At 34.4% G+C, this 72089-nt stretch overlaps 3 long non-coding RNA genes across 3 annotated transcripts; all 3 read right to left on the minus strand.

The window, feature by feature from the left end:
- Positions 1–20051: 20051 nt before the first annotated feature.
- Positions 20052–46976, minus strand: LOC122180494. The gene is made up of 4 exons (XR_006179107.1): positions 46925–46976; positions 24357–24495; positions 21046–21127; positions 20052–20651 (listed from the first exon to the last, which is right to left on the minus strand). It is a non-coding gene; the product is annotated as an uncharacterized LOC122180494 (long non-coding RNA).
- A 19358-nt stretch (positions 46977–66334) lies between these two features.
- Positions 66335–69521, minus strand: LOC122180436. Its single transcript, XR_006179067.1, has 3 exons — positions 69384–69521; positions 66692–66769; positions 66335–66366 (listed from the first exon to the last, which is right to left on the minus strand). It is a non-coding gene; the product is annotated as an uncharacterized LOC122180436 (long non-coding RNA).
- LOC122180435 lies at positions 69516–70936 on the minus strand. The gene is made up of 4 exons (XR_006179066.1): positions 70815–70936; positions 70602–70703; positions 69639–69746; positions 69516–69547 (listed from the first exon to the last, which is right to left on the minus strand). It is a non-coding gene; the product is annotated as an uncharacterized LOC122180435 (long non-coding RNA).
- Positions 70937–72089: the final 1153 nt, after the last annotated feature.

Below are 72089 nucleotides of genomic sequence, written 5' to 3' on the forward strand. Positions count from 1 at the left end.
GTTTCTTAATCTCACACCAGGTATACAGACATTAAAAGAATCTCATCTCCTTCCTATAAATTGGAGCGTGATACTCATGCTGCTTAGTGATTACAAAGATGATGAAATTAACTTCAGTTCCTGAATATTCTTTGCTTTACTTTCAGTGATATACAATGGTATGTGGAACTCATTTTATAAAGATCAGTGCAAAATAGAAAAAAAGGGGAAAGGCGATCACACAGAAATGTAAAGTGTTTCCCAGAAATCTCACTTGATGTACAAAGCAGAATAAATAAGCTTACCTTGTCAAAAAAGTTTGATTTCAAGGAATCATAAGCATTATTGAAAGAGTGAGATTTTACCTAAAATAATTATACATGTCTGAATAACACTGTATACTCAAGGAGTGCTTAAGGCAATTGCACAACTTTTCGCTGTAACAATCCTATACTCTCAATGTGAGCATTTTGAATTCATTATGACAAACATTATCTCAGATCTTACAGTCCAAATGGAAATGGCATTTTCATTTAGTAAATGGTTTTGGAGCTGTTTATGTTGGTTTTATTTTGTTCTATTTTTAATATATAAGGCAGATAAAACAGACATATTTTAGAAGTCTGGTTTTTGTTGTTGTTTTTGTTTGTTTAAAGCCATTAAGCTGGAAAAGTAATTGTGGGGTATTATAATACACAACAAAAGAAAATAAAAAATAAACAAAAAAATCCCACAACACATCCCCACTTAAAAATGTTCTTTTAAAATCATTATCATGTATGATAAAGGTACTAGTTTCCCCTCTTTCTCGATGACGTGTTTAGCACCACATTACAGATATCATTTGTGCTTTCCAAGATACATACAGCTATTATATATATATTAAAAAAGACATCTTAGTAACAAAGATCAATTATGATTTGTATTTATAAAAGATATATAGGTCACTCTAAAAGTAATGTCTCCTTTTTATGTCCATGGAAACTACAACAGACACAAAGAACAGTCACACCATTTGATAATGCAATTCTCAGCTACAAAATACTGTTTTTCAACACAGCTCCATTGGTCAATTTGTGCGGCTGAGATAATTGAAACACCCTTCATTTAGTGGTGTGATAGCTGTGCATGACCATCCAGAATGTGACTTGTCCTTCATGTCTCTGCCATCACTGCTGAAATGCACCACTCACTACCTCTCTCTACTTACATTTGCTCACATCTGGTCTCCACAAATGTTCAGAAAGCATCAACAAATGTCAAAGGGTGCCGTTTTTTTCCTCATAGAGGAATTCAAGGCCATGTTTTACTTCAATACACACTTCCGTGTCAGATCTTATTGTCCCATCCTCTGCTGCCACCTGTCACACAACAACAAAATGTAACAGAATAAGTCAGGAAGGTTCATCTCTACTGCCATACCACCAATCTCTGACATCATGGGTCAGCATAATAAAATAGAAAGCATTATTTTCAGAGCAGCCCTAATACAGATCTATTATGACATGTTAGCATTTTTACTTCTGAAATATGGTTACTTTTCATACAAAATCCAACTAGCTCTGATCCTTAGAGTTATTGGAAAAAAAAAAATTAAGTATAATCCTTTTCTTAGTAGTTTTTTACTTCATTTCAACATATTTCTCATCATCTTACTCTATAAACAAAAGCACTGTTCTAATGTTTATCCTTTACAAACTATACTACAGAAGACATTAACAGTATCACATATTTTCTAATAAAACATCCACACAATTGCTAGCTTCATAATAAACGTTGTTAGAAAGCAAATGAAGGGCATACTGTTTTTATATTTTTGATACAGCCAGTTTTGGAGGATAAGCAATGGTTTTGTTTGTTTGTTTGTTTGTTCCTGTTTTCCTTTCCTTTCTAACTAGTTCAATGTCTGGGAGTGGGCTTCTTCAATTTCTTGAATGATCCCATGGGTATTCTCTGCCTTGGATACCACTATGAAAATCTTTGATAATTTCCTTTTGAAGGCTTGATTTCAAACATACGGCAGTGTTTATAAAAATAAATCCATAAACTTCAATAAAGTTCTTAAGACTGTTTCATGGAAGTTTGCTGCACAGCTCTGTATCCCTGCTACCAGAGCTTTTTGTGCAGCTTGAAAATTGAGTGACAGTTTTCTCCACAAAAAGGCTCAGACCACAAGGGATTTCCATAAGGAAACAGTCAAACTTCTAAGTGCTCACCTTTACGGACTTTGTAAATAGCTGGAAAAACCAGCCCTATGAAAGGAGAGCAGTGACCTCTGTGCAGTTTGTTGGAAGAAAAGTTGCAGGTGCCCTGCACTAAGGAGGTAACTCTGGGAAGGGGGAATACTTGGCTTACTCTTTTTTTTTTTTTTTTTTTTTTTTTTGAAGATATTGAATCAAAAATTAAAGACTACAAAAGTCTGAGGCAGACTGCACCCACTCTAGCTAGTAAAGCTAGCACCCACTCTAGCATAGGTCAGGCTTTTTAGCATTTTAAGGTACAGGCATATTTTTGCATGCCACAAAGCTCACACCAAGTAATAGACTTGAAGATTGCAATCTTTGCTCATCCACACTCAGCTCATCACAGTTCTTTGGTTCCGTGCAGCAGGATCATGACATGACATTTTAACATGCATGCTTCAAGCATTTTAATTTGTTTAAAACTGTTGGTAGCTTTTTTTTAAACTGTATTAATTTATTGCTTCAGCGCAAGTCAGCTGAAACCTTTGCCAGATAGAAATACAGGCTCTGAATACTGATGAAGAGAAAGAAAATATTTTTATGATGCAAGTGTTTGCTCATTCATTAAGTATTCATGAATTGGTTTTTGGTTTTTGGTTTTTTTTCCCCTTCTTTTTTCTTTCAGATGCAATGTGAAAGGAGCCCAAGGTTGAGATTTGTATCTCATGGAATCATAATTTTTAATAAACTAACTCTGTACTGTGTTTCAAAAAAGAAAAAAACCAACAAATATACCTTGAAGGTTTAGAACCTTTTACTCACTAATGATGAATCCTACTAGAAGAGTGGTATTGTGAAGCTTCCAGAAGTTTTTATTGCACTTCTCTCCTCCCTGTCGCGATGGCAAAGGAGAACCGCAGAAGAAAACGCTGAGCAGACCTTCTCACAGTCCACTTCTAAACAAGGCTTCTCTGCAGTACTCTTTAATGCTACTCCTACATGAATCACAGATCATTAAAAAAATGATGATGAAGTGCCTTAGCTAACAAAATTTGCTCCTCCCGGCACTGACCAGGAGGTCATCTTCAGGCAGATTTATTTCTAATCATAGCTTATCTCTAACGTTTAGAAATTCCTCAGGCCAATAAGCAAAATCCAGCATTTATGAACTATTTTCAATTCCTGATAATGACTATTAATTTCCTCTGCTGCCTGATTTAAAAAACAAACAAACAAAAAAACATATCTGTTTCTCGCTGTATAATACACATCTTGGAAAGATAATCAGAATTCAAATTTTCTTTTGGCTCTGAACATTTGATATCTGGGTCTTTGTACTGAGGCTATTTGCTAATCACAGCATGTCAGATCTACATTACCACAAAACATGTGCCTTTTGTTTTCTGATTCAGTCCTGACCAAGTTTCCTCCAGACAGTCTGCCTCTATGAATTAAATTAATAACCTCCTACTATTAAGTTCCTGTCCTTTGTGGAACAAGGTGTTTGGCTTCCATCCCTTCTGTAGATCACGAGTAGGGCTGCTCAAATCTATCTATAAAGTTTCTTGTCTTGCCTTTCACTAATCGTTTTGCACAATACATACTGGTTTATGTAGCTCTCAGTTGACTGCTCTTGCATGAACATTTCAAGCTGAAATCTGTCATGAAGTATGAGTTATTTTGTTAGATCATTTCTCAAAATGTGTTGTATTTCTACTCAAGACATTTTATTTTTAACAAATTAAAGTCAAATTAATTAAATACAAATAAAATTTAAGTAATAAATTAAATATATATCTCACATACAGAACTCAGTTCTCAAATCATGGTATACCTTCCTGCGTCAGTTTCTCTGGCTATCCTTGCAGTACGCAGTTTTCCTGCCTGCAGCACCCGATCCTCTTCAGTGCCCTGCTGGATTGCCTGGAGCTTCCCAGATGCGAAGGTAATGTAGCATGTTGATAGACTTTCTCTCTTGTTCTGCAGTGCCATCTGTGTTGTGCTCAGGAAGGTATGTCCTGTTCAGCATGTCTGCCACCAGTAGTGACTTTCGCTGTCAGAGCTTTATTTTCCCATCATAAGCTGGAGTCTAAATAATACGCACTGTAATCAGGAGGGTGCATTCAGCAGTGGGTTTCATGATGCTAATAGCCTGGATCCATGCTCTAACATTCAACCTGTGCCCAAAGATGAATCAGTGCAACAGTTTTGTTCCAAAAAAGTACTGCTAGCAGCTCCTTTTCTCTGTGTATACACCACTTGTGCATCTGTTAGTGCTCTACTGGAAAATGTTATGAGATGCTGGGTTTTGCTCAAATGTTTCTCATAGTTCGCCCATGTACTCATCTTGTGGCCATAATTCTTACACAGCACTGAGATGCTTTAAAAAAGCAAAGTCTCATTTATGGTTTTTATTGCTTCTACAAGTCTCTAACTAAACTGATCCTGCAAACATTTTTCACAAGAATCTAGAAAGATTGTTGAGAGTCTCTTTATATTGCTGAATTTCTTTTTAAATACTTGCTTTAGGAATATAGATAAAAGTTGTTACTTCTGAAACAAAATCAGATTTGGAAGTAGGTTTGGTTTTTTTTTTTTTTTTATGTTCAGCAGATCCAACAAAGGTCATAATGTTTGGATAATTTTTCATAATTTCTTGGATCACATCTTGGTATATAAAACAATATTGTCAACACCAATAACTCTTAAAAGCACATATCTGGTATCTATTTAAGAGTCTGAGATGGATAACTGTCTGCATCCTCACATTGCTTTTTCCATATCCAATTCTTGCATACATTATATATATATATAAATATAATAATACATAAATATATAAAAAAATATAAATATATATTTATTTCCTTTCAGTGCTTGCACACCTTAAAGTTAGATTACTTTTCCTTAAAGAGATTACAGCTGGGAGAATTAAGAAGGATGAGTTTTCCAGTTAAGACGGATAGATATATACTCTTTTCTAGAGATTACATTGTAGAGAGATGAGGATGAAGACAGTCTATCTTAAAACTTCATGGAGTCAAACTGGCACACATTGAACCAACAAAGGAAAGTCTGGATATGACTATACATGATTCTAAATATACTATGAACTCTGAAGTTCATACTACAGATTAATTGATTTAATTGAATTAAGCATTGAAGGACTAATTGGAATTTATTTTAAAATATGTCGTCTTCTTCATTACACCTGCTTTGTGCTATGAATAAGATTGTATACATTCTTGAGGATGGTACTCATATGAATTAGCTACCAGTCATTAATCTCATGCTTTTTTTTTGCTATATCACTTTGATAACTCCTGACTTCTGGGTGTTATAATTGTAGTTAATTCATTTAATCAAGTTAATTTGGTAATTGTATTGTCCAATTTAAGTTAGTTTAACAAAAATAATAGTAGAGTGTTTTTTTGTTGTTGAATTGGCGGTTGCTTTTAGTATTTATTTGTTCCCTTTCATTAAATTGCCTATCATTTGGATGGGGGAGGTTTTTTAGAAGAAAAGTCTTGACACCAAGAAATTAAATAAAATGGTCACAGTTCTTGAGAGCTCTAAATCATCTTCTGTGTAAAATTAATATCTAAAACTCAGCCTACCTTAATGTCTGAAGTCTTCAATCTCTAACTTTAATGTTACTGAATCACACGTATAATAGCATCAATCATAACATCAGATAAGAAAAAATATAAGAAAAAAAAACAGGGGAAATAAAACACTCTAGTTCTTATATTTTATGCTTTCTGCAGTGTCATTATTAATTAGTAATATTTATCAGCTTTTTTTTTCCTGATTGTGTTGAATTTTTCTTAACTTCTAAATTAAGCACATTATTGCAACAATATTGAATAGTTTATCCTTTGAGAATATGGTTCAAAGCTACCCTAATTTCAGAAAATGTAGTTACTTCCCACTTAGCAAAGCTTGTTTCGTTTGAAAAAAACAACAAATATTCAGTATTGTTTTAATAACCCTAATAACATCTATTCCATCTGCATAGATAAAAGAGATATAAACAACAATAAGGCAAAGCTGTTAATCTCACCCTAAATTTGCAAGTTTTAAAAAGGCAAAGCACAAATTCCCATCTCATGCTTCACAGTTTCGATGAATAGCCAAAAAAAGGGTAACACCTACATAAAAGTTAGCTGTCATAACGTAAGCACTGAAATTCATACTTGTACGGTGTCAACTATATGAATACCTTCAGGAATGCAGCCTAACTCTCAATACTAATCAGTACGTGCACCTTCCACATAAATGAGGAAAAACATGGTAACCCATGAAAGTCATGGTAGATGACTTAATACGTATACTGAAAACTTAATATTTGGAAAAAAACCCACAGTGTAATTATCTGCTTTCACCTGATTGGAATATTTAGACAGGAAGATTTTTCTTTTCAGCGTGACAGGCTTGGGCAGTGGGCACAAGAGTACTTCATGAGGTTCAGTAAATCCAAGCACAGTGTTTTGCACTTGGGCTGAGGCAACTTCCACTAACAAGACAAGCTGGGAGATGAAATACTTGAGCACAGTCCTGCTGAAAAAGACCTGGAGGTACTGGTGGATAGGAAACTGGACACGTGCCCTTGCAGCCCAGAAAGCCAACTGTATGCTAGGCTGCATCAAAGCAAGTGCGGCCAGCAGGGCAAAGGAGTTGATCCTGCCTCTGTTCTGAGCTGGTGAGGCCTCACCTGTAGTACTGCGTCCAGACGTGGAGTCTTCAGTACAGAAGACACATGGACCTGTTGGAATGCATCCAGAGGAAGGCCACAAAGTGATCCAAGGGATGGAACACCTCTTCTACAAGGACATGCTGAGGGATCTAGAGCTGTTTAGCCTGGAGAAGAAAAAAGCTCCAAGGTGATCTGATATGTCCGTTGCAGGGGAGTTGGACTAGATGGATTTTAAAGGTCCCATACAACTCTAAAAATTCTATGAAATGATATGGCAGCTCCTGAATATTAGAAGAACAGAAAAACACATAGGATCACAGAAGAGAAATATGTAAGTACACTTATTTATACAGAGATTTTATGACTGGAAGAAATGTGGAGGTTAAAACCCAACTTTAACCAAAAATTAGCATCAAATTTCCACAGTAATGAATAAATCTGCATTCATTATTAATCACATATTTGGGAGATTTTTAAGTGCTGATTAAAGAGAATGATTTGAACTTTAATTACGATTTTAAAACTGTTCAGATTGCACTGTCAAACATTGAAATAAAGTTAAATGAAAAGGAACAGAGAAACAATTTTATTGTTTGCATCATTCATGACTTTTGACTAATGTAACTTTTTACCATTTTCCTATGCATGGTGTGTTAGAAGATTGCAGTGTTCCAGCAAAACAGTGAATGAAATTCTTACCCAATCAAAATAGATGTCCACTTATTTTAAACAGAGATCTTTGCTTCACACAAAGACCCTAATATGCTGCAAATTGTACAAATATAACCTGTGTATCCTGACATATAATAATCAAATCCCCTTGCACCCAAAATGTAAAATACTATATGAGCAAGAAAATATATAAGACATACCCATACTGAAGAGTTGGAAAGCTTTATCATCAAAATCGAAGAGATCAGCACAAAATCAGTAACTTCCTCCAAACCATTTCTTCTCTACTTAGAATCATTCAAATAAATGGAAAGTTCATCTTGCCATCAGAAAAACTCACATTCCTAGTAGCCCATATAATTTTGTAGTTACATTTGAGATTCATCACTCTCTTCACAGTGATGAAATAGCCTACTCTTCCTGTCTTTAATTTATCCTGTTTTTTTTTCAGCATTGGCCCTGTCTTTTACTTTTTCATTCATCTGCCCATTCCACTTAATTTCATTATGGTTTTTTTCCTTTGGAGACATTCTTGATTGGATAATGACAATATTCCAAAGATTATATCCAAGTTGTTTTTGTTTTTTAAAAAAGCTTATTTTCATTGTCTTTTCTATTATGATTAAAGCATTTGTAACAATGTGTCTTTTAGAGAAATCCAGATGTGCTTTATATACTATTCTTCAATTGTCTGTTCAGACAGTTCTGGTAAAGATGTGTCATTTCTGTAGCTCTGCCAATTTAATTTCATGCCCAGTTCCAGAATGCCAAAATAATGTAGCAGTTGCTAATGTCGGAGAACACTTTTCTGTCTTTTTCTGACAAATTGCTGGGCAAAAAATATGTCTACATACCTTCTGTCTTCGCATTTTTCCTAGTCCAAAGGTATGTTTGGCTTATTATTTTCAACTGGACATAATAATCTTTCCAAAATGACTCTTCTTCAAACTTGACTGCTCTCTGACTTGGTCAATTAAACAAATCATCTGTATAATCATTTGTCTTGGGTTACCATAGCAAGAAAACTAATGCTAGATTTCATTCTCATCGGTAGAATTTTACTAGCTAAACTGAAAAGTCATGTCTCATTTATATCCGAACTGTAAGCTTAAAATAATGTTATATGTTATGAAACCAGGTAAGAAAAATAGTGCACATTCTTTTGATAGGTAAGTAATTTGTATCTAGATTTTATCGTCTTCTCCATGTACTCAGTTATAGCTGAAGTTAACACTTGAAGTCTCCATTGAAACCAACAGTTGTGTGTATACAAAACTACATACAGAAGCAGATATACCTCAGAAAGTGTACAGTAGTGTTAAAAACACTAAATATTAATATAATGTGTAATTAATATAAGATTTTTCTAGCAGTTTTGTAATGAAATTCTCTTTGCTTGCAATTTTAATTGAAGCTGAAGGCTACTTTTCCAAAGATCAGACATACATGATATAATGAAAGGGCTGCAATTTCCAGAAAATTTTATTTGACTTAAGCTTTCAGACACTTACAGCAACCTCCCACTACACGTGTACACCTGGCTTTCATAGTAGCTATACAATCATAGAACTTTCAAGAAAATACTTTGAAATGTCCTTGCCCATTTAACTGCTAGTTCTTTAAGGTCGCTGTGGAGAAGGTTTCTTCTCCACAACAGAATTTAATGCTCTTTTTGGCTCATTTAAGTTGATATTAGATATGTGCATTTCAGTTCTTCTTCAGTACCTACTGACTCATAACAAGTTCATCAAAATGATACAAGTCTTTCCTTCATCCTTTCATCTCAAATATTACTTTTTTTATTATTATTATTTTTCTCCGTCTGTTACATTTCTTTGTGCAAACCTTACCATCATTGCAGATTTAGTTCAATACTTACTTTGGTTAGCTTTTCTCTGCCTCACGTTCGCCAGCTTTCGCTTCCTCTTCCGTGGATGCTGAAACTCTACGACACTCTATTTGGATGACAGCCAGTCTTGAAAAATTCATGTCTTTGAAATCCCACTTTAAACAACGTATTCCTGCTGTAGGTGGGAAAATGTCTGTGTTTTCCACATACCTGCAAGGCAAATTCTTTGTCAACTTACATCCCTTTCAAAAGTACCGAAGTCTGCAAGTGCCATCAAATGGAATTTATTTGTTTTGGAAAGCAGAGTTCTTTTTTAAGAATGATAGAGCTTTCTGTTAAAAAATTGATGTGCAGCGCTCTCCTTAATATAAATCAAAGTTTTTCATGTATGTATAATGTTCTCGATGATGACATCAGCCGATGTTAAACTACTGAAATAAATAGCTCTAAATGTAACATCTGAGTGTAAATTCTACTACTAAGCTGATCAAAATTTCAAAACCTCCTAATTTCTTCTTCGTAGCAAATATCTTTCATTTAGAAAAGAGAAGAGAAGCTCAACATTTGCTCAGGTGCTTTTAAGTACAGTTCCTATTATTCATTTTCTTGAAATGAACATATAAATTATGTATCTTAATTTTCTAGACTCCAGTGATTAGATGCTTTATTAGAGCTTTGGTGATAGCTATGACACAAACTGCAGTGTTGACAAGCTAGACATTTTTCCTGAAAAATATAAAATCCAGTTAAAAAGAGATAAAGTAACAGGAAAACAGCCTTGAAACTGTGAAATCCAAAATAAGTACAGCAGAGTCACAAGGTCAGAACCCTCCACAACTCATAAATAACTAAAGCTGAATATTTAGTGATGCTGTACTTTAAAACAAGTAATTCCTGCTTACATTTTTTTTCCCACATCCTTCTTCTGTGTACAGCAGATTAACTCAAATTAAATTTCACACTAATCCTTCTAATGCTGAGTGTGTCTCATTAAGATTTTCTGGATTCGGAAAATTGACAGAAATAGTAAAAGCATTGCAATTCAGGATTTTACAGTATAAGGTGCTGTTAAAAATACTAAATGGAGAAAATTAAATACTTCACCTGTTTAAAAATTTAATTTGAGCAGGGTACCAGGAATATATATTCTAATGTGCTTTTATTTTATAAATAACATTGCCATAAAAATGTAAAGAAGAGATGCTTTGTACAGAACTGTGGCTCTTAAAGTACCTTTATAATTTTTATATGTCAAAATCCCATGCACTAAGAAGGTAGCACAATTATCTTATACGTGATACATATGAAATTTTAATTATTGTAGTTTCTAGACTGTAATTATTAACTTTATATAGGAACTGGAATGAAAATCAGGTACCAGTGTCATTTGAAATCACTGAAGAATTTATATTTGATTTTACTTTTCTATTGTTTCTGAAGTTTAGAGATACCTCCCTTCAGGTAGACTGACACAGATGTGAAAAAGCAACAGGAAAAATTTGAGCTTTTCATTGGGCTTAATTTACCATATAAATCAATTAAACAATTTGGGGTAAAATAGTGATTGTAACTTAGAAAAATATAAAAGAGTAGGAGAGAAGGAGATGATTAAGTCATTAGCTCTCTTTGACAGAGATAAAGCTGAATATTGATTTTAGAACTCTGATAGTTTGGTTGGAAGTTGGGCGTGAAATTTATGGTATGCCAGAAAACTAATATTTCTGCTGAGTCCGTGATATGTAATTAATGAATCTCCTTTAGATTTATGAATGCAGAGTCAATTACTGAAGGAATTACTGAAGGAAACAGAGAAGGAAAAGGTAACAATTTTAAAAATGCTTCCAAATATAGGATTAGGTTTTTTCCTAGTTTCCCTAAGTGTTTTCTTTTACATTGTGGTTCAATGATTCTACTCACAGAATTTGTCCTACAACATGTTTTTCTGATAGAAGATTAGGAGAAGTAAATCTGTGTGTATCGCTTTAAGCCTTGTATAACAAAAGGCTTATTATATTTCCTAAATGTTCCAATCAACTTTCATTATCAAAGCAAAGTATTTCTGCCGAAGTATTTCATAAAGAACATATTAACAAGTATGTGCCCACCATGTCGAGGTAAAACTGATTAATGAAGACACAATACATAGACGCTAAGTTACTCTTGCGCCGAATTGTTGTACAAAATACACTTTGACGCCATCTTGTAGAAAGATGTTGGCCAACAATCAAAGTAATTTTATGCCTTCATAATTGCAGTAACATCTCTAACACTGTTAATTTAAACAGACATGATTCATTTGACAATATACACTTTTCTATTAAACACGCATTATAACCTAAATATTAAATTTTATTTTCACTAATTAAGAGTATCTTCAAAATTTTGAAACAATTTTGTTTGCAGCAAGGAAGACAAAGGGAATCATGTCTTGAAGCACTCAGATGTCTTGAAGACTCAAATTAGAATGCCTCAGAAATGCTAGCAGATCCTCTCTCTCGCATTTCTCAAATTTTAACCTAATAAAACCATAACTGTCAGTCAGTAGTTAAATTAGAATAATAGAATCATAGAATGGCCTGGATTGAAAAGGACCACAGTGACATCTACTTCAACCCCCCTGCTATGTGCAGAATTGCCAACCACCAGACCACCAGGCTGCCCAGAGCCACATCCAGCCTGACCTTGAATGCATCCAGGGAAGGGGCATCCACAACCTCCTTGGGCAATCTGTTCCGGTGCATCACCACCCGCTGAGTCAAGTGAAGCTCCTCAATTTCTTGGACAACCCTGGGTTGTATAGAGGCTGATCTTTCTAGAAATACACTATTTCTAGACAAAACCTTCTGATTATGTTTTTCTGCATTTTCTCATTCTTCATATAATTCTTCAAATAAAGAAAGTAATGAACAAAACCCAAAATCCTCCTATTAGGAAAACTGTAGTCCACAGCTAGGCTGAGCAGTTAAGATCATTTCTTCTTTTTCCTTTATAGTTTTACTAGAGATCAATCATAAGTAATACTTATGCAATCCATTACTATTTTGTTGCAAAACATATCTTTAATATAGCTTGATAACCTTATCCTTAAATACCTTACACCTTAGCAATTTGCAACATAGGTTCAGAAAAAGCCAAATATTGATCTTTATTTTCTTTCCATAATTTTAATACTAAACCATTAGTGGCTACATTTCCCTTCATCCTGGCCATTACCTTTACTGTTAAAATTCTTTTGATTTAAAATGTGTTTTGGAGACTTACTATGTACTGTTTACCAGACTTGTGTTTAAACTATTTTTTAGCACTCTAACAATGTGATCTTAATTTCCCTTCAGTAATTCTTTGAATTTTCATACAAGTAATTAAACCTCAGAGCACACAACTCAGATTGTAATCAGAGAGCAATCCTCATTTCTAGTGACATTACCATGGAAGAAAAAAAAAAAAAAAAAGCATTAAGGCTTAAAAATAAGCCTAGTGCTGTATTTCAAGTCCATAATGAGTAATAAGAGGTACGAGAAATGAAGAAAACATTAAAAAACAAGCACATCATAGCACACAACTGAGAATCACCTTAAAAATGCAAACTATTCTTCTATCTGTGTCAGAAAAACAAAAGTTCAGTTAAAATTTATAATAGTAAATTATTAAAAATAAATTTCCAATAATTAAATACTCCTTAAAACTCTGGAATGGCTAGCACCCCTGTTCTTGTTAGAATAAAATAGGAATAGAGCAAAAATAGAGTAGTTCAGTTGGAAGGGACCTAGCAAAATCATATAGTCCAACTGCCTGACCACTTCAGGTATGGGTTAAAGACATGCAGCCTCAAGGGCAGACTCCACTGCCACAGGGATTGTATTCATCCCATACATCTATGCCTCTATCCATCTATCTATTTTTCTTTGTTTCACATCATCTTATAATGTTCTCATAAGCAACAAAGAAGCACAATGGTAAAACGTTACAATTATGGCTAGATGAGCTACAATTTGGGCATTTTGGTTTTGGACCCCTGCAGGCAGGAAAATAACTTTAAAAATATATATATAGTTTTTAAATGTAACAACGATTTTCTGTAACAGTAATAATTATCAAAATAAAAGAATGATTAATTCTGGAGCAAAGATATGGCAGCTCATTTTGTATATTATTATTGTATAAACAAATTAATTTGCCTATAGGACAGAAGACCAATAAGTGTTTGAGACGGTGATCTTTTTCTTACAGTATTCTCTCCAGCATAAACAAGTAGTTAAATAATTTGGAGGTACTCCAGTTTTCAAGACCACATTTTCTTTTGCATTTGTTTATCATACCATTATACACATGTTTAGATTTGGTGAATAAAGACAGTAGATACATTCTGTAAACATTTAAACCTGTACTTACCTACATGAAAATAACTTCTTGACATTTTTAGCACATTTCTAGTACGTTTTCAAATTTCTGTTAACATACACAATAAAATGTAACTACACGTGCTTGAATTGCAGATTTAAATAAGATGTTTAAGAACAAAGTACAAGATGTTTTTCAAAAGAAGGAAAGTAAATTTAAAAATATTATACTGCTTGCTTTTTAACATCCATAAAATATATTGATGAAACCTCTGAATGAGGGAGAACAAACACATGCATATAAAAAGTAATTCTTAATGAAAGGATGTTATAGCACTTTAAAATGTCTGAGAAGGAATAAAGAGAATTTGAAGGCTTCAGAAAAAAATTGTGTAGTCGCCACTCATTTGCCACTCTTAAAAAAAAAAGAAAGAAAGAAAAGCCAACAGTTAAAAAAATTACAACCACCACTTTTTCTTTCATTTACAGACATCCAGTAATATGTTAGGCAATTTCACAGAAAGAAGACAAATGAGTTTAGAAAGATACATATGCTTTCAATATTGATGTGACAGAGGGAGGTGTTTTTTTTTTTCTTTTTTTTAATGATGACCTACCTTGGAAGGAAGGAACAGTCCTCCTAAAGTAAGCAAATGTAATTTCCAGCTTTATTGTAGATTTTCCTATTTCTTGCATAACAATATAATGCTGGTTCAATTCAGCAGGTCCAAAATTTCTCTGATATTAATTTGAAGCTTTCCATTGTATTCAGAAAAATCAAAGAATTGTGGAATGGCTTGTCTTGGAAGGCACCTCAAAGATCATCTAGTTCCAACCCCTTTGCCATGGGAAGGGTTACTGCCCACTAAAGCAGGTACCAGATGAGGATGCCCAGCCTCATCCAACCTGGCCTTGAGCACCTCCAGAGATGGAAGTGTTATCAATAAACTGAAAAAAAAATTAAACAATAAAAATTACTTGAAATATGCTTTAATTTCACTGCAATGCATTTAATAAAGAATAAAACAAGCTTATAATCTCTAGATACGCTTCTCCTTGAAACTGCAATATAAATTTCAGTTAATTTACTATCATTATTACAGTACAGGCTACCATCCTGCAGCAGAAGCTGACTGCACAACTTTACAGGATGTTATGAATGCTAGAGTATCTTCACATAACTCCCTGAGCCAAAGGACTGCTTAAAAAAAAAAAAAACAAAAAACAAACAAAAAAAAAAAAACAGTGCCCTTAATTATGTTTCCTTTTTTTTCCACCTGGGAAATGAATCTTGTGATTGGATACCACTAAGACTACATTACAGAAATGGATCTCTCCTTGTGTAATTTGACGCTGACAGCCCACAGAGAGTATTTGATTTATGGTTGTCTTTGTACTTGAAAAAAACAAAACCTATGAAAATACTAAGACATGTTAAACGTGGTTTCTTCATTTGTCATTGCTACAAAACAGAAAGTATAAATAAATCCCTTTTGAGATAGCATCCATAGACGCTGTTTATCTGTGTAAAAATGTACACAGCCAGTATCAGTAATTTCTTCCACCGCATTGCATCTAATACAAATGTTCATTTGAACCGTCACAAGGGGTTACTTCAAAACTGCATAATATTCTATGTGCTAAGAAACAAGTAGTACAGTGAAAGCAAATGAACTGTTAAAATCCACAGACAATCATTGCTTCAGGCTAAAAGGGAGATCACTGGGCAGATACTTGCAGTAAAGTACACTTTATGGTTCCACACTAGACAAACACTTTGATAGTCAAATGTCTAAAGTTAGCATTTCTCAATCAGACTTAAACAAGAATCCAAAGTCTACACTCACACAGGAGAACAATTTTGGAAAATGCTTTACACCTACATCCCATCTATGATTTCTGTAGAATATAAACAATCTAACCAACCAGCCATCTCATTTTGCTGTGAAAGATAAAGCACAGAAACATTGTTAAGAAGAACACACAGACATTTTCTCATTCCACTTCAAAAAATTCAGGTAGAATGCTATGAATTCTTGTGAAACTTCTTCTTACTCTGCAAATTTTTTGCAGTTGATAGTGCTGACATAATTTTAAGACCAATACCATTGTCATCTAGCTTTATTTCACAGTTGCAATTGAGTTCTTTCTACCCCGTAAATTATGTTTTTCTAATACCTGACCAAGAATTAGCTAAAATTAGATATGATTCAAAACAAAGATCTTACCTCCATATACAGATTCTGAATTTGCCAAAGATAAAAAAAAAAAAAAAAAAAAAAAAGGAGAGGAAGGAGGGGAGACAGGGATTTAAGATAACTCATAGAGAATAGAAACATTTTTTGTATCACTTGCTCATGCTCAGAATTGTAGGGGAAAAACTGTGATCCTTTACAAACCCAAAATAGAAATCAAATGGAAATACTTTAGCAAAGCTCCAGAATGCAAAATGTAAGCTGGATATTACAAAATGCAGTTAATTTCAGAAATAATTAGCCTTCAGGCATGGCGAGTGATTAATAAAGATTGTACATCAATGGATGCTGCTTAAAAAAAAAAAAAAAAAAACACCTTTTAAAACTATCATTAATTTAAATATATATATATAAAAAGAAAAAATAAAATACATAAAAATAGATATAAAATTATATATATATGTATGTAGAATTAACTTATTTTATACATTAAAAACATGGGTATCTTGAATGCTTACATTGGTAACAAAAATAATTTATTTAAAGAAACAAGACAACAGGAAGGAAAAAAAGATTATTGAATAACATGCATCCAATTCTGGAGCCTCCAACACAAGAAGGGCATGGAGTTATTCGAACAGGTCCAGAGGAGGGCCATGAAGATAATCATAAGGCTGGAGCACTTCCCCCTACAGGGACAGGCTGAGAGAGCTGGGGCTCCTCAGTTTTGGAGAAGGCTCCAAAGGAGAGAATACAGAGGCTTTTCAGTACCTGAAGGGGGCCTACAGGAAAGCTAGGGAGGTACATTTTATAAGGTCATGTAGCAAAAGAACCAGGGGAAATGGCTTTAAAGTGGAAGAGGGTATAAATAGACTAGATATTCTACTGTGGGGGTGGTGAGACACTGGAACATGTTGTTCAGAGAGGCTGTGGATGCCCTCTACCTGGAGGCATTCAAGGCCAGGCTGGATGGGGCTGTGAGCAACCTGGTATTGAGGGAGGTGTCCCTTCAAGGGGGTTAGAACTAGATAATCTCAAAGTTCCCTTGCAACTCAAATCATTCTAACATTCTATGTGATATATCTGAAAACATCTACTCCGTCTGCAGCACATGTGAGGTTTTATTAAAGCATTTAAGAGAAAATAATTCTTCTGAAACCTAAAATCTAAACTCAGGAATTCATGTGTGTTCTCAAACTAATTAGATAAACCTGAAGTGAAAGGGAATGGCTGGTAGCAACTAGCAGGTACTTCTGGTAGCTCAAAACATAGCAAGGATTGTACTTTGTAATTAACAGATTCATGAGCTTGCTTTCTTAGATTATTTCCCACCAGCACAGCTTTCTCTTAAGCCTGAAACCAATTTGCAAATGTCACTAAATAAAAAACTTATTTTTATTACTATGACACATTTACTATGAAAAATTACATTGAAAAATACCCTCAATTCTAGCTATTCATTCATTATCTGTTTAGAACACTATCTTCAATACAAATTTCTTGTCTCTGGTTCTAAGCTTTCTTTGATTTTAGTGTTGGAAAGTTTGTCTAACAATATTTTATAGTGGAAGAGCAAATCTAAATCTCATTATAGATACACTAATAATGAAAGATCAGTATGCAATTACAATACATTTCAAAAGCAGTTTTATGTTGTTTGTACAAAGTCAGTACTTATAAATCTTTCGGAACACCGTATGAAATTATTTTAGTTAATTATTTAGAGGGATTCTCACAGAAGTTGGCAGAGTTTCCCATTTATACAGAGCTAGAAACCATGTGCAAAAAGACACTACCATCCATTTTGTAGTTAAATTGGTACAGGTCGTGTCTACATTTTTACTGTAATGTGACATTATTTTGTGGGAATGGAAATGCAGTCTATTGAACTGAATGTTTCTAACCCTTAAGCCCTAGAGTCTTAGTGGCTTGTTTGTTTTTGTTTCTTTGTTTACACTACAATTATTTTCTTTTTAGTTGCAGCACTTAAGCGATATTACGCAGGACAAATTAACTTCAATTTCTTGTGTTTCTAAACTGCATTTATGGAACAGACACTTGTAGTAATTTTGAAGAGATTTGAACTGTATTTCATGGGACCAAGCATGGGCTGAGTGGTCTGTAAGAACCAAAGATTTTACTGGCCGACTTGGGCTTTAAGTAGAAGAGGAGAGCAGACAAAGAATTGTTGTCCTCTCTCCTCCCTTTCAGTTTTTTCACTTAACTTCTGCTATGCTCATTGATGGCAGAGGAAGGCTCTCTGACAATTACAAAAAGCAAAGAGATGAAAGAGGCTGAAAAAGTTTCTTTGGCTTTGCAATGATATAAAATCAAGCAGACGAGCAAGCGAGCTATTCGCACTAGCATTGTGAATTCTGCATTGTAGAGGGGGAATTTTCTTCTTTGAAGACCATCTGATGTGTTATGTTTTCCTGCACACCTACTATATGTAAAAGTTCTTAGTAAGCCTTAGCAAGCAAGAAGTACGTGATTAAATGCCAGATCCCTCCAATGGGATACTGCACAGACAATTACTACTACTTTGATAGTAATACTTTGCTTCTGGGGAAATATTTTCTTTCTTTCTTTTCTCAAGGAGGTGATCACAGCTCTTCAAGGTCAAAAAATAGGTTGAGAGTATTGCCAACTGCTAGAATCCAGCAGTCAGCAGCAGCTCAGATTCCCTTGAGTCATCAACAATTCAGCTCCTCAAACAAAGCATGGGAATGAGAACAAGCTTTAATAACTTGCTTTAGGTATTTACACTAGGCAGGAAATGTCTATTTAGTTGCTGACTGCAGTTGCCTTCATGTAAGTCTGAACAAAGCAGTAGGAAGAGAAAGGAGAAATTGAAAGATGTTCCTCTCAAGGCAGAACATGAACAGGAGAATGAGAGCAGAAGAGAAACAAAAAGTAAAGCTGCACGCACAGCCTATCTCCATCTCATGCTGCCATCCATTCAGGTTGCTAAGTCATGAATCAAGATCATCTCTGTGTTCTCCAAGAATTTAAGAAACTTGTATGTTTCAGTTGGTATCTAACAACCATTCCTCTATTGCTTTCTCATTAAGTAATATGACACAGTGGTATCTCGAGAAGGAAAGTTATTCTCATAACAGGTACATTTTGCTGAAGTCTATTTTAGATTGCTATTGCATTATGCCTTGTTTGTAGTCTATAGTTTTATTTAACTATAGGAGAAGATCACCTGGCTTTCTATCTTTATTACTGACAGTAACAAGCATTCACTTTGTCAAAGAGTAAAATAATCTATGTGATGAACAATGAGTTTGTGCTAAAAATGCAACTCTCATTTGCTGTTGCTGTACTATTATTTTCCTAAACTGCAAACATCATCAGTCATTGAAGACAAACTGCTGTGCTATGACAGAATATATACGCTTGCCTTACAGTCATGCTTTTCCTCTTTCATAATGGACATTATTCATAATGGAAATAGTAAATCTTAATGACTGGTTTCAGAAAATTTGGCATCAGAAAAGTTCATATTTTATGCATTATTTTGAGAGTCGTTTTTCAGAAAAAAAAGGCATAGTAAATCAGAACTCAAGAAAATGATTCACTGATACTGATTCAGAAGCCATTTAAGTTGATTATTTTTATCATAAAAATTGACATCATATACACCATGAGGCTGGTGAATTTCTCCATTACTAAGTTATGGATTTGAAGTAGTAAATACCTTCAAGTACATGGTTAAATCAAACCAGTGGTAAATGGGCCTTACATCTGTTTGGTAGTTCTTTATATTAATGTTGAAGGAGGAGAAATTCAGTGATGGCAATTAATACTGATTTGTATACTGGCATTCTAGCTTTGTCACCATCTTTCTTCTCCATTTACTTAACCATCACATCACTGCAACATTTTTTTAATTGAAACAAACAAACCAAAAAAGATTCCAAAAAAAAAAAAAATGCCAGAAGCAAATCATTTTGGAGCTTTTTTTTTTATTGTCAAGTGTCCCTACTTTATTTCCCCAGACATATCCATAGATTTTCTTGACCGGTTGATATTGAATATTGTCATGGGACTGAAATTATATCATTCTCACAATTACTTTCTATATGGATGTATATAATATATAACAGAACGAAAACATTAGTAATCAAAGAAAAAAAGAGGCAAAGCTACCATAACAGTGCATATACAGCAATATATTTTACATGTATCTGGCTCCTGCAACACAACCACATCCTTAAGTGGCTTTAGGTGACTTACATAATTTATTAGGATAGTTAAACGCTTCAAAACAGGATTAACAAGACTGAGCACATGGAGCTGCTGAACCTAATACATCAGTAAATAGGGTACTTTAAGCTGAATTTCTCTTCAAGATGTAAAGAGACCCCTTCATAAACTTGAAGTTTGAATTCAGAGCTAGAATTTGTTGAGCCAGACATAGTCACAGAGGATTTATTTCAAAGACTCTCTTTAAATGAGGAAATAAATAAAATCTGTTTTTATCTATGAGTCTTACAGTTACTTAGAAGTCATTTGGAAATCACAGTTTAATTCTCTTCTCTAAGAGGATTTAAAACATTTTACCTTCTACAAACAGCATACATATTCCATGTTGGGCATCAGGAATGAGGCTATCTCAGCCCAGGCTCCTGAAAATATTTCACTTTGTGTCAAGCTTTAGATGACTGCTCATCTGGGATCAAAACTGTCAAGATCTGTAGTAGAGTGCTCATCAGAGAAGGTAGCATATTGTTCCTGTCAAAAAAAAACAAAAAAACAAAAACATATATACAAACAATTTTCACACAATAACATAGTATAGGCTTTCTGAATATTAGCTTAATTAGTAGTATTAAAAAAAAAAAAAAAAAAAGGCAACAAAATTACTAACAGAATTGATTTGTATGATTGACTGTATAGCTCAAAGGAACTCCCTGCTCCTCCTCCCTTAATTTCTTGCTTTTGAAATGTGCACTCCTGATAACAAAATCAAATGAATTAAGTTTAACTCCATATGATCATTGTATGATTGTGGTATAGACTTGTTTTCATAATATTCTATGTCAACGTGGAAGAAGATCAGTTAATTGCAGAAAAGCAACTTAACTGCTGTAGGACAGTGCATTGTTCTACTTAAGGCTATACTTACATCCCAACCTTTGCAGCATTACTTATGCGGCAATTCTCGATGAACAATTGATTTCTTATTTTCCATTAGTCAAGTGAAGCAGCTAGAAGATAAAAATAATCAAGAATGAGCACAATAATGTATAGAAAAAAACAGCATCCAAAAGAAAATTTTCCCTTTGACAGTTCCACTGAATGTTTATTCTTTGTGACATATGTGAATACAATGAATTCCAATTCAATTAGCTATAGTCTATTCATGAGGTTATATATAAAGTGCAGTTAAAATTTGAGTCTACTGAGATAGCTTGAAAAAATTTGGCTATTCGAGGCAAAACCACAAGAAGCTATAAATAAACAGAAAATATTAGAGTCATTATTCACTTCTTGAGTCAAAACAAAAGTTGTAACTCATGTAAGCTGTGATTATACTCATGCTGAAGTGAAATGCGTACAAAAATAACCACTAAAAATAAATTTTATTGTCATCCTTGTATATTATTATCATTTTAGATATCTAATCCTCTGTAACCAATTTGAGAAAGAAATTCCAATGGCATGAACTTAGGTGAGAGTTACAAAATGAGTACTATAATGCCTGAGAAAAAAATACTTAGAAATTACGTAAATATTCGTAATTCCTTTTGTCGTAATAAATATTAAATAAATAAATAAAAAATATATAAATAAAAAATTAAATAAAAAATAAATATTCGTAATTCTCTTTTTGTCAGGTAACAATGCAGACAAATCATTTAGAAACTAGCCATGAGACATGGTGTCTGAACTTATTTTTTAAACATTAACATCATTTTATATTCATTGGTTAATAATATAAATTTGTCTTATGGAGAAAATGAAATCTGCTCTGGGATGAAATATTTATATGTTCAACACTTCTGTCTGTGAAGCTGTCAGTTCAAGACCATTTGTTTATACCATTCTGTAAAATGTCATTGACCAAATTCTTTCCTACTTCACTTAAATAAACTCTTACTTGATGAAAATTCTTCTGGTGAAATGAGCAGAAAATATTTGTTTACAGGCTTTTTTGTTTGGTTTGGTTTCCCTTAACGTAAGCATGTCTTTAATTATAAGTCAGTTATACGTTTGGATGAACACTGCATAATACCTCTTACATTTGTAAGAGACGTGCATCTGCAGTGAGGATCAGTTTTTGTTTAAAATGTCCATGATCTTTCTTCAAACACAATTTTAAGAACAAATTTATTTCATATAAAAACATGTATCAAACTACTAACATCAAACTACAATCATCATCTCTCCTTTTTGTCAGAAAACAAGTACAGGTCAAGTATTGCTGGTTATTATTAGTAAATCGCTACATATGAGATATAACAAGAAGATGAAAAACTTCATGATTTGCATTTTCAGCAATGTATATGTACCTCCTGACTATGACCTCTTAATTATATTATCTTTAATATCTGTAAGGTCCTACAATACTTTACATGACTGAAAAGCTCTAGAAAACAATAAATAATTTGAAAAGAGAGTTTACACATCTCCTCCCTTAAATCGGTGAATAAAACAGCAAAATAAACAGCAGGCAACCAAATCACTCATCATCTTTATCACTAGAAGTGCAGAGGAACCCTGAGGGATTACTGGTGATCACCTCAGGCTTGGCAGAACAGCAGGGAACTTCACCCAGTTTTCTGCTTAGCAGGAAAACTGTGTTTTGTAGTTTGGCAACTTCCTTGCATACCTCAGAGCAAATTTTCCACGTCAAAGTATCTGCAAGTGCTAGAAATCAAAGAGCAGAGGCAGCTCAGCTCAAACAATGCACACACAAAAATTCAAACCGTTGGGCACTATAATTTCTTCATTGCTTCTTTTTCTTTGTATAAACATCACCTTGTATATGTGCATACAGAGAGATGTAGGATCACAGAACAACATTTTAGAAATCACTTGGGTGATGTCTGGTGATGGGCACCAAGAATGAAACCGACATCAAATATGACCTGCTGACATGCTCAAGATGCCTTTTCAAACAGAGAAGAACATTCTAAGTCAATAACCGCTCAACTGAGGAACCCAAATATTCCACTTCTTCCTTTTCCAGAGCCACAGATTAAAAAAATCCAGCATCCTACCTACCTTCATAACCGTTGCTAAAGACCTAATTTGATAAGCCTTTGTTATCATTTCACTTGCTCAAAACACAAAGAATGGCTTAAAGGAATTATATATGCATTTCACTTTAGAGATCATAAGCAAGTGAATGATGCAAAAATGTTTTGTCTCTTTTAATTAAATCCCCTGAATTTAGCATTACTGAGATAAATTATTTAAGGTGGAAAATAATCCTAATAATTTTTCATTGAACGGATCTGATTGTAGAGAGCATGCTAATGTTGTATCTCCTATATTACTGAAGATCATATATACATATGCGTATTTTTATATCTATAACAAAATGATAACAAATGTCAAAAACAAATTATTTGGCATGTGGAAAGTGCCAAATGTCTTACACAAATCCCTACGGTGAATTTTTAACAGGATAAGTGAGAAAAGAAAGAGAAAGATAACCACTGTCAAGTGCTATTTAACCAATGTTTAAAGACTCAAGATCTAAGACAAATGAAGATTTGAGAAAGTTTGACTTTGTACTGCTTACACTGGTTCTGATTCTCAACAGAAACTTTACAGTCTAGTGATAAAAAGCCATGTTTAAAACCACGTTGAAAGAATGTAATTTTTAGGCACTGTTTATAAAATGGAGGAAATGAAGACCACATCCCAGGAAAACAAACTTCTTAAAATGAATTTTCCAAAAAATATAATTTGTTAGTTTAAAATTGAAATGGAAGAATTAAATATAAAATTATAAAATCCAATAATGCAAAATGAAAAAAATAGAAATACAGAAATTAGCGTAGATATTTTACCTTAAATTCCAGTTCTTTTGCCTTCATCAGACAGAATGTTAGATTTAATGTTGCATTTTCTCATTTTAAATGTATTTGTTACCACTTTGTGAGCTAAACAGGGAATTCTACGTTAAATTATTGCTTTGTCTGAAACTTTTTTCAGCAAATTCCAAGGTAATACGAACTTCCAGAAATTTATGTCAGTATATTAAAACACACCAGCATCACAGGCTATGCAAAAGTAACAGCCCTCTCTCTAGAAGCCTCTGTTTCACCATGCTGTGCATCATAACGTGTAGCCAAAGTGCATAAACTTAATGGAGAGGAAAGACAATCATGTGCTAAGCCTTTCCCCTTTCTCGGTGTGTGACTATCAGCAGATCTCATGTAAGAAGATACTGAACTCTATGCTGTAAGATGAGCTTAGTCATACCTTTATGTGACATAGTTCCGCGAATAATTTATGTATTAGACACAGATCTTGGAGATGTTAATCTTTCATGGAGCAATGGCCAGAGCCCAGACAGAGACGGCAATCATTATATCGCAATCCATATGGCACAGCTACCTTCCTGAAAGCACAGAAAGCAAGAGAAGGATTGGCATTGCTGCCAGTATTTTCCTGGCAAGGGACGGTGAAGAGGGCAGAGAGCTGTATTTAGGCAAATGTTTTCCCCAGTTTTGGCTTAAGATCTCTGCAATCTGCTTGCTTCCTGAAAGTCTTTGTTCGCAGTACAGTTTAGATGCTGTGTTACCTATTCTCTTCCATCGCAACGAATGAAGTAGGTACAATAAGTCATAGAAGGGTAGTTAACATCAGGTGTCAGATTCACACCGAATCAACAGAACTACAAAAATTTAGCATTAATGCTTTGTCTGGCCATAGCACTTATCAAGGAAAATCCTAGCTTTCTTGGACTTCCATCAGAAATGAAAATCAGATCCACAGCAATCTAGTAAATAGGAAATGTTTAAAAATGATTACTCTTTTTTTTCCTCTTGTTTCTTCTGCTTCTATTCAGGACTGTTTTCTTCTATAAAGTGAAAGAATTTTCAAGGCTTGAGGAACAGTGGAAAATACAATACATGTTGTCACTCAGTAAGGGAAGAATTTGCAGGTAGCAAGTAACCTAAAAATCAGTAATAGCTCAATGTTGCCTAACACTTATATTAAGTTAGTGATGCTATATAATTATTATGTGGATATTTAATTGCGCATGATGCGAGTCATCTTCCTGAGAAATATTTTCCATGGTTACATGCCATGCAGCAAAAAGCACATAATATGCAATAAGGGCACGATTCCAAGCTGCAAAGCTTTAGTATGACAAGAGAATAGATAGGGCCATTAGTCCCCTGGTCTTGAAAAAGAAAAAAAGAAACAGAAACAAAACTTCAATTAATCTTAAACATGAATTTCTGGATTAAGAAACCATACTGCATGTTGTCATGATAAAACAGGTTATAGCTCTAATAATTCAGATTAAAAATAAGAAATTGACAAAGATATTCAAAGTTATTAAAATTGTGACATTCCTTACTGCAAAAAATGTTATACAAAAGTGAAGAAAAAGCTTGAAATTAAGATAAGTGAGGAGAAATTCAAATATGAAAATACTGTAAATGAATAGAGAAAATTGTTTAAAAGGGTGACAGAATAAATGTTTTAGCTTAATGAAGTACAACAAACTTGTGATCATCTTCTCTTACCTACAAGAACACCTTGATTTATGTTACCAAAACTGCAGTATTTTTGTACTCCAGTTCAGCATAATGTAACAGGAAAGTGATTTTTATAAAGCAGGAACAAGAAAGGGGCAACAAGACACTATTATTTTATTTAACTATCACTCTTCTTTTCTTTAAATTAAAAACAACAAAAAAACAACAACAAAAAAAAACAACTTATCTTTACTTACAGAAACACATTCATAAAGGGACAGACGTTGAAACCTATGCTCATCTGGGCATTATCAGAAATGGAGCTGCAAGCTTATTACAACATTCTTAATCAGACACCTTCTTAGTGGAATTTCAGGACTTCTTCTGGAAAGAGAAGATCTAAAAGATCTAAAAATAGCTTTAAATTCTTGATGTCAATTAATATTTGGGAAACCTATTAGGAAAATGTTCTAAATCTTGCAATTATAATCAATACAGGATTAATTTATTACAGTTCGTACCATTAACAAAATTATTCGTGTGAATCTTATGGGTTACAACTTTGTCAATAGGGTTTGAAGCATATTACAGCTTTTTGTTACTTGTACTAAGTTTATAAGAGAAAAAAAATTGTGTTAAGACAGTTCTTTCTTTTACACGTGAAAAAGAAAACCCAGACTGGAAAAGGGAAGTCAATTATCAATTATTCAGAGAAAGGTGTTTATTGTAATTGTTCAGAGTCACAAAGTTCATTTCCCCTGAACTGTTTCTATATCCACCCGCCAATGATTTGACCCTAGACTCCTGCAATAGTTTAACATTTCAAACACATTTTATAGATTTGCATTCATTTTATCAGGTTTTAATATAGCTACAAATGATGGCTCATTACTTATGAGCACACAACAATTTTCCCATCCTCCTTGGGTAGCTTCAAAGACCTAAGATTTACATTTTTAATGAAAAATACAGGAACATAACAAAAAAGAAAAAAACAAAATCTTCATAACTGTCCCAAGAATTTATGTAAATATGTATCTCTACTTAGTTATTCATAGAGCATCTTGGAAAAGACAGAGAAGTATATTAACTTTTAGAAAATCAGATACTCTTTATGTCTTCAGAATTACATAGTTGAAATACACCTCAAAACTTGCCATAGGCGAGTAATACTATACATAGTTTGACTTTGTTCAAAGTAAAAAGGAATAAACAGGCAAGAAAAACATCTACCAGAGCAGTTGTTGTTTACAAGGAAAGGAAAAAAAAATGTTGGAGTTAAAGCAACAGTCTTTAAAGAGAGACCAACTAATAGTAACAAAAGTCATGAGTGGAAAAAGGAAAAATAATCCACGCACGCAGGAAAGAAAGACACTTTTACTCTGAGATACAACTACTCAGAAAGTGGGAATGCACTTTTAAAATATTTATTTTGTATCTGGGGAATAGTGCATCAAACAAAAACTTGTTCAATAGGACACATTTCCTCTCTACAAGAAATAATATACTGCCCTTTTGCTTGCCAATCGTGTTATTGTTGTTTCAGAGACAATAATATCAAAAATAAAATTAAGTCTCATGCAATGAAAGGAAATTTTATGTAAATGGATTGTAAAACTGATCGAATAAATCAAATAAATTCCAAAATGAAAAAGAGATTTTTATGCTCATCTGGCTACAGGCAGACTTCATCTACCTACCTGCTCGTATTTATTTTTTGCAGAACTGTTGATAAATGCTGCTAGAACAAACTTAGTTACAGAATTTTTAAGCAAATATACTACTTTCAGGCACATCTTACCATGAACTCCTCTTTTTTTCCTAGAGTTCATTTAATTTATTATGTAGAATATAATTTAAAACAACATGGAAATATTTTCTTTTTCTTCAGTAATGTTTTCTAAATACTGTTAAATCACTACCTTCAAATTTGTGCTGAATCCTGTTGGAAAGTCAAACAAAAAACACCACTGCATACAAGTCACTTACAGTCATTTTGCACTCTTTTTTGTGATTTGTAAATTATACAGAACCTTGTCATAGCATTGAGTGTGGAACAGACCCAGACCCACAAAGATTATTGAGTCCAACTTTTGGTTGGACAAAACTACCCCAAACTTCATTTCTGAAAGCCCTGTCCTTCTCGATCAGCAACAGCTCTCAGTGCCATGACCACTGCCCTGGGTAAACTGTTCCAGAGCACAATCACCCTGATTGTGAAGAAACTGTTCTAAGTATCCAGCATGACCTTTCGTTAACAGTCAAGAACTGAAGAAAACATAAAATAAAATAGCAGGACTGGAATTACTGTTCTCCAGATAAACATGATATTAAAAGAAAAAAGAAAAAAGAAGTGAAGTCTAGTAGTGCTCAAAAATGAACGTTTTGGAGTGTGGGAGGAGGACAATGTAAGTCAGTACTACAGTAACATCAGAACATTTCATTTGTGTTTTCTGTAATTTATTATTTGTAAATGCCATACTTCTTAAGCACATAGGATGACTATAAGAAATACATGGATCTGAAGAGTAAAATATCACATCCATTAATATTAAATCAAAAACATATCTAAAACAATGCTACTGAAAGTAGCCCAGCAACGTTGACATTAAATATATGAATTTTTCATACAATGAAAATATTTAAGGCTGTAGTGTCTCTGAAGTATTTTGCTAAAACATATATATTTTTTAAATTGTAATTGTCTGGCTTACAACAATTATATTTTATTTTGCTATGTAACATTAAAAATCCCTGAAGGAATACTAGGTAGTTGATCCTGCTTTAATGTTTAATATCATAAAGAAAGGATTTTTAACTTCCTCTGTAGGTAGAGTGGCAGAAAAGACTGGTAAAATAGCAAACCAACTTTATCTCCCATCTAGCTTGCAACATGGTAAAGAGCATGACAGAAACAGCATTCTACTTGGACATATAAAGGGATAAACTGAAGACACAACGGAAGGATGACTGACAATGCTTTCATGTAAAGTAAGAAACTTCAAATACACTTTTCAGAACAATTGGTCATAATGATAAAGCATCGTTTATAGATATTTGTCCATCTTGTAATGGAAGATTTTAAACCTCTGTATATATATCAAGTACAACAAAGCTGCGGGGCTATGAATTCTGGGCAAGATATTTGCATGCAAACAGGTAAAAGAGATGGAGCAGTGGAGGACGATGAAAGAGCAATACGCAGAATTTTAGTATATTTGAACATACTTGAAAAAGAAGCAAAAGCTATTTAGGCTAGAAAGGCAATTTCAACTTGAAGATGCAAAATGACCATGGTTTGGCTGTGAGTTTACAAGTGTGAGCAAAGAAAATGTATCATCTTGTAATAGCAATGCAAAATAAGTCAGCAAGATTTATACACACAGATCAAAGCACAGGACCAGTCAAAGATAAAACTGAAATATTGGTCTTCAGTGACTAGGAAACACCCATGACCTTTCAGAGGAGGTGGGGAAGAGGAGAAGACACAGGCGTAAAGCTCAGGTTCTGTACTGTGCCAGTATAAGTTTTCATTGGTTGATTGGTATTGCGCCAACATTTCTGAAGTATGTAACTTCACAATCTCTGTTACTGCAACTTTCCATACATTAATGTTATTACAGAAGGGGAAATAGTAAATTACATGACAAAGACTTGACAAAATCTACTGACAAAAAACAAGCATCTGCAAATTCTAGTCCACCACTCTTGAAATTTATTTATTTTATTTTAAGAAATAAAAAATAACATAGGTAAGACAAACAGCAAATCTTGAACTAGCGTTGCTCAGGTTTCACAGTAGTAGCAATTATCAATCTTTTTGTTTGTTTCCTTTTTGAGATCTCTAAGTACATCTTATTTATGGTATCTTGCATTCTGCAATGTCCTTTCTCTTTTTCGGCCACATAGTATCACAGAATGATAAGAGTTGGAAAGGACCTTTGGAAATAATCTTTTCCTTGCGTAACAATTCATTGCTTCACAACACAGCCATATTTAAATGACATCTAGTAAGCTAGATAAGTAAGGAAAATGAATAATTTACTGTTTGCCAATGACAAATCTGCCCCTTGTGAGTTTACATTAATAGCACAACACCTAAGTAACTGAACAATTTGTAATCTCACAGAGATAGATGAGAGCGTTGTTGCTTATTATCCTTTAGAAACTGTGAAGCAGAAATCACTTCCTCCCAGTGTACAAACACTACCCTCATGGTAAGTGTCAAAAATCAAATATATGGTGTGAATTTCACACACATTCAGAGTGCCAGCACTGAGTTAAATCTAAGTAAATCTTGCTTAATTACTCAAAATAAAGATTTAAACAAGATGTTTAAATCCTGTCTGCTCCAAGTGCTGTACTTTGCAAAGGATTAATGCATCACTAATAATACTGAAAGTGGTTCTGCAGTACTGACTCAACAAGCTCACTAATGATGCAGAAAAGCTACACTTGCCAAAAATTAAACAGAGTACCAATTTCAAGGTATCTAATATAGATATATATACCCTGGCAGGCAGACACAAGCACATTCTGACTGCGTTCTAAATAAACCAGATGCCAGCCTTCTCAAAATCAAAAACAATTAGTCTCAGTTAGCATGACGTTAAGCTAAAGAGCTGAAAGTTGAGGCTAGAAGCAACTTTTAAGCATCTTAGTGGGAAGATTTTTTTCTAACCTGTCCCTATTGCCAATCTTTCTCTCAACATTTTTTTTTTTTTTTTGAGAAAAGAGTTTGAATCCAGATTTTTAAACTGAACTTACATCCCTGCTCATTAGGTTACAGGAATTCAATGGAAATGATATAGTTTGCCAGTTCAGATAAACATTTCAGTTCTTTAAGAGAGAATCACAGCCTTTTCTCTCTGATTACTATGTTTACTGAAATCTATACACATATTGTCCGATAATTAACCTTTCAAAGTTGTCTCTGGGGCCAAACAAAGCAACAGAATCCATGCTTCCTCTATTAATAATACGGTTTAACTTGGAAGGAGTTAAATATTAACAGTTTTTCAAAATTACACAGGTCAACTTGGTCACGTGGTTCCTAACTCATTCTGTAAAATGTGACATATCTGTTTATCAACATACATGAGACAAATGAAATGCTTAGAAGACAGACAAAATCCAGGCATATCCAAGGATAGCAGAAGTATCCTCAGATTGTAAGTTTTTCTTCCAATAAAATAACAAATAGAATACATAGTCTGGGCTCCCTGGTGGTAGTTATTCTTAGATGACAAATTATTTTCACAGGGGCAATTATGCACCAAACACCTGTTGTTTCACCCAATATATTATGATTTACTTGAGAGAACATGAAAACAGCTTGTGTGCTTCAGTACACAGACCACCCCTACTTGAAAAGAGGAGGAAAAATATTGCTTTATTCCTCTGAAGATCTTCACATTTCAAATATGCGTGAAAACAAGACAAAGTAACTACTGGAGATTTGTTCCAGTAAGCCATTTCAAACAAAGATATACTGTATAATTTTCTTCTGCCTTTGTATCACAAGGATCTGTCTTAAGGCTTCAGAAAGTTAAAAATTCCTTTGTGACTTTCAAGATCTTCCTCAGCTAATTTAATAGCTTTTATTTTTTCCTGTTTCACTGACAATAATTTCAGCACATCACAGTTTTTCTCCTTGACTAATTTCGATTCATATGGTAAATTCTTTGTTTTTCATAAATACTTCTGCTGTTTTAGATATGAATTCCCTCCAGGGAAAGGACTACTCTCAGGTGATTGTCATTTGTTTTGTGAGTCATTCTTGATGTGATGTCCTTCAAACCAAAGTAGATTAAAGAACATAAATTGATTGGAGCTTATTAACATGCATGTTGCCACTTGTCATCTGTTTTGTTATCATAACTGCTCTGAAGAGTCCCTGGTTGGGGTTTTTTTTTTAATGGTAGGCTTTCTTCCAGTTTAATTCTTATTTTTTGTTCTTCATCTAGCTCAAAAACCTTATTTTTTAATAGATTATTATATACATAATTTATATTATATAATATATTATACATGTACCTGAGAAATTTATTACAAAATAAAATATTATTTATATTTCTTGAGATTCTTTTATTGAATATATGACATGATTTGCATTTTATCCTCTAATATCAACGAACCATTTTTCAATTGGCTTTCCTCAATTGTATTTATCTGCTCTTTAGTTATTACTACTTAGTAAAACAGATTAAATATTCCAGGAAGCTTTTTTTTTTTTTTTTTTTTTTTTTTTTTTTTAAGTTCCTAATTTTTCCACACAAATCTATAACGAAGAAAACCGTGATTCAAAAATACAGATTACAGATTAATTCTACTTGAATATGTAGGTCACTCTGAATATAATGCCTCCTATTTACTTCCGTGACCACTGCAACAAATACAAAGAGCACAATAACACTGACGAAAGATGAAGCACATTATCTCTATAAAAATAGTAATTTTCACCATAGTCACCACCATTAGCAACACATTTTGACCAGGGATGAACAAGAGCCTGCGTGCCATTCCTGAAAATATCTGTACCAGCAGAGGAAGTGATTCACTGCCCCACCTGCCTCACTGCTCACATCCACTGCATGGTCGCAAAAAAAATATTCAGCAAGCGTTGATGAATGTCAATGGGTGTTTTTTTCTGCATGGAAGAATTCAGTGACACATTTTACTTCATACACACTGCCAGCTGCCACAGTGAAACAACATGCAATGGAGTACTGGTGGGAAGGTTCAGCTTCTACTACCATACCACCAACATCCACCTCTGAAGTCATGAGGAAACATAACAAAATAGCAGCTCTTCCTTTCAGAACAGTCCTTATATATTTAATACATATTTTATATATATCTATGTGTTTAAATATGTTAATTAATACGACTTCAGTATATTACTGCCCCAATGCAGACTACCTTGAATGTACTTAAAGAATGATTAAAACAGGTCCTTCGAAATTTGGACATCAAAATTTTCTTTATACAGAATGGTCATACACCACATGAAATCTCTCAAATAGTGTTAATAATATAATCAATATTCCTATAAAAAATTTCTTTATCTAATTCTATTGATAGACAGTGTTAAGAAAAAAAAAAAAAGGAAAATAAAGTATCATTTGTTCTTCACTGTTTCAAAAACGTAATTCCACCTCTAAGTCATAGTAAGACTGTATTGTTATCAGTACATGAGTAAAGACAAAATACAAAAGTAGGAGCTAAAAGTTCATCATTTGATGTGTATTTGATATGTATAATCATCCAAAAGAAAATATTCTCTTGTATTCAGAAAACCTGATCCAATTCTTGTGATGTAGATGTATGGATGGAAAACAAGATCTAATAATACCAGGAGAATAACTGTAATATAAAATCAGTATTAGGTAAAAATGTAACACATAATTGCTTCTCTTTCTATCACCTGAGCATGTTTTAGTCTTGCAACTGTAAGTTTTTTTCAAGCAGCTAATATAAATTAGAATTAGAGCAGAATGGAAGCCAATGGAGGTGAAAATAAAAGCAGGGAGGCAGAGAATAGTAAAGAACAGAGAAAGCGAATATTTTATCTTATTTAAAGCCTTTCTGTATGAACTTTCCCCCTTTCTCCCCTAGAAAAAGGTTTGCACTTTTTTTTTTAATCAGTTTGACTGTAGGTTATTTAATGGTGATTAATAAGATGCAATCATATTTATGAAATTGATGTGAAGGACATCTTAGTGGGAGTAAATGAGTGTAACACAAACATAGTTTATGGATCGTCTTCAACTCTTTATGTATGAAGACAATGTTAATCTCTTTATGGTACATAATAACTAACACTTCTTAGTTATTATTACCTGTATAAGAAATTGTATACTACATCTGACAAATTAACAAAATATCATACCTGCCAAGGACAGCTTTTGCATTTGAGTGTTACCCCACACATTGCAGTTTAGCCTTATCATAAACTGAATTATCAGTCCAGCTTTATGACTAGTAGTTACTAAAAAAAGCACAAGAAAACAGCCCCAGAAGCTGTGAAATGGAGGTTCTTGTTCTTTTAACATAGTCAGGTGTTCTACACCTGGAATAAATTAAAGACATTTTGAAGTAAGATTTAAAGGACAAATAAGTCTATTTCCCAGGCTTAGCAAAATATTTCAGATCTTGTTTAGATGATCTCCAGTAAAAGATTTAAGTATTTACAAGCTGCTCCTCTCATTCCCAACCTGAGTACCATTACCAGGAAAAAAAATCATTAACTATTTAAAAAAAAAAGAAAATTGATTAAAAAAAAAAAAAAAAGATATCATCACGCAACTTGGTCATCATGCAACTGCATCATTCATTTCAGATACTCTTAAAGCAACTGTATTCAACCTTGCAATTGCATAACATAGCAGTTAACCACCATTAAAGGAAGAAAATCATGACAAGAAGTAGCTTCGGAGATAAAGCCTATTCTGGAAGATAAGAAATTCATACACCTTGTGAACTATAAATAACTATCTCTAGTTACCAGGTAAACATTTTTTCTTCCAACCAGATTTTGTGTACAGATTTGTCTATGCTATTAGAATGCTAAGTGATTTAAGTAGCACCATCCACTTTCCAAACATAGGGTGATAAAAGATTATCATCTCAGTCACTAACAAGAATTTTTATGTAAAAATTGCTAATCTTTTGGAGCAGCTTGAATCATTATTCTCCTAAACTCCAGATGGCTACCTTCCCATTACTATATTTTGCTTTATCATTCTATTATGCTACAGCATATACTGTCAGATAAAGTCTATTTACCTTTCTCTTTTTTTTTTTTTTCATTCCAACTTAGATTTGTATGATTTAAACAATTTTTCCTTTTGAAAACCTGAACCTATGTCACATGAAGGAGTGGTTAATCTAATGGTTATTCTCTCTAATGCAATCCAATTAAAAACAAATGAAGAGACAAATCATTGGGACTTTTTCTTTAGACGTTTAAGCAAGATATATTTGTTAATTACATTTTTCTCCATGCAAACAATAGCATATTCTTCTGACATCTGTTTTCTTTGACACTACTACTAACACATTACCAGGTTTTATTATATTTTCCTCAAATAAAACTGTTCGTGGGGTGAAAGTGTACAGTCTATCTTAGCAGATTATGTATTATTTTTGGTTCAGAAACAAAGGCAACCACAGAGAGCATGCAAACTAGGCTGTTTTAGAGGAAGATAACCTCATCCACCAATACCCTTCTCCCACAAAGACAATCTATTCCATCAGTCCATGAGCTGCTACACTTTCTCTCTACTGTAAAGAACAGAGACAGAGCATTTCTTTGGGAAAAAAAAAAAAATAAACTATAGAGGAAAATCTTGCAGCACTATGTAATAGCACCATCTGGTGACTTCAGACCTGATAATAGAGAAAATATCATTCTACATTTTTACCTGCATAGATTCTCCTTCTTAAGTGCTCTTCCCAACGATCTTTCTTTTAATCAAAGCAGCTAATCATTTATATTTTGTTGCCAAATACAGAAAAGAAATTCAGAATATTTTTAATATCAGGAAAGTGTTCAAAACAAAGGGCATACTCTCGTCTGAGGAATCTCTACAAGCATGTGGCTAGGGACAACAAGACCTTTAGGAATAATATGGATACTTATGCTTAATGCTATGACATTTTCTTCACTTGATCTTTAAAAGGAATTCAGTTGATTTATCTGACATAAATTAAGTGCACTAAACAGGAGATCAGTAAATAAAAATATATCAAGGCAATCACCAGGCTTCTTATTCCCCTGTGTTCCTTCAAGTGCCTGGAACTCTGGGATATGTCCTTGCAACGACTTAACTTGCAAACTGCACGTAGAATTTTAAGAAGGTTCAAATGAGAGGAAGACTTGATTTAGTGCACAAGAGCTTGGCCTTATGTCTAAAGAAATGAGATGTTATAGGTTAAGTTCAGCAAGATGAGTAGATTTAAAATGTCATTATAACTTATTTGTATTGCAGTAGCACCTTCACAGACAAGCCAAAGACCAGGACATATTGTACTAGGCTAGCAAAAACTATTAGTAAGAGACAAACTGCGTCCAAATTACCTTATTATGTAGAGCTCTAATGTATTTAAAATCCAGTCACATATACTTCCTATCTCCTGATACATAGTATCAAATGTATTTGTAGTGCACTGTTTCTGTTTCTTTACAAGAAATAAACAAAAATCAAATTCATAATCCATATTTAGAAGACAGTAATGTTGAAAGCAAATTTACGTCATTAGTAAGAGGGAATTTTTCACTACGTTAAGGTCTTTGATATGCAGAGAAGAGGAGCAGAATTTCTAAATGACCTTGAACCTTCAGCTGCCAAAACACACAAAATATGCTTTAAAGTACAAATAATATTTGAAAGTACAAAGTGAGGTATGAAAGCACAAAATGATGTATGAATATAATATCAGTATCTGGTTCAAACAACAGATACATTTGTTCTTTTTTATATTAAGGAAGAGTTGTATTGGACAGAACATACTTCCAATTAGGCAAACTTGAAAAGTCATTTTTAAAGTTTTGAAAGTTTTCATAAGCAAGCTTATGGTTCAAAATAAGTTCACTTTTAAACACTGGAAAGGGACTGGAAGAGGAAAAAAAAAAAAAAAACAGGATAAAAGACTAAATTACTATTTTTGTGGGCAGCTTTTCTAATAACAGCTAATGCAACTCCACAAAACGATTGTGCTCACAGAAAAAAAAAACTTAACATAGTAAATAGAATACTGAACAAAGAAATAATGCTTATACACTAGGGAATATTGACATTATAGAATCATAGAAAGGCTTCTATTAGAAGGGACCTTTAAGATCATCTAATTATAACCCCATACTGTGGGCAGAGCTGCCCCCCTCCCCCCCTTCCCCCCCCCTCAATAGCTCAGGCTGCCCAGGGCCCCATCCAACCTGGCCTTGAGCACCTCCCAAGGATGGGGCACACACAGCTTCTGTGGGTAGCTGTGCCACTGCCTCAGTACCCTTTGTGTAAAAAAAATCCACCTAATATCTATAATAAATACCCTCTCAGATTAAAGGCACTCCCCCCTATTTTATCACTGTCTGCCCATGTCTAAAATCTCCCTCCATTTATAAGCTCCCCTCCTGTACTGGAAGGCTGAAATGAGATCTCCCTGAAGGCTTTTCTTCAAGTTGAACAAGCCCAGATCCCTCAGCCTTTCTTTTAAGGAGAAATATTACAGCTCTATTTCCGTACTTCTTCTAATATCTCTTTCTGATGTCTCTTAACAATGCATCAGACAGAAAAGGAAATAGCTCTAAATATGTTAAATACACAAACCCTGCTCTGAAAATAATAGCTCCTATTTTGTTACGTTGGCCCCTGACACAGCCTTCAAGTGACTTGTCAAAGACAGATCTTAGGTTAGCAATAACTAAAAAGACAAGGATGTGACAGGTTTCTTAGATTTGCAGAGAATAAACATCTTTCCTGAAATTATTTATTTTTTAGTTTCCAGCTTTCTTGAAGCTTGATCATCCTATACACAGCTTGAAGAGGCTGAAGTCTTTTGTTTTGTGTAGTGTTTCACACATGTGTTGTTTGGTTACTTGTGGTTTATTTTTCTACTTTAAATAACAACTCCTGTATGGTATTTTTTCCTTTTTTTTTTCTTTTTTGCTTGTTTGTTTTGCACAGGATAGAGAGCTTATAAAAATAGAGAAATTACAAATACATAACACATATTTCAAATGAATCTAAGTAATATTTATATACACTGTAGATATTCTACAATGTATTCTGCCACAGATCTGTGTCCTGCTGTAAGAAAGCAGATTTCTTCTTAAGCCTGTGAAATTCTGGGTATCCTGATATGGTTATCTTGAATGTTACTCACTACACAACTAGGCATCTGAATCACACCTTAATAAGAGGCTGTTGCAATTGACTTAAGGAACATTATTTCCAAAATCATAGTAAGTTACGTTTGCCCAGACTGAACAGAAGTAGAAAAATGAGTGTATCAGCTGCAGTAGCATGTCAAGTTTCCATTAATGGGAACAGATCACCAAGTAAGCTGTCATTGCTCCAGCGAATTCAGTGAAACTTCAACTTGTACCACTAAAAATCTGCCAGGGATGTCTACTGATTCGTTATTTGTTCCCTACAGAAACAAGAATTAGTGGGGGGGGGGGAAGCAACACAGCATCTCTCAGCTTGTGTGATTCTAAACATTCAGAAAAAGTGAGCAACTTTTTTTGCCTGCTTTTAGGCAATATCTTGGTATGTTACATAATAGAGCTTTAAGGTGCACAGGAAAATTAGCCTGAAAACATCTGGGATGCTGTGAGAGGAACACTAACAACAGGAATGGCTTGTCATGTTGAAACATTAACAATCTATAACAACTCTTGGCAGAGTAAAGAAAATGAGAAATGTAACACGACAGCCTTGAAAACAGAGGAACCTACGTTAGCTGCACCATCTACTCTTTTCACTAACATGAGAAGTAGCAACTACCACGGATGCAATACGTACTGTAATCATGTAATTAATACTCATTTAACCAAATTCCACTTTATAAATCCCTACTGTAAAAATGCAATGGATGATCTACTTACAGAAAACAGTATTGTACAGCATTAAGTTCCATACTCACCACAGAACATGATGGAACATAGACCAGAGAATCCTCTATTCTTAAGGCAAGTGTTATTGGCTTTGGCACACAGCTATATTGGTTTGGGAACAGATTTATTTCCTAAATCTTTTCTGCATCATACTTAACAGTGGTCTAGTTTGGAAGTCATCATCTCTGAAGCTCCTGATTCTGCAGATAAATAACAGAACCACATAACTGAAGGTGGTGGAAGAGTTCTCTGGAGATCATCAAGTCCAACCTCCCTGCTGAAGCAGGCCTTACAGGAAAGTATCCAGGAGGCTTTTGGATATCTCCACAGTTGGAGATTCCACAACATTTCTAAGAATTACTTTGTTTTCCATACTTTGCACTTACAGAAGTGGCTTTTTCATATCAATACAGACATCAACCTATTCTAGGAAACCTGCTTTAGCAGGGGTCTTGGACTAGTTGATCTCTAAAAAAGTCCCTTTCCACAACTCCGTGATCAAAGACTGTTCCAGCGTTCTGTGACCCTCACAGTAAAGAAGTTTTTCGTCACATTCATATGGAACTTCTTGCGTACCAGTTTGTTTCTACTATCCCTTATCCTGTCAGTGGAAACCACTGAAAAGTGTCTAGCCCCATCCAGTTGGTTCACACACTTCAGATATTTATAAGCATTGATAAGATCCTCTGTCTTCTTTTCTCCAGACTGTATAGTCCCAGGGCTCTCAGGCTTTCCTCATACAAGAGATTCTTAACATCTCTTACCTTTGCTACTCTGACTCTCTCCTGTAGTTCCCTGTGTTTCTTGAAAAGAAAACAGAACTGGACACAGTACTGCAGATGTAGCCACACTAGGGCAGAGTACAAGTGAATGACTGTTTCCCTCAATCTTCTCTGTATTTTATTTCAAAAAAAAAAATTAATATAAATAATAGCTTGGCCAGTATTATCAGATTAAATAAAAGGCAGCAAATGCTACTTTTTCCTTTAATGAACAGTAAGAAACAATGAAAAGATGCTAAGGACTGTTAGCACTCCCACTGACTATAAATGTATAGATCCAGTAGTAACACTTAGCCAATCAATATAATTTGAATGGATAAAAATATTCAATGGGGAAAATCACATTTATCTTCTTCTATGGCTTACACCCTTTCCCAGGGAGGGCACAGCTGATACAAGTAGTACCTGTCAAATATAAAAAATGAAAATTATTTCTAGAAGTAATTTAAAAAGAGCTTGTATTGATTCAATTGAGTGCTACTGACAAAATCAGGAAGGTTTAACACGATTTTCATGTCAGATCAGTTAAGTTCATGAGTATCTCAGAGGCAAGTGCATGGTTCTGGTTTCATTCTATACAACAGTCTTGGGCTGTGCCATCTATCTGTGTTGCAATACTTAGGCTAAGTGCCTCAGCTCAGGATCCCTTTCTTTTTTCTGTAAGAGTTTGAAGAGGGACAAGCACAGGTGGCAAGAGCATGATCTTTATTTATTTGTTTAAATTTACCACTAGAGGCAGAATTATTAGTATCAAGTATTTGGCAGAAAAGTTTAATTCATTCACATTCTTGCATTTATTTTCATCAAAAGAAAATATTAGACTATAGAAGCAGAAGGGATTTTTTGTACAAATATCTTCATTATTACAAAAAAAAAAAAAAAAAAAAGAAAAAAAAGAAAAAAGAAAAGAAAGAAATCCAACAACAAACTGGAAATTAGAGTCCCCTTCAAGGAAACAGAAACATACTTCAAGTTCACAAACACTTGTTCATTGCAGAATATAATTTACTCCAAGTGAGTGCTTTTGGTCAAGATTTCTTTCTTCCAGAAATTTGGTTTCTATGTTACATTCAGTTTTGGATCTGACCAGTAATTTTATTTCAATTTTGCAATTCTAAGCTACATATTAATATTTTTTAATGAGAAATACAGAAGGCTTATGTTTCTTTCTGAGTAGAGCTTATTCTCTCTTATTTCTATTTTCAGTACAATTGTATTTTGATTTTTGTATGCCTGCTTGTTGGGTGTTTTGCTTGCTTGTTTTTTAAGTACTGAGAACTTATATCAAGTAGAGTCAGAATATCTTGATGTTGCTCAGCTACATTAGGTAGTGTTTTCTTTCTATTTGACAATATATATTTTATCTTCATACTGTCTTCTAGAAACATACAAGATGTAAATGTTCCATGCACCCCTATTTGATTCCAGACAACTTTTTCTTTCCATGGAAAAATATCTGTGGATTTTTAAGGACAATTTCACTAGCGTCAACCTCCCAAAAGCAGATCATCTACAAATCTTATATTTTTTCTTATACTGCCCCGCATTTCTCCACTCTCATTATCTTCTTTAAGAGGTTCCCATCCATTATTATTTGTTTCCAACACTGTTTGTTGAACAAACAAGGCAAATTTCTAATGTTCCTTGAAATAAGGAACACCTTATTTCACATATTTAACACCTAAGCACTTGAGGCAGTCACAAAGGATTCCTTTTTCCAGACTTTAAAGATCTTCCTTATTTTTTGAATTTATCACTCTCGTTTCAAAACTGGATGTCAGATTTTCATTAAGTATTTAGTAAGCATCTTACTTATAATGTACAAAGCAGTATCTTTCTCTCTTGTCGTCCATATAACATGCTTGTGCTCTTAAAAATTATGTTAACTATATCATGTCATAAAAATGTATGTATTTAATGATGTATTTAATAATACGAACACATACATATGTAATGCTCTCAATCACTTCCATTTTCTATCTGTCCCAGATGGAGACAAAAGCACTGCATGCTTCACAAGAGAAAGTCACAAGAGAAAGGCAGAAAGATATTTATATAAAATAGATATAAGATGGTAATTTGAACAGTTATCACCTCGAGTTAACAAGATTTGAAATGGCTAGATGTCTTTGAGTATTTGCTACACAGAGTGTAGAGGGTACAAAACAAACCTAAGAACAAATCTCAGCAAGGCTGCTACAGCTTAAAAACTGAAAATTACTTACAGAGGACCAGTAGGCAAAGCATCAGCACAACCCAGATGATCCTCTTCGCAGGCCTGAGTTAACCTCAAGTAATATCCCTACTCCAGGTGAGGTTCTGGGGTGCAGGCTTGCAAGAAATCTCAAAGTGGTGATTGTCCACTTGCCATTTATGGGGTACACTGATTGACTCAGTCACGCAACATAGAATTGGATCTATTGAACCAGGTGTGTTATCAGTTCTCAGAGAACCCAGTTTGAGACAACAGGGCAGTCATTAACTGCCCCCCGGTGAAACCCTGATTGTTAGTCTCAAGGATAAAATCTTTTGCACCTCACTGTACACACTAGGCCTTTTGGCATAATGAGTAGGCTGGGTAAGTTGATAAGGAGTGCACAGCCAAACCTTATCACATAGAAAATGGCTGCTTGAGTTACACGACTTCGTGTTTTGCAGTTTGCAAAAGTTAACATGAACACCTTAACATCTGTCAATTTACAAACTTATCAAAAACTAAAAACAGATACGTTAAACAGAAATCACACCTACATTAAATCACACCTATGAGTATTAACAATATTTATTTCCTTTAACTATTACATCTTAAAAGAGCATTTCCGTACAGCAGACCTATACTTCATGCTAATCTCTGTCAAGCTACTCTTGTTTAGATTATTCTAGTGTATGTTAGCACAGCAGTGCTTTTGTTCAACTCTGGCATTTTCCTCAATATTCGAGGCTTTGATAAATATCTAAATTATGCTCAATGGTGTAATCTACTTGGAAGCAGTTTGTCTCATCTCCTAAAATTAAAGTGATAAGATTAGATTGATCAAACTCCTTTCAAGCTACTAACAAAATACAACGTAAACAGAACTTGGATTTCAAAATTATAAGTGTTTTTTTGTTTGTTTGTTTGCTTTTGCAAGTAGTATTACAAAAGAAGAAATAGCCAATGATTTTAAAACAGTTCAACCAGCACGTGAATTCACTTGTGTCTACTGAAGATTATCTCTACTGGATTTTTCTCTTTCTATTTTAGTTTTATTTTCCTATTATGCATTTTGCTGTTGTGGGAAACACTGAAATCCACATTGCAAGACTATATACTGATACTATATTATAAGACTATAACATTTATAAATTTTTAAATGTCTTGATAATTTACTTTTATACAACGAAAAAGCAATTTGCTTTTTAGTTACATATATTTTATTTTTACATATAGGGTGTATATATTGTTACATAATGCACATATATTATTCTTTTTATGTATATATATATATATTTAAATAACTGTTAAAGAGAAAACTACAGATTTTTATGTAATGAAAAGCAATGCAAATTCTACCACAAATTGAAAGATGACCAAACTGAACTTTAAAAGCATTGAAACAAAAATTGTCTGTGCTTGCTTCTCTAACACCTAATTTCTGCTTTACATACATTTACACTCCCTGATTCAAGCTGAGATGGGAAGTAGAAGTGCAGATATACCACAGTAAAACCTATGTTTGTAGCTGTTCCAGCATGACCTGGAACAGTAGGTACTAATGATTTTGGGAGAAAACCAATTATCGTTAAATTAGTTGAAGCCACTTTGCAAAATTTAATCCCTTTTTGTAGTTCAAATAAATGTATATCTATTTTCTGAGTATTTCTCTGAATCAATTTTTTCTGGGTTTATGTATTTCTTTGAGTTAGAGGCCTGCTCTCTTAGGGTAATAGGAAATAAATGCTCAGTTGGACCATTTCTACTACCACTGCCTCAACCTCATCTGCTCAAAAGGTACATTCCCAACCCTACAGACTGGCCAACCCTAAAGAGCTGGAATAGTTATAGAGCATGATTAACATTTCTTCTATTCTTCAGTAACATGCACAACGCTACTATTATTTGGAGCTGTAAATATCCAACTAAGCCCAACAAATTCTAACCAGTACACCAGAAACTAACCAAAGGAATATATATTTTTACATATCCATCAATAGTACAAAATGGAGCAACCCCAGCTACTACTGTGAATAGTTTTGTAATATCCTCAATGACAGTTCTGTTCTCTTTTTCATATCTATTACTATTAAAGTAGCAAATCTGTGTGGCACAAGATATAAGAGCAAATGCTTTGCAGTTACCTGGAGGCAGACTGCTTTTCAGAATTCAGCCCAACTGGAAGGAGCTCTATATCTCTGTTAATATGATAAAATGCCTTTTCATTCTATTCCTTTTTATTTATGCTACCTGAACCGGCTCAAACTAACCCATGACCATGCAGAAAACTACACTCTTGTTAAATTCTAATGATCATTTAAGTCTGAGATTATGCTTTTTTTGTACTGTCAGTGATTTTTTAATCACATGGAGTCTTCTAACTCAGTGTTACCTGTTTTCCCTGAAAGAATGAACAGTATGTCAGAAGCCGGCAGTACAGTTATACTGAATGCAGCATGGTAGGAAAATCCTAAGGAGCACAGCTTAGATAGTCACTCCTACACTATTAAGAGAAAAGACTGGATAAAAATGTGTAGGACAAGTCTACGTGACTTTCACATGACTGTATGTTTTTTTCTATTACCTGAGAACATGCTGTTTCTTCACAGTTTCACAGATGTGGCTAAAGCAACTCCAAGACAGAAAGGAGAATGGATAACAATTGTCTCCGTGGGAAGCTGTACCTCACCCTTGTCTCTTTCAAGCCATGCTCCAGAAACAACCCTGATCACTAACATTCTGCAAACATTACCTAAATGTCAGAAGTGAGAAATAATACTTTTCATGAAACAAGCATTCACAAAGGAAAACAAACAAACAAAAAAATTAAGGGCAGTAACAAGTAGTGACTTCATCCATATTTACTCAGTAGAACCAATTCCAAAGTTAGGAACCTTCATAGAACAAGTAACTAACAAAACAGATAAAACTGCCAAGCTCTCAGCATACAACTAAGCTGAAATCATAAACATAAGTGTATTCACCACAATTGAAATTCATCAGAAAATAAACAGTATAGGTACTATGAAAACACACAAGAGAGATATGCAAATACACAACATTACTTCCTGTGAAGTCCGAGTTTGGAAGACGTAGGAAAGCAAGAAACAGAAGCCTACTTGCAATATGAAGGAAAAATAAACTTGTTCTGGGGACATCTCCAAATCAATGAAGCGAGCTTTTGTAGTTCACTTAAAAATAAATAAATAGTCATCTAGTTTCTTCTTCAAAACCATCTGCCATGTAATCAGATTCTGTGGTCATCACACACAGACTCCATAAAATCAAAGTACAGATGGTGGTTTATTATAAAATAACATAGGAGGCTTAGAATAGATGATACATTTGGTCATTTTTGCACATAAACTCCCTGATTAAGTATGAAAAATGTGAACATTTGTTTATCTTGGAAAAACTGCTATTACTTGTCAAGCATGACCAATTATGTATTTCTGAACAGTTATCCATATAATTAAGAAAAACAGCCATCTGTAAAGTCAGAAGTTTGCATCTGTTTCTCGTGGATTTTGTTTGAGAATCTCCCCTCCCCCCCCACCCTAATCCATATATAAATATCATTTCTCTAATCTGATTAATTCATAAAACAGTAACAGAAAAAAAGAAACCAGAGAAAGCTCTTTGCAACAGGTTTATTGGAATTCCATTCATTTTGTCTTTCCTAATCTTTTTTCATTGTTGTTAGTTTCTCTTCCCCTCCCTCCCCCCGACAGATGTCAACTAGTAACAGGGAAGGAAAATATGAAGACTTTTAACAGATATTTTTATTTTTCACCCTCTACTGCACCTAACAGATGCATAAGGTCTATATTACAACAAGGAAAAAATGAAAGCCTTTCTTATTTTAGAGTTGCTTGATTGTTTGAATTTCAATTGAGAGAGAAAAAAATACCATTTATTTCTAGATTCTGTATTATTAAGGCAAAACTTGGTCACAGAAATATGCAAGCAAGACTAACTGCAGTTTGAGTCAACGTATCAAGTATCTGTGAGATGGGGGTGTCTTGCTCCAATTTATAGGAGGAAGAGGAGATTTTTTGATGCGTGCATAGCTAACATGAGGTAAAGAAACAACGGTTCAAATGTTGGTCCTACCAGTTTAACACAAATCTTAATCACAAAGATACGGAAGGGTGAGGACACTGTTACCAGTTAGGGTGATGGGGAAGCGGATGATAGGAAAAAATAAAGAGTGGTGTAAAGCGGGGATTAGTCATCACCAAGATCCATCGAACATTGTTCCAAGGGTCTGAGGTAAAAGCACAGGGGGAGAGCAGCAGCAGCGTGGCTGGCCTCGTGCAACAAGCAGGTACAGCGACAGGGTAAGCCCAGGAGAAAGCAGCAGGACTCAGGCAGCAGGCCAGGAGAGTCCATCAGCATGCAGGTATCTCGTTGTGAGGAGTATGTTGTCAAAAACCTAATCTCATAGTTCTTGGTCCCTTTCTTTATCCTTCTTCTTCTGCCAACATGTCATTTCTGGGTGCTTGGGTAAGAGCCATGTACAGTTACCTCCCTGAGATGGCTATCTCCCTCGAGATGAGTCCACACAAAATGCTTCCTGGCCATTAAGCTGTGGCTTACTTCTCTCTCTGTGCCCCTGGCCTGCAAATCTTCAAACAAAAGATTTTGCTACCTTTGACCAGAACTTGCCTAGACTTGTCTATCTATGTCCCTCAGGCAAAGGATTTCTCAACCCTTACCCAGGACTGGTCCATCAGTGTTCCTCAGCAAGCTTGGAGACAATGGGGCAAAAGAATAATCTCTTACAGGAGGGGAGGGAAATCAATAAAAGCACATTTCAACATTTTTAACACAGAATTAGAAATTAGGTCTGGGAAAGAGATGTTTTTTTGAGGTGGTTTCAGTTACTATGAAATTTTCTTATGAAACGTAGAAATGTATCAAAGACAGAACACTTGAATACTAGCAAATTTGTATCTGAATCAGTAATAAATGTTTATATTCAACAAAATCTGAAAGTAATTCTGAACAGTCCAACACCTCCCCCTATAATCATTGGCATTCTTTTTGAATCAGGTTAGAGGCAAACTTTGATTAGAAGTCTCTAAGAAAGAGTGGTTCTAGAGTAATTGAGTAAGACTATGTTAAAATTACAGAACTGTAATTTATGTTAGAAAGGATCTCAAGAGATCACTTTTTGCACCAAAGTTGCTCACAACAGTAACTACTCAAGTTCTTAACATCTCCAAGGATGGAGGTTCAACAGCTCCTTAAGCAATCCATTCATGTGTTTGACAGCTGCCCTGGCAAAAATCAGACAAACAAATGCTGATCGTGTTTGTACAATTAGTGTGTTTGCTTTTATATATTTTCCTAAGCTCCTGTACTACAAAGGATCTGTATCATTTCCTGTCCACCTCTGCTAGAGAGGAAACCAAAGTCAGCTCTTGGGTCCTATCTTCCCTAGGCTGGACATCCAGGCTTCCCTAGGCTTGCTCATCCGGTTTTTCCTCATAGGATTACCTGTATACCATTTCCACATTTCTAATAACCAAGTCACCCATACTATTGACCAACTAGCTTACATTTCCCTCCAACTTTCTGTTGCTTCTAAATGTACTAATTAGAGGCTTGTACCTCACACATGGAGGCTAATAAGCAACACACTTAAATGACATTGTTCACATCTGTTACAGTTGGTGTTACAGCTAGAAGATTATTGTAGTGAAAATGGGAAAAGAAACAAACAGTAAAGAAATGCTCACCTGTATCCAGAGATCTAGGTTTGCAGAAAAACCTCCACAGAAGAGGGATCTCCAGAAAGAAAGCCTTCCCCTGTGGCAGTCAGTGCATAAATGGGGTCTAGAAGAAATTGCCTTCACCTGTGCTCCCAGGGCTGACCCAGTCCTCGCCTCAGGTGATCAATCAGTTGTTCAGATGGTGACTTAACAATTCCCATGCAACATCCCTCCCTAGCACTATGAGTAGCAGACTTCGATTCTCCTAACTGCCTTTGCATATCCAGACAGTGTCTGTATGGTCCTTCAGAGTAACCTCTCTATGCTTTTATCTCCTATATCCTTTTTGTGTTGAAGCTTTATCTCCTGTTTCCCTAGACGTATGTGATTCAAGTTATAAAATCATTTTTACCAAGCTATTTTCGTTTTCTGGACAGCTGAACCTTAACAAGGTAGAATAGACTCATTTAGCTTATTTATATTCTTCAGAAGTTCTTCAGATAGACCTGAAAAAGCAGTATTTGCAGACATAGGTACAACTGAGTATAACACATGCTCTTACTACCAGTGTTCAGAATTGGAAGATAGTTATTCACTGTAATCCACTTTACAGAAATCTCCAACAGCCATCGGCTGAGAAGCAAAAAGATTATTAAAAATATCAGCATTAAGTGAGCTAGATTTCAAATAACGTATATCTATGCAAGGAAGTCTTTTGCAGAATTCTGAACCAGTTATTTCTAGTGCTTGAAAATTAGAAAGAACGATAAACAAAATCACAGGCAAAAATCCTGGCATGTTCAAAAAGGATTTGGGTTTTATCATCAGAATTATGCAGTAACGCAAAAGAGTACAAGCTGCAAGTCTACATAACATACATAACACATCTCCTTAAGAAAGAACATAGCCACACATTGAATAACATCAGAGAATGGTAAATTTTTGTCATGCACTGTCAGAATTATTTTAAATAGTACCATTCTCTCTAGAATCCTTTGTATAAATTTGTATAGCATAAATAATGTCTCAAATTTTCATACTTCATTGCACAAACACTTCGTATGATGCTATAGAAGCTTAAAGGGTGATGTGCTTTTCAATACCCCTTCCTACTTGCTCAAGAAATGGAGATACAGAAGTTAGCACTTACTATGTATTAAAAGCAGTTCATTAAACAATCTGGAGTAATGGCTTCAAGTTTAGTTGGTAGCTATTAGCAGTAGTGTCTGGGAAACAGCTGCTTGATTTAATTGGCAAATGCTAGTTCCCTTCCTTTATAGGCAGAATTGGAACCTCACTGCTTGCCAACAAGCTAAAGATTGTACCAATTTTAAACCAGATGTTATTTAACTTGTCTTATCATTAAGGAAGAAAAATCTCACCTCAAAGATTGCTTAGCATATACTCATTAAAAACTTCTGACGCTTTCAGCTAACAGAAACCACTCTGGAAGAGCTTTCTAACTTTGATTCACTTCCCCAAAATTCATAATTTAGCTATATAAAATGATGAAAATTCAGTTGAGTCAACAGTTGAAATGGGCAGTTTAAAAAAGGTGAATCAATTATGAAGTATTAAGTAACAGATGTAAGGGGCAACTGATGAAATTGTATTGCATGGTGAGACACACAGCACAAACTCCTCGGCAAGTTTACTATTGGTCTTTCTTCCATCCTGACTTTAACTATTCCTATAACTAAATGGTTTATGTTTCTGTTTGGCTTTTGTTGTTTTTACCTTTTTAGTGGAATTTCTTCTCTTTGTCCTTGCAGAGTACTCTGTTATCAGACTCACTAAGTAAACTGTAATCTCTAAGTAGAAGAATTTTTTGTAAGACTTGAGATTAAACAAGTACATATTTAAACCACATTTGTCATTTCAGAACACCAAGGAGAGAAAAAATACTTAAAGCTGTTTTAGGAATATTAGCTTGTCATCAGTGAATGGTAATGTAGATAATTTCAAAGAAACATTGCTTTGAGAAGGAAAAATAGAAAAAAACTTTTAACTTTAAAGTCACTTTTCAGTTATTCTAGTTACTTACAAATGCATGTTGTTCCATACAGTTATCAGCTGTGCCCCCAAGAAACAAAAATTAAGGTACAAACACATAACTTGGCAGTGCTGGTATAGAGTAAGAGTACAATAAGAACAAGGAGTTAATAGTATTTCTCCAGGTAAAACTAACAACCACAGTGGTGTGCAGGTTAGGAACTTCCCGAGACAGGAATTTTTGTATTTTTGTACTTATCCTCCATTCACTCTGCTCTTGTCTTAAAAACGGCTTATACAATTCAAACCAGAAAACATCCTTCACATGTTCGTGCGTTCATTTTTGCCATATCAGGTCTTACCCCAATTTACCTAATACCTTTCTTATTTGAGATGCTGCGTCGTTATTATGCCACCTGAGATGATAGTTTTATGCTGTCTTTTTGTCTTTTTATGCCTCTGTAGGAGGATAGCACCTTGACCTTCTGTAAAGCAACTCTAGAAACAGTAAAAATTTAAACAAAAATACTTGTGTTAAAAATGTAAGATTGTCTTTTTTTGTTTGTTTGCCCAAGATTTATCTCCACGAGTTACTGCATTGTAAACATCCTTCTTGAATTAGATTTAATATCATGTCTGTAAGGTCTTTTGTCCATTTCTGTGATCAGTGTTATGAGCTACCTTGTACAGATACAGCATTCAGCTTAGTGTGCGAGGATCCGAGCAGATAAGAAACTGCATATTTAAAATTAAAAAGTGAAATACAGTGTTTTCCTAAAGATAGAATTGTCATATAATTGAAGAAGCAAATTTAATCTGTGACTTCCAACTTTAGTATAGTTCCCAGACTTCCATCTGACAAAACAAAGAGCTGAATCTCCCTGCAGAGCCGGCTACAATCTGAATATGTCAAAAAGACAACCAGGGACTGTTTCGTCTTCTTTTAAGCGTCATTGTACAAAGAGGCATCTGTCTGTTATTCCTTTCAATAGCAGTACAGGCCTTAGACTCATCTTTCAAGAACAGTGTTGTCTCCGCTGAGAACAATTACATACTTAAAAATCTACAAAGCAAGACCTAAGTAAGGGAAACAATATTTAATTTAACAAAAGAAGCTTTGTTTTCCCTCTGACACTTTAGACTGTTTAGGTGACATGCTACATATGCAACATCTTGCTGACATTATTATTATTACAGTAGATTTTATTTTATTTTTTAATGATATTTTCTAAAGCTCTACCTCTCTCTGTAGGACTTTAGAACTGTTAAATACTCATGTGGACATTTATGATGCTCCACAGTAAGTTACAAACAGATTTCAAATATAGTTGTGAAAATGTTTACTATTAGTGAATTAATAGTTCAAGACCAAGTGTAATCATTTGTTTGAAAAAAGAGTTTCAAAATAAAAGTGTTTCCAATGCCAGTGTGTTGATGGACTACAGAGCCGTTGTACCTTGCATATACAGTAGCATTCAATTCTAACTTAAAGCCTACAAGGATCCATGAAAAATTACAGTTACTATAATTCCACTGGACAGCGAGATCAAATTTTGTGCTTCAAAGGCAGATTCAAAGAATAAGAAAAAACTCAAATGCATTTAGAAAGAAACAAACATTTTCTTATCTTTTTTTTTTTTTTTAATACTGACAGGTATTTCAAGGAATACAAGAACAAATCATCTTAAAAAGATAAAAATGTCCAAATCTCTCTGATGCATTGTTGACTAGCACTTGCAATATTGCCACTATAATACGTGTAGATGTGTGTTTCTTCGAGTAGGACTTTCACTAAAGTCTCTGCAGTTCCCCTGTATCATCTTTATCAATATTAAAAATTTATTATAGATTTCACAGTGATCAGTGTTCATAGTGTTCCATTTTGCAGTAACATTTCTATTAATAAAAGTGGGTCTTTAAGAAACTTCTTACCTATTCTTATTTTTATATGTTTCTGTTCTGATTGTCGTCTATGCTACTCATCTAGAGTCAAGTCCCAGTGCCTGCCTGAGAATTTTACACACCTATGCAGTCAGAGGAGAAATGCATGACTGGCATGCGTAGCTACAGACAGACTAAAATATTACAGGAAAACACTTTAGGAAAATATTGTACGAAGTAAAATTATTCTTCTACATTTCCTAATCTTATCATTCATAATATAAAAATTAACAGCCTTACATGTGAAGGAATAAGACAGGAACTCAGGTGTTCAGCAAATAGAAGACCAACAGAGCATAATGTACCCAGATGTATCACATAGCAAGAGGTGACTGGAAATATAGAAGATCTGGAGTAATAGATACATTTCTTACATAATTTCATTTCCAACCTGCGGGTAGTGTAAAAACCCCGGCAAAATACAGCTTCTGCTTACAAACCTTATTAACTGAACTGAAAGAAGTCTAAACTCTTAGTTAAAAGTTTTCAACCAGTTTAAACTGGAACAACACAGGCTTCCAAACCAGCCCCTCATGGCAGCCAGTTAGAGTTGCTTTCAACATAGTTTTTTAACAAACATAGCAAGTTACAAGCAAAAAAGTAAGTTGAAAGATCATTAAGCCTGCAAAGTCAAGCACTGAAAAATGAAGAAATGCTAGAATTAACACTGACTGTGCATTTTTAATTCCCTACATCCCTGTGTGTATGCATTTTGATATAATTTTTAATTACTTAATTACATTTTGTGTAGGACAGACAGCGCTCCAGGGATGAATTAGGGCTGCATGTTGAATGAGGTTGTCATCCTTGGGACTTTTGCCTTAGCTGATATAAAAATTGGAAGGTGGCAATGGAAAACACATTCAATCACTAAATAGCAGCACAGGTTTGACTATGAATTTAGTATTCAGCGTGGTTATAAGCATCCCATGATGCTGGTCACTATATCGACACTGAGCATATATAAGTGATTGAGTGTATAGCAATCTCTCATGGCAGTATCTCACCTTCTTAATAAATGTGTAACATGAAATTGAGATAAATGGATTAAAATAATGTAGGGAAAGATAGTAAGTTGTAGACACATGATAAGCTACAAAGAACAATCTTCATAATCAGACTTATGCAGCGTTCAGATGAAGAAAGTGATGCTTTTTTTGTTTTTGTTTTATCCTGTATATTTTTACTTGCAAGAAAATAGAAATCCATTCTGCTAGCACTGTTTTGTTCAAGTTTGCCTTAATTGTTAGAAATCAGTGTATCTTTTTATTTATTTATTTATTTATTTTGGAAGATAGTAGTTGTACATTTTGTCTTCTGAAAAATAACTCTGCATCTTAGTAGAACAGCAATAACTCAAAGAGCAAATTCCAATTACTATAACTTGTATTCTTAAATCACAATCTTAAGCTTTGCAAAGGTTCTGACAAAATATTACCAGCTGGATTAATCTCGATGTTATGGGGGAACCTCAAAATACTCAGCATAAAACAGCGCCTATGGACTTCATTTTGCAAAATGGGCTGAATGTCTGGCAATATGTTTATAATTCTTTCCTATTTTAAGAGCAAAAATATGCCAGTTTGACAGAATCTTCAATACTGCACATGCAGATTGAAGCCAAAATGAAAAGAATTGCAATATCCCAGACTGCTAAACAAAGCAACAGTTAAAGCTGTAAATAATTTGTATAATGTTACCTTTGAATTTTAAGCAACTAAGACAAGGCAGTATTCTTGCAACTCCTGTTACATAACAAATTTCTCTTAGAGAGTTGGTAGTATCTATCTTAACTGCCAAACATTCCTTACTTTTCTTCACTGGGATGGCCTGCACAACAAGGAATGGTAAAGCTGAAAGATGCAATACGATTCTTGGCTAGTGTGAAAAAGAGCGCAAGCCCCTTCCTTTAACAAATAGTTTTTGCAGGTCTAGATGTACTTGTAATTTCTAACTTCCTTATTTTAATATAGTATAAGGTAGCACAAGACAAATTTGAGCTACATAAAAACTAAAAGGTGATAGTTTGATACTAGTATGACTTCCAGACTTCTAAGACATACCTACAAAGTATAAGATGTTCTATATTGTTATATTCTTCCCACAAATAACCTTCAGCAAATAGAAAGCAGTTTCTTTAACACTTCCCATTTTGTTCAATGTTAACACATTATATGCCAATATAATGGGTTTTATATATATATATATAATCTTAAAACACGTTTCTTTATTATAAGAATCAAAGATCTGTATCACTAGTACCTTTTTTTTTTTTTTTTCATGAATTCTCTCCTTTTTTAAAGGTTACAGTACTCTGAGTTTCTGAAGAAATGAGTCATCTGAGTATTGATCTTAGAGATATTCACAAAAGTTATGGAAGAATGTTTTTAGGTAAATTAGACTGAGCTAAGTTCTTCAGGGTCAAGTATCTGAAATGGGGCCAAGCCTATGAAATGCAAACTTCCCTTGCAGAACTAATATTTGGCAGAAGTTGTGAGGAGACTAGGGATCACTTTGATCTTCTATAAAGGAAAAAGTCTAACAGTATACTTTTTTTCCTTACAAGATACAGAGTGCTACACTCAATTCAAAAGAGCAGTAACAATACATACATACATGTATATATATATGCATATTTAAATATTAACGTTACTCATCATATTTTAAAAAAAAATAAGCAATCATGAATCTCCTTGATTAGTCTCCTAATGATGTTTTTCTTTTCTCCTTGAATCACTTACACAATGTTATTTTTAAGTGCATTTATTATTCCATAGTATTTATTCTTTGCTAACATCTCCATCAAGAGTCTCCCCTTCCTGATTAGTAATTAAGAACTATATTCTTTTAATGGTAGCCCCTTCCCAAGACAAATTTTAACTTGAAGTAGAAATGAATGTATCTCAGTCATAAGCTGGGGAGATGCATCAATTGTTATTTTTGAGGATTGTTTTTTGTGCATCCCTAATTAGTATGAAGCAGTACAATTTTGCCCCTTTAAAACAGTTATTCAAATTCATATCAAAACAGAAGAATGCAGTCATTATGTCAAAGTTTGTCATTCTTCCAATGGCAGAGAAATGTGTTAAGTAGGACAAAAAACATGAGGAGTGGCACAAAGTACTAGACATCTTTAATGATCAGCAGACCAGATCAATAATGCTGAGACATCTAATTGCTATTTAGAAACAAACCTAACTTTGAAGGAATTTGATAGAAGCTACTATCTGAGAGCATGCATAATAATACAAGGGTGATTTATCTAGGAACCTATTCTTAGAAATGACACCTCTTGAATAACAGAATCACAGAATTATAGGGGCTGGAAGGGACCTCTAGAGATCATCAAGTCCAGCCTCCCTGCAAAGCAGGCCCCTACAGCAGGCTATGCAGGTTCCAAGCGGGTCTTCAATATTTCCAGATAAGGTGAATCCACCTCCCTGGTGGATTCTGAAACTTCACCTGAAACCTCCCTGGGCAGACCGTTCCAGTGCTCCATCACTCTCACTGTGAAGAAGTTTCTTCACATATTGGTGCAGAACTTCCTATTCCCTGTCTATGGCCATTTCCCCTTCTCCTGTTCCCACAAATGTGAAAATGTGGGGGATTTTGTTGTTACTGAGTTTTTTGTGGTTGTCTTTTTTTTTTTTTTTTTTTTAAACCATGGGGATGTTACATAAATTTGTATTTTAAAACTAAAAAGAAACTAAAAGAAGAGATTATTTTTTAGTTAATTGTGAATTTAAAAGTTTCTACAGTTTTGTTTTTTGTTTTTGTTTTTGTTTTTTTTCCAGTTTAGAATTCAAGACAATCAAAGGAGTGTATTTTATTACTGGAAAAGATATCATGTCCACTTTTGATTTGCTCTTGTCTTGACATTTCCCTTTAGCAGATGATAAAGTACATCAAAGAATAAGAATAAGCAATCTCAAATCAAAAAATAAAATAACAATTTCAAAATTTCAGAAAAAGAGGCTTAACCAAATTCACTGATTTTTCTTTTTCTTCTCAAAACAAAACCAACAATAATTATATTGAGATGCAGTCTTCATTTTTACGGCAAGAAAAATAGGATTATCTTTATACTTTTGCTATGAGTATTACCTTCTGAATATTTAACTCCTCCAAAATTGACTTTTCTGTGACTTCTGAAGCTGCTACAACAAGAAGCTGAAATTTTGTTTCTTGAATTTTCATCTGTAGGTGTTTTCCTATTAAAATCAGTTTCCAGAATGGATTAAGAAACCTGCAGAGAATTAATAACCAAGCAAAGAGAAGAGATGTGAGCCTTCCCCACAGAAAGTGGCAGAATATTAGAGCCCTTATCTTCTATACATAGCACACATACAACACACTGACATTGCCAGTCTCATTTCAAAATCAATAGATATATGCCTATATCATCAAGGACATGTGCTGGAACCTCTTCCCTCCCCATATTAGTCCTCATCAAGCTGCTTATGGCTGCAAAGATGCCAATCAGCAACTGAAAGGGAAACTCACTGTGCCCATAATAGCTTCACTGGCTGAGTATGTCAATCAATACAGACATCTAGACGTGCATTGCACTTGACTCTGTCAATTTATGCTGATGTGTGGATGAAGCTCGCTGAGCCAGTCTACAGGAAGGAAACAGGGTGCCAAATTTTAAATGTTAACTTAGTTAAACAAAGAAGCAAGAGCAGAAAAGAGAAAGAGCTGAGAGGAAATGGAAAGAGAGATAGAGAGCAACAACTTCTTCAGGACATACAGTCTCACCGAGGAGGAATCTTAACTTCCCTTTGAAAGCCTGACTATAAGAAAAAACATAGCGAATCACATCTCCTTGACCTACAACAATCCTGAATTTTCCCAGGCTCTAAACATCGAAAAGATTGAAGGTGTGTAAAGCAAACTTTGCTTTTTACAGGTCTCTACACTTGAGTTATTATATATATTTGCCAACCCAAAATAGCCTTCATTTGCCACATCTAGGTACAGAGGCTAGATTTGTGCAAGTCGGTTCTCTCAACAAAGTGTTTTGCTGATACATTTGCTATCCTCTGAGAAACAGCTGTTTCAGCTTCTTTTGCTGACACATGAGCAATAGGTCAAGGGGCACTACTTGGTTTCTCACTCTAAAAGCCAGTAATGCACAGTCCCCATCTTCAGTGCATGAAAAAGCTGCAGCTGAAGACTGCTAATTGCCCCCCTAGCCTCACAGCACCAAACTGCGAATGGGGAAAAAGATGTGGGCAAGGAGCTGATAATCTACGATAAGGCTGTGACCTGGAATATTTAATCAGGAAGTGCTTGAAGGAGAAAGAACTCAAACAAATTGAGACAGATGGAGTTTCTACCTATTTCACAAAATAAATATGTTTGAAAAGAGATGAAATATGCACAATTATTTGACAGGCTTTGATTTGTCCAATCTGAAGAATTAGACAAGAAAGATCTTAGTAGCAAAATCAGAGAACTAAAATGAATTCACAGGATTTGATCCCCACTGACACTAATGAATCCACTCTGACCTTGAACAAGTTATTTTACTGTTTTTTGTTTTCAAAGAAGGTTATTATTAGAGCTAATGAATTTCTATTTATTTTCCTATTGTACGAATCTCAGAAAAGGACTTTTTCTTTCATTAACATGTTTAAAATTTCTAAGAACCCTTTTCACATCTACAATTCCATTTTTATTCTATCTAACAGCTAAACTAATTCTATCAGTTAAAAAAAAAAACCACAACAAGCAAACAAAAAACCAACAAAAAATAATATGGATATTATAATGCGATCTCTGTCTGAGTACACCTGCAAAGGTTTAAAAGCTACATCCAGCTGGTGGTTAATCAATAGCGGGTTTCCCTGGAGGGCCAGTTTTAGGGCCAGTTCTTTTTAATGTTTTCATTTATGGTATCACTGTAGGACTAGGTGTTTCAAGTTTGTTGATTATAGTAAAGTGGGAGAAGCTGCATACACCATTGAAGGTGGAAAGGCATTGCAGAGAGATCCAGACAAATTAGAGAGTTGTGCAATCACTAACTGCATGAAATTTAACAACAGAAAATGCTGAATGAATAAAACTATGTTTTTTCCTTTACCCATCTACTTCAAGGGCAGAATTTTTGTTCTTTAAAGCAGATTTCCAGAGCCTTATGGTAAGGAAGGTGTTACTTACAGATTTATTTATATTAGTAAACAGAAAATTTATTTGGCAGCCTATCAACATGGCTGGTACATCATCTCTGTCTTCACCCACAATCTTTAGGCCTGAGAGAGAAGATGAACCAGGGTTTTCTAAAACTGTTTCTTCCCTGAATTCTTATGCAAATTCTACAAAACGTATTTATACCATTAGAGCAATTTCCATGAATAAATCCTTAACTTCCTCACAAGTGCAGTACCTTCTAATCATGTATTTGTATTGCCCATGATATTCTTAACTAATCAGATTTCAACTAGATTAATCTCTTTCATATTTGCTAAGCTCAATAATTATTTTTGCAAAAATCAATGTACATTTAATTAATAGCAAAATAATTGGCTTATTAAATTAGAGTTACTTACCCCTGTTTTGCTGAGTGTTTGTATTGAAATGCCATTTTTCATCTCCTACAGGAAGTTTAAATTTGGAGATAAGGAAGCTAAACCCATAGGCCATTTTCTAGGTTATGAAATCAGCAGGAGTTATTCACATGCAAGAAACTTAACAGCAGGCCAAGTTATAAAACATTTGATCACACTCAGTTGTAAATCAGTTTATCTTCAGTTTGGGAGTTGAACTCAGTGACCCCAATGGGTCCCATCCAACTCAGGATTTCTATGATTCATTATCGTTTCTGAAATCACTATTGTATTTAAATCTATTGAAGAGACATCTTCATTTGCAAAAGATCTAAGTTCCTATAGATGTGTGGAACTAGATAAAAGTATTTTCTCTTACTTCTCTTTTAAAAGAAGAGTAGAGCTGCAAGGAGAAGAAATTATTTAAAAAAAAAAAAAAAAAAAACACCTTTCACTTGGTTTTTGCAGTAAATAAATATCAAAAGATTAGGTCATGAGGCAAAAAACCACAGGAACTTGGATTTTCCAGTTAGATTGTCTGTGGAAATATTCTGTCATATTGTAGGCTATTTCTCTATTTATTTTATCAGAAAACAGTGAACTAAGGCTACCTTTATTCTATATATACTTGAATCTTAACTACATCAATTTTACTACTGAAATCACGTATCACATACGGTAGACGTGTTACAGAAGGATTCAAGTCCCAGGCATAACTGCATCATGAGGTAATGATGCAAGGTGATACAGGCAAATTTATCTATGCATTTGGAATGTGCTCAAATACGCACTTTTTTTTTTTTTTTTCAACAGAAGTAGTCAGAAACTGGAACTAAGAAACAGTATGTAGTTTATACGCTTTCCCCAGACTACTTTCTGAAGCTTGTATGCACACCCTATGCTGACTACTTTTTTGTAGGAGGAATAAGGTCCTGATCAATGCTGAATAAGGAAAATGTAGAACGTTAGAAATGAAAATGCTTCCCTAATTCTCTACCCCAGTTTCATTCATATCTTCTCTTTTTCTCTTTCACAGAGATTCAACATTCAACACTGTTTTTCCTTAGATTTTGTATATCAAGTATCTTATAAATTTCTCTAATTTTTGTTTCTGCATCTTTTACTTTGTACAAAGACTAGATATTCTAATAAAAATACATAATTTTATTTTTCAAGTCATTTGATATGTGTTATATATGAGTGGCACAGTTATTACCATAGTTCAGAGTTTTGCTTCTTCCTCTGTTGCCTATCTTCAGAGAGGAGGTAGGCTGAGCCTCCCTCATTTTCAGCCCTTAAGCCTCATTTTCTGTCTTGGGCTTCTCTACCATTAAGTCAAGGTCTCTAACGCTTCGTTCCTTCAACAATTAATATTCAACACCCTCTCTCATTATTTCCTTGAATCTTCAGTGTTTAATTCATTTAGAGTTGGTACATAGTAAAAGATTTCAGACTCATCTATTCCCCACATTACGAGAACAAGATTTATACCTTGAAAGGGCATACTTATTTAAGAATTTATGGAAAAGATAATTTCAGTATTTCTTGCTACTTTAAACAATCTATTTAAAGAACAAATGACAGTGGAAATGTATTTTAAAGTTTTACTGAAGGTAATATAAATTACTTTTGACCTAAATCTCACTGATATTCAGCCCAAGTTTTCCAATTGAACATTCAGGAAAGAGCATAATTTTGTTTTCCACAGTAAATGATCTATGGAAATCTTTCTATATATTTAGACCCCCTGTCTTCTTATTCCACTTTAAGATGCCATAGTTAATAAATATAGATAGTTTCAAGAAGCGATTAATTAGCCATCTACATGAATACAAGTTTTGAGTATTAAGATTCCTTAATTTTAACGGAGCTGGAAAAGGCTTATAGGGAGCCAAGTTGACTGTTACGGGTGCTTTAACTGAATTTGGAATATTTTACATTGGGTATAAAAAAATTATTGTAGAACTTAATACTCTGATCTGTATCATAGGCTTTCTGCTATTACATCTCTGAGAAAAGTTTCTTCAAATACAATGAAACAAGTTGCCTTCCTGTCTCATTCATTATTTGCATTAAAATATTTGGAATATTATTCATTCTCCTAAGTTTTTAAATTACACTTAGTCAATGGTGGGTTTTTTTTTAATTTTTTTATTTTTATTTTTTTTAATTTAATTATAATAGGAACTAAAGCTAATAAATAAAATGAAACAAGTGTCCAAAACCCAAAGGTCTTACTCTAATGCTGAAGGTGAGATGTCTAGCTGGGACAAGTAGAAAGGTAAAACAGGGATGTCTCACGATCTGTGAACAGTTTTGTCTTTCCCTCTGCACAGAAAATAGAAACAAAGTCCCTCCAGGTGTGTAGTTCTTCCCTTCTGAGAACCGGGTACACGGGTCTATCCACAGTCCACAGAACAGGAGCATTAACTCTTTAACTCCCGGTACACTACATGATATGGTAATGTGGAATACCGATAAGAAAAATCATAAAACCATGACACACTGTTGTCTCGCTCCAATTTATAGGATGGAGAGGAGGTTCTTTTAATATCTGTATACCCAGTGTTAAGAAACAATGGTTCAAATGTTGGTCCAACCAGTTTATTACAAATCTTAATCAGGGAAATGGGGAAGGAGAGGACGGACACTGTTATGAATTAGGGTACTGGGGAAGGGAAGGAGGGCAATAGAAAACATAGAAAAGAAGAAGCAAGGAGTCTTTATAGGAAGCAAGAGGGAGATAGTCACCACCATGGATCCAGCGAGGTTTGTAGCTCAGTCTTTGATCTTCAGTAGTGGTGGGTCGTCAGGCAGAGTTGTTCTGTTGACAATGACGACGACGACGACCAGGGTGATGATGGCCCCTTTTCAATGGTTTCAAAGTGGTCGAGTCAGCTGTCTTTGGAGTGACAGCTCAAATCCAAAGTGGTTGAGTCAGGTCTCCTTTGAGTGGCAGCTCAAGCCCAAGGTGGTTGAGTCAGTTCTCCTTGCAGTAGCAGCTTCTCGCTCTGGGACCTTAGCAGGAAATTCCTTTGTTCTTATCTTCCTGGCCTTGCCAGCAGATAAGAGGGAGCAGGGAGGCACCAACTTGTATCTTGCCTTCACAGGATACAATGGCATCATCCCCCAGCCTCCCATAGCAAACAGGAGTTATTTGGTCACAGGCTAGGTCTTCCGCCAGTAAACAGTCCTGAGCACTATCTTCCGAAGGCAAACAGCTAAAACTGTCCACACAGCGATGTTGATTGCCATACAACAACACCCATCACTCATCTTCTAGACAAGTCAGTCTTATCACAAGAAATACCCCAGAAAGCAAGCTTTGAGCCAAAACAACAAAGAAGGATTCTCACAACTGTTTGTCATGGGAAAGAGAAATGCTCACTTTTCCAACAGACACCAGGACTTGATCAAGATACTGTTAAGAGGCATACATCAAACCACATGACAGAAAAAAAAAAAGCTGTGCGAGTAGCAGACACTTGCTATTGGATTAAAAATGCTGAGAATTCCTCTTGCTTCTCCCTTCTTCAGGTATGTCAGGCACCAAATATTGTTACCAGCTTCCCAACCATTTCAACTAGCACACAGTATGTCAGAAGAAAGAGAGAGGCTGTGAACAAGAGGGTGTCCTTTGATCTATTTTGATAGCTATTTTGAACCATTTAGCTGGACAAAACTTTGATTACACCTATATAGCCATATTTATTCTTAAATTCATTTTAGTAGCTCAATTTCTGCAGTCACCCTGCTTGCTGAAGTGTTCTCGTATATCTGCTAAATAATCTAGAGTGATAAGAAAAATAATTTACTCCTAGAAATTGTGGATATCCGCATTCTAAAATGAGAGATGAATTATTGTTCTGTGCTCCCTAGCACAAGTCATTCAGTTTCATAGTGAGTCATACATCTTCAAACCAGGTTTCCTTCTAAGGACAGCCTTTGGTCTCCAATAGGTGCTGGATTTAATTATTTCTGATAGTAAAACTCAGCAACCAACATGAATCTGGCAGCTCATACTGACTGGTCTATCAAGCAAATAGGCCAGGAAGGCTCAGTCAAGGCAGAGCTCACAGGTAAAAAAAAAAAAATTAACAGAAAATTAAATGTTACATGTGTTATATCTCTGAAGAATATTGCAAGTGGAATGGTGCTGGAAATAGCTTGTTTTCCCCACTAAGCTTATTCGGAATAACCAGGATTTTTTTTTTTTTTTTTTGTCTAAGTTCTAAGATTTCCAGTAAAGTTAAAATATAACGTTCTGAATAGTGAGTACAGCTTGAGGGCATCATCCTTTCTGTATATCTACAGAAAGTTTTTGATTCACCTAACACATATTTGAAACACCTTTATATCTTTTCTTAACAAAAAATCTAGATTTACAAATATTTCATTTAAATTATTGAGTGGGTTAATTAAGGACTTCATATTATCAACAGCACGCAGGTAATGCTATTCAATGTACTACAATTATTAAATATTAACAATTACATGTAGTATGTTTTCTAGAGACTTGCTACAATAAATTGTTACAAACTAATGTAAATTTATTTTTAAAATCTTGATTATTCAGTGATTACTCATTGAATTAATGCAAATTGTTTTAATTATTTTCCTTTCTATTCTTGGTTTTTACCCTTCTTATTGGTGCTATTGGTTTCTTCTGTACTTCCTAAGCTGCATGTACTCAGTATTATTCAACTGCAATAACAGTATCCACCAACTCAAAAGAAAACTCACTTAGCCTAAGACTTTTTTGGATTATGATCAGCTATTTGTATTAGAGAGCTCACATTCACAGAAATGCCCTCAGTGAGCACCAGATATAACTTTGTATATCCTTCAATAGCTCATTATATTCTGTACTGTTTTCTAAGATATTTGTCATTGTCACAAAGTAAACTGACTTAATCCCAGAACTCTGTGTCCATTATTGAAAAATAAACAAAAAAAAAACACTGACAAAGTTGTCTTCCTTTCTTCAGAATTCATTGGTTTCCTTGGATGTCAGATAGAAGGCATTAAAATGCATTCAGAGCTTGATGATAGAACATTTTAATAATAAAGCCAATTTCCAGATGCTCAGTTTTCAATAGTAGAGTTCCCATCATTGTACTACATTCGTCCACATGCAGTGAAGTTTAAAGATGCTTGAATTTCAAGCAAGAAATCCAAGTAGACACATTCTGAAAATAGTTATTTAGACTTACAGATTCCACTGTTGAACTTTTTTTTTTTTTTTTTTTTTTTAAATCAAAACCGAAAAAATCGTGTTCAGGGCTGATCTCTCTTGAGACAGATGCTACTGAAGGTCCTAGCAGCCCTCAAAACAGAAAACTACTATGACATATTATATAATTGGACTTCATTTATATATTCCTTTCATCCTTGTTTTCCAGACTGTTTAATTAGTAGCTAAAGATCCACTGCCTCACAGATGAAAAAAGACAATCATTTATACAATAACTAAACATGGTGCTGTGTTTCTCTGGATGTTATTAAAAGTTGACCCCCTTGTAAATTGAATGGGGTGATAAAAGTGTATGGGCTAAATTATTTTCTGTTGTATAATTCCTATTAACTTCAGTGCTGATTTTACACCAACTCTGGATATGACCAAATGCGTTTAAAACAAAACCTTACAGTTCAACCATAAAAGCACATTCTCTCAAACAAATCAGCATTTCATTTTGAACAAATGCACAAAGCATTCTTTTATGTGGAACAAAAGAGAAACTTCAATTAACATGTTCAGAATTGCAGGCATCAACAAGTATAAGGAAGCTTAAAGCTGTTTAGTCTAGTTTTATCCCAAAAGGTATTCATTCCCCAGCAGCTTAGTTCTCACTGGTAACAAATTGTCCCACCTCAGGTTCAATAGAATGGCATCTTTTTAATTCATATGAGAAAAGAAATCACTTCTTCCTACTCCTAAGGTTTTTAAAAAGTATAATCTAATTATCCAGATTTACAGGGTAAGTTGGTCTATACGCTTCATTCAATGTGAAAGAAACAAGCAAAAATGAAAAGCACGCAACCTTAAAATAAAGAAATAAGAAGGGGAACATAAGCACGTATCAGCAGTCACGCACAGACTAAAATCAAAACTGATTTACTTTTCCTTTCTTCAGGGGATAGAATAAACAAATGATTCCTGTCCTGGATATTTTTCATGCAGTTGTTTGGAATCATTTGAACCTCTGAAGGTAGCTAAATATCTTTCAAAATCCAATTTATATCATTATTTTCAATGACAGTTGATATCTACCTCAAGCATTTGTATATTGAGGGGCACAATAATAGCGACAGAAAAGCTAACATGAAGACTAATCAATCTAAAAACTTCACTAATTCTTCCTAAGATCACCTCAACAACAGTATCTCCTGACAATAAGAGTTACTGAAACAACTACTACCGGAACATGCAGCAGCAAATCCACAATAAAATCCCAGTCCAAAAATCAAGCCCAGGAGAAGAGAGGGATTGTAATTCATATACACATGATCTGATGTTGGCTACCACTGCAAAATGTTCGGTACTTTCTCAGCAAAGTTTATGGATCTGTTTTAAGTGCTACACTAATACAGACAATTATTTTGGTTCACAAGCCATTTCATTTTGGCCTGTTATATATAGTACAAATATACTCTTTGTTCCCTAAAGTTTAATTTGCATTTCCAAGTAATTACGGAAGAGCATCGAAGATGAAGTTAGAATGGCATTTTTAAGCAGCATCTTTTTCCTTTAAACACAAAGGATGATTCTTTAAATATATATATATATATATTCAGGGGAAGGAGGCAGAGTAGACTGTGAAAATATTTGACCATTTTTGAAGTGTTGACAGGTTATTTATTTATTTTAGTGAAAAACAGTTAAGCTTTTCTGACAAATTCCACCTGTTAGACAGTGAAGATTTTTCACTTGCTAGCATTTTGACAAATTGCAGTTTCAAGTCTATTAATTAAAACATTAAATTGAAAAAAATAATATATCTTTCATGGGAATAACCACATTTCATTATATATGTAAAACCAGCATTTTATAAATATTAAATTGCAATGATATATCATGACATCTCAAAGTTTTTATTCATCTGAACAGTCGCTAATTCTTACTAGCATTTGCTTTGATCTGTTTTGATCCTAACAGGAAACAAAGCAATCACTGGCAGAAGTTCCCCCAGATTAATTCCAGTGGGGATGGAAGTCAAGGCAGTCAACTGATGTACCTGGTGACTAGACAAGAGGCAAGCTTATGCCCATTTTTATGAATGGGAGAAAGGACAACCCAGGAACTACCTTACCTCTGTGGCAGGGAAGATCATGGAACAGATCTTCCTAAGAGCTACGCTAAGACATAAAAAGAGGAGCAGTAATACAGGATAACCAGCATGGCTTCATCAAGAGCAAGTCTTGCCTGACCAAAGTAGGGGCCTTCTATGATGGCACAACTGCATCAATGGACAAGCAACGAGCCAGTGATATCATCAACTGGGACTTCATTAAGGCCTTTTCCATGGTCTCCCCCAACATCCTTCTCTCCAAATGGAAAAGATACAGATTGGATAGACCGTTTGATGATCAAGGAACTGGCAGCAAGATCATACTCAGAGAGTGGTGGACAATGGTTCAGTGTCTAGATAGAGATCAGTGACAGGTGACATCCCACAGGGGGTCAGCACTGGCACCAGTGCTCCTTAATATCTTCATCAACTATATTGTCAGTGTTCAAAAATGAGCTCTCAGCAAGTCTGCAGATGACATCAAGCTGTGTGGTGTGGTCACAACATGGGATATACAGTTTCTCAAAGTTTGTTGTGATAAGACAAGGGAAATGGTTTTAAGCTAATAGACTGGAGATTTTTAGATTGAATATAAGGGAAAAGGTTATTACAATAAGGATAGCGAAGCACTGGAACAAATTGCCCAGAAACGTACTGCAAGACCCATCCTTGTAGACAGTCAAAATCAAAGATGGACCAGGTACTGAACAACATGTTTGAGCTGTAGATGTCTCTGCCCTTTACAGGAAAGTTGGACAAAACAACAGTTAAAGATTCCTTCCGATTCAAACAATTCTATGATTTTATGATTTGCCATAGTGGCTATAATCTTGAGACTTAGGTCACAAAATCAGCTGAAGCAGGAGTAATTCATCCAAGGGAAGGATGGCTTAGTTTTCCAGTCATTTTCCCAAATGTTCCACACAGCCAAGGCTGAAGCAACATCTCCAGTTACCACTTCTGTTTATGCAAGCTTTCTTCACCAAAGCACAGACTGGTCTGGATTTACTATCAAAACATGTCCCAGAGTATGACAGAAGAGTTGCCTGAATGCTCATGATATGATGGAATATCATACGATATGATAGAAAAGTTGCTTGAATGCCAAATGTGTTATTGAAGATGAATTTTAAGAATCTGTAGGCCAACTTTTCTGTGTCAAGAAATGCTCAGAAACACTTCAGTTTGAACAACAGCACCTATCCCCTACCCTGCAAAGTACTAAGGGCCAAGAACTGCCTATTCTTCTACCTGTGCCACCTGCAGCTCTTGAGTCAGCCAGTACTCACAGCTGAAACAATGTTCTTTCTAGGCAAGGGTTAAAAAAAAGCATCTCACCTGCAATTAATGCATTTTCCTGATGTAGTACATGCAAACTTTTCCTCCCTTTTTCCATCTGCTTTATGAACCAATTCTTTATTATGATATATACATGCAGGAATAAGATGACAAATTGAATAGGACATTCCTGCTGTGCCAAGCAAGTGACTGTACTAGTAGGACAGCTGGTTACCTTCATTTTATTTCTGTGAAAATATTAGGAACAGTTCAAATATTCAAAGAATGGAAAAACGGTTCTTTTTCTTGGCTGAAAATTAATCTGCTTGTACGTTGCTGCAGTAACGTAGCTGAATGTACCACCTGGCCTGGTGTCTACAGCCCAGCACCGAGTTGTGAGGTGTAATAGTTCTGTACCTCTCTAGAAAAAAAAAATAGACAATAAATTCCAGAGTTATGCTATAGTATTTGATATTTAAGTAATTAAAGGTTAGTTACAAGTTGCCTGCCTTGGAAGACTTATCAGTGTCTTTCGTTGTTCAGTTATGTTATTATAAAACATACTTGAAAATTATTCTTACATAATACAAAGTAGTAAGAATATGAACACATACCATGCTACACATAAATACCCAGAGCACAACTGTTAGTATATGAAGGAAATAAGAATAAAAAGAGATGGTATATAGAAAAATAAAAATAAATGAGAATATGCACAAAAGTATTTCTCAATTTCAAATTTTTACCTTCGTTGTTTTATGGCTAAATCCCAGGGATATAACTGATATATTCAGCACCACTCAGAAAACTCATCTTTGTCTTCCCTAAAATGACAGTTGAGTATCAAATTAGTTTATTTTTATCATTTTTACTATTTTTAAATAATTGTTTAATCCTATGACAGTTCATTTTCTGATTCTAAATCTGAAAAAAAAAAAAATTCTAGTAGCTGTAGAAAACCAGGAAAACAAATATGAGGCAGTGAATTTCCTAATCTTCACATTAGTTGAAGAGAAATAAAACATTTTTTTATAGTAGCATTAATAACAGTTTCCTTTGAAGATAATAGCTGAAGGGGGAATCTCCCCTCCTTCCCTTCCCCTCACACCCCCTTCTTCTCTCCCATTTTCATCTGCTGAAAAAAAAACACATGCTTTTATGCTGATCCAAACTGAATCCCAGCTGCTTGGAAACTCGGAACAGTTCCAAATTTTGCTCAGCTTCCCTAATTAAACTCGTTCAACCTAGAGAAGCATCCCAATGGAAAACAGTTGTGGCTTTACTCAAGGGTAACATTCTTTTAACCTCTTTCAGAGCCAGTTATCTTGATCTACTGGACTCCACATTTTCAGCAAGGTCTTACTAGCACTGATGGATTACTCCAGCAAAGTCTCTTCTGGTTAAAAGGTTTTGAAAGACACCCAAGGGGAGAAATAGCATTAAAGCAGAGATTTATCTATTTATTGCCAGGCAGAGATTCTCTCAGAAAGTATATCAAAGGTAGTTCACACATTCTTACACATGACATAGGACAAATTTTTTTTCATGACACTTGAATCAAGACAAACACAAATTATCTAATATGATTTCTATTTTCCAATTATTAGGCGATTGTCACTTCAGGATGCTTGCAGAAGAATGAAAAAGTTGAAATGTATTTATGTTCCTTTAGGTACAATTATCCTAGGCAGAGCCTCTCTTCAGATTCTACTCAAGAAAAATCTTAAATATCTGTGGGAGAAACACTGCATTCTAACACAGAACAGTACTACTATAGAATGAAAAACAAAAATCAGAATAAACTCCCTGTAGCTGTTAAGCAAGACTTTAACTATTATACAATTTATGTTTCTTAGTCTTAATAAAAACAGTGATGACTTGACAATCTGAAATATAGTGCATGCACCTAAACAGAGAACTTCTGTAACTGTATCACTATCCAGACTTTGCAACAAAATATAACAATTACTAGATTTCATTTGATCAACAAAGCATTTCTCAGTAAGACTTCTGTTATGCAAATCAAACTCCATGTGAAATCAGAAAATGTTTCCACTCATTTCAGTAAGAGATGGAATGGATCCTTTATTATGACTTTATCCTGTTATAGGTCTGTGAGCTCATATTGCACTGAAATAATCCATAACGCAGCCAAAGAATAACTATAATTCACTTATTTTCTATAATTCTTAACGGTAATGCTCTTGAATGAAAACATAAACATGAAATACTTCTCCCCTCAGAGATAATAATAAGAATTCTCTCTTGAAACTGGGCTGGAAGAACTCCAGACAGAAATCAAAGATATAGGTCTCCCATAGCTTACAAAGATCGTTAAAAATAGCATGCTGCCTGTAGCCAGTGTCATACAACTAACTGCTCTCAGTTCAATGAGCAGGTCAGTGGATGACGCAGGGACAGTCTGGTTTCTATAACAATGCAGCTTATCAGCTCTCTCTGTCCCAGCTTCTACAGACAGGGCTGCTAAGCCTCGGAAAAAAAGCACATAAAATATTTCAAACCAACACTATTTTCATCCAGATGGAGACCTAAGTTTTCAAGCGTTCCATACACACATTTATTAAAACAAAAGAAAAAAGTTTTCTCCTTAAGAAGGGTGGTGATTTCAAAATGTAAAAAGCCTTCCGCTAAACAGCACATTCATTTTAACCCTTTCTTGATGTTTACATAATAAGCAACTAAAGAAAAAAAATATAAAACCAGGATCAGTTTCACAGATTGTCTTACTAGTCCTATTGATAATTTGAAGGAAGTTTTAGATACCTACTGCACAGTGTCCAAAGTATTATGGGAATTAGAAAGAATTAACAAATGCAGACTATAATAACTCCAAGCTGTCATGAATATCAATTCCTTATTCACTACAGGGGCTTGCAAATATCACAACAATCTCATCAAATTGACACAAAAACTCTCTTGAGACTATGTATGCATTTCATTGTCATGATGAAATGAAACAGCACTTGTGATGGTCTACAGAGACCTGCTCTTACCTTGTATGAAAACTGCACCAAAATACTGGAATAAACTTTTATGTCAACTATTTACTTTAGCATCAAAACTAGTTTAAAATATTAGAAAAGTGTGGAAACCCACAAAACCAAAAACAACTCCACAGCTATTTGCTATAATTAAGATATATTCTAAGCATTTTTAGCTCTTTCATTTGTCAAGATCAATTCCCATCTTATTAGTGATAGTAAATATTATTTGCTGTTCAGTATAAATAGAAAACTTTTGTCCGTAATAAACTAATAGTACTCATTTGTACACTGCTTTTTTGCTCAGTTTCTAAACATGAGTTTAGGCAAACAATTTCACATTATAATGCAATATTCTGATTTTCTTTTAATTCTTAAACCATTTGTCCATGCATGTTTATTTTACGAGATAATTTTGTTCAACACTGATAATTACCCAAGTTTCCTACGTAGTTCTGTTAGGGAGGCAGGCATGTTCTGATTCTCACATTTGCAATAGCATTTTCATAAACAAGTCCTTCAGTATTGCAGTCCCACCATCAGCAGAGAAGAAAAACAAATTCATCCATATTTGGGATTCCACATCTTTTCTCTTTCCTGCTGAAATATATCTCATAGGATATGTCATGTGAGTTAATAAAACAACAGGTTTTTCTACAGCAATCAGATTTCTAAGGGCTTTACTCCTTACCTGTTAATGTGCACACCTATCAGAATGACTGCTGCAGTTGACATGAATAGTCTCAGGAGAGACTGGATGATATTTCACATGAAGCAGCTCCAGGGATCTTGCAAGGAACTACAACAAAATAATTAGTTTTCTTCTGTTTTATGTTAGTCCTTACTATGACAAACTAATGAAATACTTGAAACAAATAAAGTACTATCTTATCAACTTCCATCTTACTTTTCAAAAAAAAGGAAGATTTTTCTGTTGTTAGAAACTTGTATATCAGATCCTATGCACAATAACTGTATTTTCCAATGGGTTGGCTTTTTGGAGGAAAAAAATAAAGAAATAAAATAAAAAGAATTTTAAAATAATTTTAAAATTAAACCTAAAGCAGATGTAGTTCTCAAATATAGTTGCTATAAAGTGACAAAGGAACTGCAGACAAAATATTCAATTGAAATTCAATCACGTACTGCAGGTTCTCTTGTCCCCATCAGTTTCTTCTATGAATTCACATCCACAAGTAGTAAAGCAGTTTACCTCTTAATAATAAGAATGAGCTGTAAAGGCACATGTTGCATTTCCTAACAGTTGTTAAATTCATTTAAAAAATGTAAATGCTAGCTCTGCAAAAAAAGGATACATGGAAATCAGGTCAGTTTTTGCAATGAAATCTATGACAGATATGTAAAGCAGCTGAAAGTTATTTCGGATGCTTTAAGGTTCCGGACTTTTTCCTTAGATATCTTTTTAAGAGAGATTTCCCAGGAACATTTCCCAAAAATGACAAAATAATTTGAAGTATGGTATCATAAGATGTTTCAAGACAATATCACATCACCATATGATGACACGATGGAAAAAAAACAAAAACAAATACCTTAAAGAAGGAAAGTTGACATTACTCAACAAAAACATCAAATTTTTCAAGCAGATTTCTTGGAAATAATATGTATATCAGTCCGTATGGAGAAAGCTTACCTATGTCAAGCTCTCTAGAAATCTAGAAGTAAAAATGCTGGTGGCACTTTGTTCAGGCCAGTGAACATCTCCTGAAATCTGATGCAGCAGAATTGCTCAGACCTGAGAAAAAAAAGATCTACATAAAAATGTGGAAAGTAAGGAAAATTTGACAGTAAGTCTCACTTAAAAAAATTATGATAAAATTAAATAAATAAATTCTTTATCCACTACCTTCAGTAAAAGCAAGTCAACAAGGCACCCACATCTCTTCAATAAAGTTGTCAGATGTAAGAAAGAAGTTATGGCCTTTCCAGAATCAGGTACTGCAGTTCCGGGAAGAATTAAGAGATATATTCTGCAGTTACTGAATTTTCTTTCATCTTGTATGTCTTCATCTGTGCTCAGAACAAAAGAATTAGTCAAAACAGCAAGCGTAAACGGTTTTTCCTATATTTGTCCACAGCAACATCACCTGAAAAGACCATGGGAAGTGTGAAACTGTAAACTGACAAGGAAGAAATAAACTTTAGAAAACTAGTATGAGATCATTAAACACTCATCATTTTCCAATTGCTGAACATTTTGAACACTGCCTGGACCATAGCTCTTAGAACAGCAGAACAAGTATGTCTATTAGGAAGTATTCTGGATTTCAATTGCCCTCAATTCACAAAGCAAGTTTTTAAACACAGACTATAGGTTAAGTACCTTTAGAACCCTAGGGAGTGGTTAACAGCTTGATCCCAGGGGTGGTGTGCAGGATCACAAATTCCTACTTTGTGTTTTTTGACTAAAACAATGATGTCCAAGTCCTTAATAAGCAAGAAACATTCTTCATGTTTTTGCTGCTGTTTTGGTTTTGTTTGTTGTATGTATGTATAAATGCAATTTCGCAATTCAGCCGCAATTTTTCACAGCCATAAAATAAATATCCTGAAGAGTGTACCAATGAGAAAGTAAGGTACTGGGAGTTACTTGAATCCAATTAAGAATTATAATTGCCAACCAAATTTAATAATATTTTTTATAATTGTTGTCTAGGTTTTAACCCCATAAACTACGGGGGTTAATTAGTGGACTGACAACTGGAGTAGGAGAAGACCTGTCAAACATCAGCATTTTATAGGAGCAATGATTTTAATGCCAGAAAGTTTTCTGGAAATTAGTGCCGGAGAGACACTTCTAATAAAATCAAAGCAAGTCCCAGTCCAATAAACTGTAATTTTTAGAGTTTAATGTACATTTTTTGCATATATTTTAGCAATTTATTCTGTTTCCCTGCATATAAAGTCTTCAGATATTAGCAGAAACAAAAATCTCAATGGCTCAATGCTCATGTGCCTTTCTACAAAGTAATTTAAAGGAACAGGACTTACAGCCCACTACACTGCAATTAATGTAATTTAATCTCCTTCTCTGGAGATATTCAAGACCTGTCTGGATGCTTTCCTTTGCAATCTACTATAGAGAACCAGCTTAAGCAGAGGGTTGGACTAGGTGATCCCT

Source organism: Lagopus leucura, unplaced genomic scaffold, assembly GCF_019238085.1.
Source record: "Lagopus leucura isolate 7727_CA_CO unplaced genomic scaffold, USGS_WTPT01 Super-Scaffold_100004, whole genome shotgun sequence".
In the NCBI taxonomy this organism is placed as follows: Eukaryota; Metazoa; Chordata; class Aves; order Galliformes; family Phasianidae; genus Lagopus; species Lagopus leucura.